The sequence below is a fragment of the Carassius gibelio genome, chromosome A4 (assembly GCF_023724105.1).
Source record: "Carassius gibelio isolate Cgi1373 ecotype wild population from Czech Republic chromosome A4, carGib1.2-hapl.c, whole genome shotgun sequence".
NCBI lineage: Eukaryota > Metazoa > Chordata > Actinopteri > Cypriniformes > Cyprinidae > Carassius > Carassius gibelio.
Window position 1 is genome coordinate 32,729,270 of NC_068374.1, and position 67,878 is coordinate 32,797,147.

General features: G+C 37.0%; 10 protein-coding genes across 19 annotated transcripts; 4 read left to right on the forward strand and 6 right to left on the reverse strand.

The window, feature by feature from the left end:
• Positions 1–498: 498 nt before the first annotated feature.
• LOC127977679 (LYR motif-containing protein 5A) lies at positions 499–1,712 on the reverse strand. 4 transcript variants are annotated; one of them, XM_052582680.1, is made up of 3 exons: positions 1,626–1,712; positions 1,294–1,372; positions 499–1,112 (listed from the first exon to the last, which is right to left on the reverse strand). In XM_052582680.1, the coding sequence occupies exons 2-3, from the start codon at positions 1,336–1,338 to the stop codon at positions 900–902; spliced, it is 258 nt and encodes an 85-aa protein (XP_052438640.1). In that variant the 5' UTR covers positions 1,339–1,372; positions 1,626–1,712; the 3' UTR covers positions 499–899. The 4 variants fall into 4 exon arrangements, with proteins under 4 accessions (XP_052438640.1, XP_052438646.1, XP_052438653.1 ...); XM_052582686.1 differs by having other exon boundaries at positions 1,294–1,360; positions 1,626–1,707; XM_052582693.1 differs by having other exon boundaries at positions 1,630–1,701.
• Positions 1,713–1,870: 158 nt separating this feature from the next.
• LOC127977637 (ubl carboxyl-terminal hydrolase 18) lies at positions 1,871–4,660 on the reverse strand. 2 transcript variants are annotated; one of them, XM_052582632.1, is made up of 10 exons: positions 4,404–4,660; positions 4,191–4,287; positions 3,704–3,794; positions 3,541–3,620; positions 3,299–3,433; positions 3,029–3,124; positions 2,697–2,843; positions 2,465–2,611; positions 2,319–2,371; positions 1,871–2,178 (listed from the first exon to the last, which is right to left on the reverse strand). In XM_052582632.1, exons 3-10 carry the CDS (start codon positions 3,771–3,773, stop codon positions 2,139–2,141), a joined length of 768 nt encoding a protein of 255 aa, XP_052438592.1. In that variant the 5' UTR covers positions 3,774–3,794; positions 4,191–4,287; positions 4,404–4,660; the 3' UTR covers positions 1,871–2,138. The 2 variants fall into 2 exon arrangements, with proteins under 2 accessions (XP_052438592.1, XP_052438583.1); XM_052582623.1 differs by having other exon boundaries at positions 3,704–3,840; positions 4,404–4,659.
• Positions 4,661–6,136: 1,476 nt separating this feature from the next.
• LOC127977699 (RAD9, HUS1, RAD1-interacting nuclear orphan protein 1) lies at positions 6,137–7,786 on the reverse strand. Of its 2 annotated transcripts, XM_052582711.1 has the most exons (3): positions 7,625–7,786; positions 7,143–7,338; positions 6,137–7,063 (listed from the first exon to the last, which is right to left on the reverse strand). In XM_052582711.1, exons 2-3 carry the CDS (start codon positions 7,320–7,322, stop codon positions 6,365–6,367), a joined length of 879 nt encoding a protein of 292 aa, XP_052438671.1. In that variant the 5' UTR covers positions 7,323–7,338; positions 7,625–7,786; the 3' UTR covers positions 6,137–6,364. The 2 variants fall into 2 exon arrangements, with proteins under 2 accessions (XP_052438671.1, XP_052438680.1); XM_052582720.1 differs by lacking the exon at positions 7,625–7,786 and having other exon boundaries at positions 7,154–7,286.
• Positions 7,787–8,250: 464 nt separating this feature from the next.
• LOC127977711 (forkhead box protein M1) lies at positions 8,251–14,584 on the forward strand. Of its 2 annotated transcripts, none has more exons than XM_052582733.1 (9): positions 8,251–8,393; positions 9,089–9,495; positions 9,582–9,721; positions 10,241–10,423; positions 10,505–10,633; positions 10,737–10,796; positions 11,067–11,124; positions 11,206–11,390; positions 12,295–14,584. In XM_052582733.1, exons 2-9 carry the CDS (start codon positions 9,126–9,128, stop codon positions 13,063–13,065), a joined length of 1,896 nt encoding a protein of 631 aa, XP_052438693.1. In that variant the 5' UTR covers positions 8,251–8,393; positions 9,089–9,125; the 3' UTR covers positions 13,066–14,584. The 2 variants fall into 2 exon arrangements, with proteins under 2 accessions (XP_052438693.1, XP_052438703.1); XM_052582743.1 differs by having other exon boundaries at positions 10,244–10,423.
• Positions 14,023–21,154, reverse strand: LOC127977720 (cystine/glutamate transporter). The gene is made up of 13 exons (XM_052582758.1): positions 20,656–21,154; positions 19,438–19,690; positions 18,507–18,633; positions 18,295–18,410; positions 18,098–18,223; positions 17,704–17,803; positions 17,571–17,615; positions 17,331–17,454; positions 17,141–17,244; positions 16,197–16,293; positions 15,975–16,124; positions 15,714–15,891; positions 14,023–15,028 (listed from the first exon to the last, which is right to left on the reverse strand). The coding sequence occupies exons 2-13, from the start codon at positions 19,667–19,669 to the stop codon at positions 14,964–14,966; spliced, it is 1,464 nt and encodes a 487-aa protein (XP_052438718.1). The 5' UTR covers positions 19,670–19,690; positions 20,656–21,154; the 3' UTR covers positions 14,023–14,963.
• Positions 21,155–21,937: 783 nt separating this feature from the next.
• Positions 21,938–28,904, forward strand: LOC127977724 (phosphoacetylglucosamine mutase-like). The gene is made up of 13 exons (XM_052582771.1): positions 21,938–22,033; positions 23,380–23,595; positions 23,683–23,867; positions 24,851–24,918; positions 25,113–25,246; positions 25,326–25,521; positions 26,509–26,666; positions 26,748–26,831; positions 26,915–27,013; positions 27,393–27,512; positions 27,591–27,713; positions 27,785–27,958; positions 28,045–28,904. The coding sequence occupies exons 2-13, from the start codon at positions 23,389–23,391 to the stop codon at positions 28,132–28,134; spliced, it is 1,638 nt and encodes a 545-aa protein (XP_052438731.1). The 5' UTR covers positions 21,938–22,033; positions 23,380–23,388; the 3' UTR covers positions 28,135–28,904.
• Positions 28,905–29,021: 117 nt separating this feature from the next.
• LOC127970417 (glial fibrillary acidic protein) lies at positions 29,022–34,078 on the reverse strand. Of its 2 annotated transcripts, none has more exons than XM_052573004.1 (11): positions 33,555–34,078; positions 32,511–32,679; positions 32,277–32,426; positions 32,065–32,184; positions 31,884–31,979; positions 31,261–31,395; positions 31,065–31,175; positions 30,870–30,980; positions 30,368–30,492; positions 29,428–29,670; positions 29,022–29,315 (listed from the first exon to the last, which is right to left on the reverse strand). In XM_052573004.1, exons 1-11 carry the CDS (start codon positions 34,040–34,042, stop codon positions 29,228–29,230), a joined length of 1,836 nt encoding a protein of 611 aa, XP_052428964.1. In that variant the 5' UTR covers positions 34,043–34,078; the 3' UTR covers positions 29,022–29,227. The 2 variants fall into 2 exon arrangements, with proteins under 2 accessions (XP_052428964.1, XP_052428973.1); XM_052573013.1 differs by having other exon boundaries at positions 29,022–29,310; positions 33,555–34,075.
• Positions 34,079–34,849: 771 nt separating this feature from the next.
• Positions 34,850–41,391, forward strand: LOC127977732 (cyclin-C-like). 3 transcript variants are annotated; one of them, XM_052582799.1, is made up of 13 exons: positions 34,850–35,040; positions 35,549–35,655; positions 35,845–35,929; positions 36,102–36,171; positions 36,256–36,307; positions 36,704–36,759; positions 37,245–37,280; positions 37,366–37,457; positions 38,622–38,689; positions 38,794–38,873; positions 38,955–39,073; positions 39,999–40,078; positions 40,985–41,391. In XM_052582799.1, the coding sequence occupies exons 1-12, from the start codon at positions 35,009–35,011 to the stop codon at positions 40,051–40,053; spliced, it is 852 nt and encodes a 283-aa protein (XP_052438759.1). In that variant the 5' UTR covers positions 34,850–35,008; the 3' UTR covers positions 40,054–40,078; positions 40,985–41,391. The 3 variants fall into 3 exon arrangements, with proteins under 3 accessions (XP_052438759.1, XP_052438747.1, XP_052438739.1); XM_052582787.1 differs by lacking the exon at positions 40,985–41,391 and adding an exon at positions 40,212–40,910; XM_052582779.1 differs by lacking the exon at positions 40,985–41,391 and having other exon boundaries at positions 34,852–35,040; positions 39,999–40,910.
• A 664-nt stretch (positions 41,392–42,055) lies between these two features.
• On the forward strand, positions 42,056–47,608 carry faxca (failed axon connections homolog, metaxin like GST domain containing a). The gene is made up of 6 exons (XM_052582815.1): positions 42,056–42,559; positions 44,322–44,457; positions 44,535–44,731; positions 44,923–45,140; positions 46,308–46,424; positions 46,518–47,608. The coding sequence occupies exons 1-6, from the start codon at positions 42,300–42,302 to the stop codon at positions 46,802–46,804; spliced, it is 1,215 nt and encodes a 404-aa protein (XP_052438775.1). The 5' UTR covers positions 42,056–42,299; the 3' UTR covers positions 46,805–47,608.
• A 3,158-nt stretch (positions 47,609–50,766) lies between these two features.
• Positions 50,767–54,211, reverse strand: LOC127977743 (POU domain, class 3, transcription factor 2-like). The gene has a single exon (XM_052582830.1). It carries the CDS (start codon positions 54,050–54,052, stop codon positions 53,036–53,038), a length of 1,017 nt encoding a protein of 338 aa, XP_052438790.1. The 5' UTR covers positions 54,053–54,211; the 3' UTR covers positions 50,767–53,035.
• Positions 54,212–67,878: the final 13,667 nt, after the last annotated feature.

Consider the following 67,878-nt stretch of genomic DNA (forward strand, 5'->3'; position numbering starts at 1 on the left):
CAGAATGCGAATAAAATTTTCAGTGATTTTGGTCAAACTATTCCTTTAAAAGTATGGATGTTTTAGGGAGGTTTGGCAGGACTGGTGTCTGATTTGGCTCCGTCTCTGTGACTGTGCATGGAGGCACAGATATACCCTCCACGACCAGATAACAGCAGACCGCTGGTTCTAATGACACAAGGCTATAACTTCTCAGGTGGCACATAATTGTATCCACTTCCTTACAGGCCTTTCCTGGCTGATAAGTGGTACTCACTCTCAAACATATACTTCAGCCCACTGGGGACTGTGGCAATCATCACTGTGGGTTTTACTGTCAGCATACTTTCAGGTATTCAGGAGACTTTCTGATAGGTGAAGCACCCTGCTGTCATTGTTCAAAGTAACTGATGTTTTCTAAATTTGTCTCTAAGGCGGCAGACAGATGAAAGTTCAGTCTGGGCTTATGCTCTCAAAAGAAGACCTCACCTTCTACAAAGCCTACAATGTACTCAAAGCAAAAGTGAGCACATTCTTTAATGCATATATATAAATACACATGTAGAACTAGACAGACATACTCACACTATTCCGATCTATTCTATCATTGTCAATTATTTGCACAAAAAGGTTTCTAGTAACACAGGAAATTTTGACCTGGTGCAGGAGCTAGAGAAATCCTTTGGAAAAAACAACTTTGCTTTCTGTGATGTAGAGCTGTCTACACAAAGACCTGCTAAGAACATCATGAACTTACATAGAAATACTTCATTGTCATTACAAATAACTGCCTATTGTATCGAACAAGGTAAGTAAAAATAGATGTTTAAGTATGAATCTGTTCAACATTCAGACATTCAAAACGTGCAGAAAGTAATGATTTAACTTTTGACACATATACAGTCTGGCAGAAACACCGATTAATGCTCTGGTTCATAGTAGCGTTTCTTCATCGCTCTGTATTTCCTGAGGAAGTAGAGCGCCTCGAGTTCTTTGATCACATAGTCTCCACGGTCAACCAGCTTTTTGATTTTCTCAGGATCGGTGATATCTTTGTTCTTCATGAATGCTGTTTTCAGACGCTCCCTGAAGTATGTAGTGCCTTTGGGGTATTCCCGTCCAAGATAAAGAAGCTGTAGAAAAGAGATGCATTACCCAAGCAATGGATAGTCATCAGTATAATTTTACATTTCTTTCGGGACTCTGCTGCCATGCAATGTTATGTCCAATAAAGGATGACATAAAATACCACTGGATAACATTTCATAGGAAAGAACAGAAGTAAAAAGGAAACTGACAGACAATGATGCTTACATTTTTGTACAATCTTATAACTTCTCCTCTCAGTGGATTACTCATTTTAATTTATCTCTCTTTCCTCCTGCGAATAAACCTCAAACAGACAGAGAACAAACAATAATGCACCACAATTTAATGCCTATTGTATTCAGTTAGCATGCAACACCAAATTTACACAAGAAATGTGTACTAAGATTATCTTAGAATATAATTCTCCTATTATTGTATTATCATACTTTATAGTTTATTTAGGTTATAAACGACGATTTATTGACTGGATAAAGTCACCCTCAACTGGGCAGTAAAGTTTCATGTAAGAAATATGGTTTATGGCAGTGTTTGCTCACCTACAAGATCATAACAGAGGTGATTACCAGGACGTGCGGGGAAAACGCCATGATATGGATGCTTTCCAAAATATAAGTCCTGTAGCGTGATGGCGTGTCAAAATAAAAGCCATGTTCCGTCTTTGTATTTCTTTCAAAATAAAAGTCCCATTGTAGCTTGTATTTTAACTGGAGAAAACATTGTATTTTCACAGAATTGTATTATATTAGAGCTTTACAGCAATAACTTGAGATCACAGACAAGATTATTTCAAAACATATTGTTATCATTTTATTGAACAGTATCCATAATATCCACAAAATATGCTCTGGCAGCATATTCCTATACAAAATATTGTCCTATATAACCCCAATCAACATTAAAATATATACTGATTTTCATTTTTAAACACCCCTCTTCATACTTAAAATATAAATAGACTTTAATCCTTTTCTTGGAATATTCTCTGCATTCATTCATGTAGTTTTCATCAAGTGCTTCAGTGCATGTTGCCAACAGTTTTCCAGATGAATTCAGCTCTTCTTCCTATACAGAAGCAGGTAGGCTGTCTCTCTAAAAACAGCAAATTTAGAATTAAAACCTGGAAGATGTCTTGGAAGAAATTATTTAAAAGGTCTGCATTTATGTTTTGGTTTCATGTGAAGTGCATGTGAGAAGCTATGTAAGTTTAGGGTTATTGATGTTTAACATACCCATAGTGCTGACGGTACCCTCCATATGTGCCCTGCACATCTGCCCATGTGGACTGAGATAAACAAAATAATTGCATGTAAGTATCTTTTACATAACACTCATAACTATTTCAGATACTATGAATCGGTCTGTCACTATTTCTTACTGGTCGCACGCAGCTGTCATCAGCATAATACCACATCTTTTCCTGATTTGGTCTGATGAAAGCAGTGTAGTGACCAGACACAGTAGTTCCCTTATGCACAACTACTGCATAGAGACTGTAATGCTCATCAGAACGGAGACAATCAGCCTAAAACAAGTATACAACAAATCAAGCATATATGGCAATATTATTTTGACTGCATGATACTTTACTAAATATATACTAAACATACTTCTGATTTTCCTGCAGAAAAAATGCCAGTGCTAAACGTTTCAGGGAAGGCGACTTTGTTGTAGAGTTTCCTTGGGTAGCCATTATCATTTCTGAATCTTTTCAAGTGGACACACAGAATCGGAGGCAATGAGACGAGTTTCAACTCCTAAATGAAAATGTCAGAAAATCAGAACAATCCACTCACAATGCATTGCACAATGTCCTGAAATCAGTTAAATTCTTACTTGAATTTGCTATATCACCACATGAAATCAATTAAAATATCAGAAATGTAATTGTTAACGATTAAACTGTTAGATAATGCTTTACAATAACAAATGAAGCACACACATAAGTGGATGGCTGCCTTTTTTCACACTTGTCACAGTAAACCTTCTCACTGTCCACCAGCTTTTGTAGCTGGAAAAAAGAGTTGATGCAGTTTTCCTGAAGAACATAAGAAGGAAGAATTATGTATGATTGGCTCAAGATCATATATATTATCTACTATGTATATTACTTATGCACATTGATTAAAATTATATATTGATTCAAGAATGCTGGTAAACAAACAGTTGCTGGTAGCCATTGACCTCTTTGATGATGGTTTAGTGTGCTTACCAAGGAGTTTTCCCTTTCACAGATCGCCAAAGGAAGGCTAAAAAGAGAGTTGGGCATTCGTTGGATGAATTTGCAATTTAAACACCCCACCTGGGTCTCCACCTTTATTTCAAAGAGACTGCTGATTTCCTGAGCCTGAGAGAGTAAAACACAGAGTTTAACAGAATTTATCATTCCCATTAAAACTGAGGAATTACAACACATTCTTAACATAGGTGCATTGATTTTTAATGAAAACCCACCAGAACAGCATCAGCTATCTGCTTCTGACTGAGACTGAGGATGATGTGGAATATTTCATCTGCATCCTGCTCAGTCCATCCTACACCACAATGACACAACCGAGCAACATAATACGTACAAGATTTCCATAAGTATAAGATGTTACTGTGAAATGTCACATACGTTGGATGGCTTGGCGGTAGAGGCAGTTGAGGAAGTCTTTGTATGGAGCAGGATATGATTTTCCCCTCATGGCTTCCAGGATATTCTTCAACTGCAGTGGGACATTACTCTTATCAGTCCTATCTGATGGATGCCATCTTTGAAGGAAAAATTGAACCAAAAATTTGCTGAAAATGTACTACATCCGAGAAACAATACATACAGCTTTTCACTTCGCAAGATGTTAACTGATGGACTGGAGTCATGAGGATTACTTATGAATTATTGTGAGGTTTTTATCAGCTGTTTGGTCTCTCATTCTGACGGTACCCATTCACCGCAGAGGACTGGTGAGCTATTGATGGAATGCTACATTTGTTCAAATCCATTCTGATGATGGAACAAACTCTTCATCTTTGATGTCCAGAGAATGAGAACATTTTTTAACAAATGAAACATGGCTAGTTTGCAAAGAGTGCATCTTATTTAAACAATAATAGAGGTTTACTTGTTCAGTATGTCCAGTAGTTCAGTGGTGGCAGAAAAGGACTGAAGCAAAGCATTTACACAGCAGGACAGCTTGTAGTTTAAAAGTCCCCTCACGTCTGAAACATTAAGATCATTATTAGTTCCAGCATTTCTTGATAAACTTGAACTTAAAAAATGGTTCAAAAGAAATGAAAATGACTGTAGTTACAGTAGCCACCATAGTAGTACCTACCATAATCCAATGGTACAGGGCGTGTGTATAGTAGATAATAAGCCATTTTACTCCAATACTTTCCCATCTACAGACATACACGACTGCAAACGTTTCTCAGTGTTGTCTGGAAACTGTTGTTCTGACGCCGTCGAAATTAAACTGCGCATGGGTTATAAAAATCAAATGAAATATTCACCCTCTTCAAGATACTTCCGCTCCCGTTGTACTCGTAGCATAACACGCAGTTTCATACAGACATAAACAGAAACAGCTGATGTTACTTCCACTTTCAATTCATGCGTCAGTTTCAGTCACAGATGCGAAACTCACACCCGGTTCAGAATAAATGCATAGGCTAGGTATTATTTTTATTTTTTATAAGTATTACTATTAACAAACAGAATTTAATCACTCTTTTTTTGTAATCAATTGAAATATCAGGAAAATCGAATACTAATTATACATAGACTATTTATATTTAATGTATTTAAACCAGTGTTATGTTACTAACATTAGCATACTATAATGGATTTTTTAGAATTACATATTTTTTATATTTTGTTTTGACAGTCTTTTTTAAAGAAATGTCTATATTTATTAGTTTTAGTATTCATCTTAAAAATGAGAAATAAATCTGAAATAAATAATAATAATAATTAATAATAATGTTTATATATATATATATATATATATATATATATATATATATATATATATATATATAATTTTGGTATTATTTAATAATAACCGTTTTTCTTTTAATCTGTACATTCTTAATAAAAGTGCATTTTAAAAGTACATATTAATAAACTTAGTGCAAGTCCTAACCATGACTATTCAATGTAAAGTACAATAAACTACTACTAATACTGTGTCTGCAGCACAGGTCCAGATCCACAGGAGCTCATACACTCAAAATCATAAAATCATATTTACACATGTTATAATAAAATTACATTTTATGTGCATGAAATATTTCTCTTCAAGATATACCATCCATTTTAAATAGGTTATCAGTAGCTTGATATACAGTAATTCATTGATTTATTTATCTATAATGTAATTGCACCAATAAGTGATGGCCAATCACAGGATGTATTAAGTACAACAAATCTGGGACAGAATTTGTTTTACAGTTTGTTCAAGGATAACTCCATTAAAACTCTACTGTTTCTGTAATAAGGTCCAAACATGGTGCTCGATGTTCCTGAAGGAGTTCATGCAGAGAGCAGAGAAATAGCAAGTCAATCATTATAAAAGTAATTACTGAGGACACAATGCATAAAAATGGCCAGCGGATCTCTTACCTGGGTCTATACGGACAAGAAGAACATACAGTAATATTAAAGCCAGAAAAGCTTTGCGCAGAGAGATGGATCTGATTCTAATCTGGCTACTGGGAGACCTCGGTATAACAAGCTCATTGTGGATCTCTGTCAATCACAAAAACACATCACTGCATTCACCATCTATTCTACAATAAATTGACTTCCTCATCAATGATATAGTTATATATTCTGTAAAAAATATGGGAATATAGGCCAAAATATTTTAAATCAAATTTCTTATATTTCTAAGTTCATATTTTAGTTGACACATATATATATATATATATATGTTTTATATTTTCCATATTTTATACATTTTAGACTTCCTCAAAATACTATAGTATAAAATCTAAAAGATATTAACCTTTTCCAGCATAGATGAATGTACACAAACTCCCTTAGGTTAAAAATAAATGGATAAAATACATTTAAGCACATAATTTATTGATCCTACAGAATGCAAAGGTGCTTCCGTTAAATAAGGCTGGGGACATCAAAATTACATCTTTAATTCCTCTCTCCTGAAGTGTTCATTTATTACATTTTCTTGGTTGTAAGGGATCACAATTTCCCAAATCTTATCAAATCCGTTAATGAACAGAAAAGACTAAAAAACGAATCAAACTATTGCCGTATCTGTTAATTTCCGATTTAAGTCCAATCACTGGCAACTCCAGCATCTGCTGGAAGAAGCTGACCTCTATCAATCAACAATTTCATCAGTCCTTTCCTCCGTCTCCATGTCACCCTCAGTCCATAGTCTTCCTCAGGTGTGTCCTGCACCAGGACACTTGTGTCCTCAGTACATGGAGGAGATTTTCCTTGGTTTGGAGGGAAGAGGAGATGTTGAACACTGGATGGAGACGTGCTGGAACAATGTGGCATTTCTGGCGTCTCTATATTCGGGGGGTCGGGAACTAAGCTTGTGTTCGGTGTGTGAACAGAATCCATAGACGTTATATTTCCATTTTTACGGATCTGAAGGTTCTTTAAAACTTCTGAACGCCTGGAGGTGGATAGAACACGGGTAGCCATCCTCATCTTCACCCCTTTTCGAGGAAAGTGAGTTCTTCTTGGAGTTTCTCTACACTCCTTGCTATGACCATCTGAGGAAACCTGCCTGTCATTCTTCATCCGTGTACTACTAAAATTTTCACGTTGGTGCTGCGAACCTGCTGTGGTTGCCTCAAAGGACAACGGAATATATTTGCATCCCTTTGCTCTTCTAGGCTGAGGAAACCCCAAATCTGGCGCCTTATTTGAGATTCTCGTATGTCTCTGGTTATTTCTCCTCCCTCGGCCACATCCACTAACTGTTGTGGTTTCAAGTGAATTAAACTCCGGAGACACCTACAAACAGACAATATACCAGTTAATAAAATGTCTGCACTCAAAACATTCAAGTAAGGATTGCAAAGCATGCAAATACCCAAGATGTACATGGTGCACCACTTTGCTGTGGTTTTTCTGATATAAATGTCTTGGGTTGAATGGCACTCCGTAGCTGTGGTCCATACTCATGCTTTGGTCCATTAATGGGAGCCTCCACAAACAACAGCTGAGATTTGTGCGGGTTCAGCAGCCTCTTCTTATGTGAATTGCGGGGCATTAGAAGACATGATAAGCTTCAAGGAAGGAAAACAAGATGACATGAGACAGAGAATTACTACTACTGTCAGTTGCCTGCACATTGTATAAGACACACACTACTAACTGCTAACACATTTATGAGTCTCAAACCCCGTAATACTCATTCAAAAATGTCATTCGAATTTTATCATATGTTTTATGCAATGTCCCTCGACATACACTTAGTAAGAGATGGCAGCAGTACTATGAGCTATCAAGAAAGTTCGCACGAGGAAAATGTAAGTTACATGTCATGCAATGAAAACCTTAGCTGATACTCACGCATCGCTTTGTATTTCTTCTTAATCGCATTGTATTTCCTCTTTGGACCGTGTAAATTCAACAAAGAGGCTGATAAACCGTCTAACTGAGGTTCATCCTCGGTTCACAAACTCCGGTTCCTCCCAGAAAAAAATTGATTGAATATTAGTTAGCCTAACAGTAGGTTACCACAAGAGGCGTGGCTTAGTGGCCCAGACGTTGTTTTGATTGGTCGAGTAGGATGGAGCCACACTTTAAAGTTGCAATATTATTATTTTTTTTTATCCGTGTTACTATTCAGGTGTAAAATTGAAACTAGACCACTGCTGACGCAGCACATAAACTGTGTTACTTTTCTCAGCACATTTTGAAAAGCACTAGATATACTCGTGTGTAATTTACTGAAACAGAATAGGCCTATTCAAATTTTATATAAGAATATTTTCTGTTGAAGAATGTAGAAGATTTCCGCTTCGCAGAATGCAGAATTTATATTTCTGAGCCGCCGATCGCCCCCTAAAGGAACACAACTGACTGTACCACAGAAAACGGCAACACTTTCGACACTTTCCGCTCGATGGCTCCGCCCATGTGTAGCGTCCATTGGGCTACACGCGATCACGTGATAGCGCTGTCCCGCTCTGCGCCAAAATTCAAAATCTCACCAAATGTGCAACAAAAGTCCCTGGACCAGAGTTTTTATTTTAGCCACATCAAAATACCTTTTATCACTCATCACTGCCAGATTAACTCCGATAAACCAAGTCTGCACGGCTGCCATGAGATGAAGGTTTGACCCGCTTCGTATTATATGACATGTGTTTTATTTTGAATGAATTTAGTTAACGTTAGTAGGGTAAGTTAACGTTAGACGAATCACTAGGCCTCACGTCGGATAATAAAGAAAGATCGTTTATACTTCCTTAATTTAGTGCTTTAATTAGATTACCCTACATTTTAAGACGACAACAAGCTCTAATGTGTTTTAAAACGACGATCAACGCGATGAGAGGTCATTGTAACGTTAATAAAATAAAATTACTTTTTCACAATTTTAACCTGCATTGTACGAAGTATTTTGTTTATAATTGATCTAACAAACAATAACAACAGTAAGTTACGCCAGATTGAAAGTAATCGTTTTGTAACGGTATTTTATATTTTAGAACCAAAATCGTCATTCAAAGACGTTAGACAAAAAAGTCGTTTATCAGCTGACGATCTTCTCGGTATGTTACATTTAGCCAAGATCTTTATATATATATATATATATATATATTTATTTATTTATTTATATTTTAGATATTGAATGTGTATTTTATATAAGTTCCGCATTTATTTTGACACTTATCAGCTTTTGATTCAAGACTGTTTGTCATTTTATTGTTCGTATGAAGCACTATTTAGCTGAATAGTTCCTGTATGTGCTGTACTTAAGAAGGAAAAGATGTAAACATGGCATATTATGTGCTTCATATGTTGCAGACAGTCGTCAGACAGGCCTTTTTGCTGTGAGCAAACAATGAGAGAGAGCCCGAGGAGACCCATCATCCTGAAGAGGAGGAAGCTGCCCTTTCAGAAGAGTGAATCTGATGTAGGGTGTGATGAGGCTGATGGGCCACGCTCCAAGACCACCCCGACCCCGTCCACCGCCCGCTGCTTCCCTGATGGCATCCGGATGATGGACCACCCCACCATGCCAGACACTCAGGTGGTGGTGATCCCGAAAGCAGCCGATCTGCAGAGCGTCATCAGTGCCCTGACGGCCAAAGGAAAGGAGTGTGGTCCTCAGGGCCGAAACAAGTTCATCCTGCTCAGTGGCAGCACCAGTTTGAAGGAGGAGAAAGCCCTCGGGTGTTTATCTACAGAACCTAGGGATGAGCTTGAGAAAGGTGAGGGACGTGGCTAAGACTTCCTTAAAAACATGTGGATGTTCTCAAAAATGTGTTTTCTGAAATGTCCTTTGTCATGATGTCAGTGAAAAGGGAGACGGAGTGCTTCCCGCTGGATGATAGTCTGACAAACATCCAGTGGCTGGGAAAAATGAGCTCTGATGGGCTTGGATCAGAATCAAACCAAAAATGCACCAACGAAGACAATCCAAATGACTGTCCTCAGGTACACAACATTCAAGTCTCCCTATCCTTTCTTTGAAATGCACGTTATAGGTTAGAGATAACTGGCATGCCATATTGCAAAAGGAAGGTAGAATATAGGGGCAAAAATATTTGAGAATTCTGTTATAGATAGTTTTATGGATAATACATCCGTGCATGTTTAAAAAATGTTTTAGAATAAGGTAACGCTTTACAACAAGGTTCATTAGTCAGTTAATTTAGTTAACGTGAAATAAGAATGAACAACACTTCTTCAGCATTTTTTAAATCTTAATGTTAATTTCAAGATTTACTAATGCATTATTAAAATCTAAAGATGTGCTTGTTAGGATTTGTTAATGCACTGTGCATTAAGATGAACTAAACTATTTTCATTAACACTAACAAAGAGTAATAAATGTATTGTAAAGTGTTACCTTTAATATTTAATCAAAATTACTTAAGTGGATCTTCTGGTGAAAACGACAGACTGGTGGCATTCTTTAATTGCATTCTTTAAATTTGTTTTTTGCCTTTTAAGCAGTCCAAAGCTCCAGAAAAGGAGAAGGACCCTCTGTCTGAGAGACCACCATATTCCTACATGGCTATGATCCAGTTTGCAATCAACAGCAAGAAGAACCGACGCATGACCCTGAAAGAAATTTACAATTGGATCGAAGACCACTTTCCGTACTTCAGAAATGTTGCCAAACCTGGATGGAAGGTAGTGTATAAAGCCTGCATAGTTTCAGTTTACCTCTCTTGTAAGATTTCCGAGTGTGATTAATTAATTTATTTTTGTTAGAATTCTATACGTCATAATCTCTCGCTGCATGACATGTTCGTCCGGGAGACGTCTCCTGATGGCAAGATCTCCTACTGGACGATCAGACCGGAAGCAAACCGCTGTCTCACTTTGGACCAGGTCTACAAGGTGTGTATACCTCATTTTAGTCTTAATACAGATCACACACTCACTTCATTATGTGCCAGTCACTTATTGTGCTACTGTGTCCACTTCCTGGCTCATCCCACAGCCTTTGGTTGACCCAGTGACCCCCACTTGCCCTCAGATCACACAAGTTGGTTTCAAACAAGTAAGACCCCTTTTCCTACTAATTCATCTTCTCATGGCAGATCTACAGGTCGTAAGACAGGGACCAGCCTCTCTACTTCTCCAGGAATCAGTTATTTTATTTCAGGGACAGTCAGACAGAAGGAAGCACGTTCAGTTTGAGATCATCGCTTGTTTTGTTCTTTTAGTCATCTGAGAGTCATCGAAAAGGCAGACAGTATTGAGACTGCAGTTATTTTGAAAGTCTCATTTTGTGCAAAAGTAATAAAAAAATCTCTTTTTTTTTTCGTAGCAACAGAAGAGAGGTCCTCCGGAGCTGAAGAAAGCCATACCCGCCACAGGTGGCACAGGTGAGTGTTGAAAGGCATGAGTGTCTCAGAGTGCATGATGAATTTGTTTCCTGACAGTCGTTTGTCTTTGCTCGCCCTCAGAGAGGAAGATGAAGCCGCTTCTGCCTCGGACGGACTCATACCTGGTTCCCATCCAGCTTCCTCTGGGTCAGTCACTCTTCCTGCCCTCCTCCAGTCCCGCGTCTCTCGCCGTTCCTCCACACGCTCACAGTTCCTCCACTCCCAGCTCCAGCGGTGCGAGCAAGCGGGTCCGGATTGCCCCTAAGGTAATACCTACCCGTTTATATGAGTGGATCTCACAAAAAGGGCTCTAGGTCATATTTCATCAAAAGAAAAGTTCTATTCTAGAAAAATAAAAACCTAATTTATTCTTTGTGGTGATTCTCAATACTGTAATGTTTTCTTTTTTATGGTATAATTTCAAACACAGTACAACATGCAAGCATTATTTGTAAATACTTTGGTATGCAAGATATGTTTATTTATAGTCATTTATATAAATAATTTTTCCAATAATTATTTGATTGCATGTGATTTACTCATTAATTTCACATAGGGGAAAAAAACTGAATTCTAGCCCTGATGGAAAATCTAGCTAAAACCAGAATTTATTGGTCATTTTTTATCTTTACCTGATTCAAGGTAGTCTAGATCCCTGAGCAGGTGGACTTCCAGATGATTTTGGTAAACCATTGTAGAGCAGTCAACAGGGGTTTGCATTGCCCTTAATGTAGATCATACTTGCCTGATGAAATGTTACAAATTCTAGCAAACATGTAGGCATCAGAGCAAACACTATCATTTAATTTGTATTAATTACACTAATACTAGTTGTATTCGATCATGAAAACAATGAATTTCAGCCCCGCAGGAAAATTTAGCTAAAACCAAATTCTAATCCTTTTTTTTTGGGTCATTATAGTCTGATCCAAGTTATTCTACATTGTTGGTTAGCTGGACTTTCACCTGGTTTTGGGCTGGTAGACCACATTTGGTTTATCCAACAAGCCAATTATGTTATTCCAAATCCACCTTATGCTAGCATGATCTTTTTTTCCCAGCACGGAAGTCATAACTTGAGAAATGCGTATAGAAATAGAGTGAATAGAGCATGTACTGGTTGTTTAATGCTTGTGTGTGTGTGTGTGTGTTTTGTGAAATGTCTCTCAGATTGACGTGAGCTCGGTCATGCTGTGTGCATCCAGCTCTCAGGATATAAAGGAGGAGCCTGTGAATGTGTCTATGACTCCAGAGGTGTCTGCGGCTCCGCCCCCCAAAACCAGACACAGAGAAAACCGCAGCTCCCGCCGAAAACAGCGTCTAGTCCTGCCAGCCACCGAGGAACCCGTCCTGCTCTACCCCGACAGCACTCTCTTTGACTCGGGCGTGGTCTCCGACGTCTCCACCTTCCAAGACACTCACGATCCGGAGCCCCAATCCACCTGTAAACCTGACCCCGACAGCCCAAACAGAGAATATGCTTTTAAAACGCCCATCAAGAGCAGCCACCCTTCCTCATCCACTCCCAGTAAGCTTCCCACAGTTCTGGAGCCCTGGAGGATCACTCCTGTCGGAAAGGGAGGCGTGCTGGACTTCAGCCCCATCCGTACGCCCAGCGGGCCACAGCTTACCCCACAACGGAACGAGCACACACCTTTCAGCTTCAACAGCACGCCTTTCAAAGAGCTGGCGCTCTTCAGCTCCCCTCGAGAGCTGCTCACCTGCTCCAGACCTTCTCCGAGACGCTCCACTCCGACCTGCTCCAGAGAGCTGTTGCAAATGGGTGCCGCCAACCGCTCTCTCACTGAAGGCCTCGTCCTGGATACCATGAACGACAGCCTGAGTAAAATCCTAGTGGATATCAGCTTCCCCAACCTGGAGGATGATGATCTCTGCATGGCAAACATCAGCTGGTCCCAATTTATCCCGGAGCTCAAGTGACTCCTGTAGCTTATCTCAACTTCTTTTATCCGAGCTGCTCACACTTCCCTCACTGCCTTTGATTCTTATTTACTTGCTATTGATCTCTTAAGTATTTTCTTAACTTCTATTGCTATTTCACTGCCTTTTACTGTACGTGTCTGTGTTTCGGATATGTAGGCCTTTGTTTGTGCGCAAAACTGTTAGTGACGAATGTACTTAGATGAGATTAATTTGCACAAGTTGTAATATATAAATATGAGTGTGTGAGAGAGAGTGTATATTATAAGTGGACATACAGATTTGCCAGATGAATTAATTTACACTACTCAATTCTACAGTGTTTCTTTATTTTGGAATGATTTTGAAAACCTTGGATTAGCCAGATAGACTGACGGTAAAAATAGCACACAACAACAGATTTTTAAGACAATTTGGGGTGTGAAAAAAAGCCTCACATTCAAATTAAAGGGATAGTTCACACAGTTATAAAACAATCTGCCCCCCACTTGTTCTAAACCTTTCTTCTGTTGAACACAAAAGAGGATTTTTTATTTTTATTTTATTTTTTGGAAAACATTGGTCACTAAACATCTGACTGTAGCCATTGACTTGTAACTTTCTTCAGAATATTTTCTTTCGTTCAACAGAAGGAAGAAACTCCAACTCATGGGTGAGTAAATGATGATAGTATTTTCATTTTTGGGTGGACTGTCCCTTTAATGGTTGTTTGTTAATTGCATATGGTCATGTAAGTGGTGCACTGTACTAGAATTTACTAGTCATTCATCTGAAGTGTATCAAGCTTTTTATAACATCCCATAATGCGTGTTTTAATGGTTACAAACGTATCAGAATAGTGACTCATCTCTGCTGCTGCTGCTTTTCTGCATTCATGTGTTTTTGCTATTAAGAATGATTTAAGTAAGACTTTGCATTCTGGATGTTGGGTATGACCAAGATGAGCGTTCAGAGAGATTTGTGGTGTGTTACAAATCTTTTAATGTTCATTTACATATGTAAAGTGATTTGTGAGCATGAATCGAGTTCATATGTGCTTAAATGCATATATGCTTACGTTCTTCCAATGTAAAACAAAACCAAGGAAAAAACAGCTAAATGTCATAAAAATATACAAAAACTACATGGTTGACATTTACGGTGTTAAGATGTTACATCAGCATTAGAAATGAATTACTATATAATAATAGTATGTTAATGCACACACATTTGAAAAGATGGTTTCCATAAGACTTCAAAGCCATGTAATATTCAAATTTGACATTCCCCAAAAGCATACATTTTGGTGATACATAAAAACTTCCCATTAAGACCCTCTGCCTTTCAGAGAACCATATGAGGATGTGTTTTGTGCTATTTTTGAAGACTATTTAAATATGAAAGTTCTCTACTAGGCATTTTACTGAGGTAACAGGCTTCGACCAGAAACACCCATTGTCATTTCCAACAAAGCATACAATTTGGTTTCTCTTCCTATTGTACTTACTTTTTGACAATAAAGGGATACTTCATACAATCATATTTGTGATTTATTACTAAAAAGCTGTAATTCCTCAAAGCAATCCTATCTCTTAACAACACTTGCATTAAACTAGTTTTGGTTGCGTTGACTTTCAATAAAGAGACTGAAAGCTCTCAGATTTCATTAAAGGTATATTCACTTATGTTTAGAAGATTGACCAAAGTATAATGGAACTGTCTTTCATTTGAATATAAACTAGATGAGATTATAAGTGATGCTTGCACTATTTGATAGGGTGCGAGGATCTTGCTATGCGGTTGCTAGGGTAGTTAGGGGCAATAGTAATAGCAAGCACCACTAAAATGTAACGTTGACGCCCTTTGACACTCAGATCTGTTAGTTGGCATGAATTCAGCTGGTGTTTGGTGAAGTTCCATCAGTAGGTCTGAACTTCCTGCTGAGCCACTTCCAGGAATATCTGCAGCTGTAGGCTTATATAATCTGCACAAGAAGAAGTAGAGGTCAATCATTGCATCCTTTCTTCCTCGACTTAAAGTAGTGCTGGATTTAAATACAGTACGTTCTTAAACAACATACCGATAGTTCAGCTGATAAAATGTCTTTCCGAAAAACAATTTCAGTATAACAAAACTGAAAGTAGTTTTAAAACTCGTGAGTTGGACCTTTATACAGTGCATGGCATTGTAAAGGCTGTAAATCTATGCCTCACATCCCTTTTAACCCATGTTAAATTGGTAACACTTTAGAATAAGGTTCCATTAGTTAATGTTAGTTAACTACTTTCGTTAACTTGAACTAAGCAAGAACAATCCTTCTACAGCATTTATAAGTCTTAGTTCATGTTAATTTCAACATATACTAATGCATTATTTAAATCAAAAGTTGTGCTTGTTAACATTAGTTAATGCACTGTGAATTACCATGAACTAACAATGAATAACTGTATTTTCATTAACTAACATTAACGAATATGAATAAATACAGTAATAAATGTATTATTCATTGTTTGTTTATGTTGATTAATACATTAACTAACATTAACTAATGGAACCTTATTCTAAAGTGTTACCGTTAAATTCAATATGGTGTCTAATCTGGCTAAGATCTATAGCAATATATGTTTAGTTTATGGACTTAATACAATAAGGTGCTTTGCATGACTCACTGAAGGCTTTTTTCCAGCGTTCAGGTATGTATGACTTCTTGACTGTCAGGTAATACACAGGTACACCTGATAATGTGAGGGCACAGCTGCCGCCTGTATTCCAGGGGTCCGAATACAATGACAGGCCCACGATGAAGAAACACACTATGGTAAAGACCACCGCAATTGCTAGAGGGACCTGAACACATTCAAAACAGTGTTTAATGAGTACAGTGACAAATTCCTTTTAATAAATCAGTTATCAGCCATTTGCCAACGGACCTTGAATGGTCTGGGATGATCTGGAAATCTGTAGCGGTGGATGATCATTCCCAAGGTGGCCAAGGCGATGAAGAGCCAACGAGAGAAGGATGCAAAGTTGATCAGTTGAAAGATCTCTCCTCTTGCCATCATGATGATCACCAGAGGATACTGCAAACATCAGGAGAAAAGTAAGCGGACATGAAGAAAATGGGAGAAAAGGATGACTGGATGGGATTGTACCAGAAATAGCACAGCTGGCAGTGGAGTTTGTCTGCGGATATGGATCATGGAGAAGATAGCCGGGAAGTGACCCTCTCTTGCTCCTACGAACAACATCCTGCAGAAACCGAGTTAGGATTTTAAAGGAAATATTTATATTTGCTGAAAACCTACCCTCAGGCCATCCAACATGAAGATAAGTTTGTTTCTTCATCCGAACAGATTTGGAGAAATGTGGCATTCCATCACTTGCTCACCAATGGATCCTCTGCAGTGAATGGGTGCCGTCAGAATTAGTGTCCAAACAACTGATAAAAACATCACAATAATCCACAAGTAATCCAAACCACTCGAGTACAACTATGAATGTCTTGTGAAGTGAAAAGCTGCATGTAAGAAATAAAATAAGACATTTTAAAGTTAAACTGTCCTGTCACTTCTGGCCAAAAACTAGTCCATAATAACTCCTCCTCCTGTGAAAAAGTTAAAAACTGTAGTCCTCTCACATTAAAATCCACCAACATATTTGTTTTTTACTGGTTTTGCTTATAACTGGTGCTTGGTCCGTGCATATTTTTCTCCCGATTCAGACAAGATTTTTTTTTTTTTACATGCGAAAGTAATAGAATGGATAGATGACTCATATTTAGCAAGAAAACTGTTTAAATCGTGTGGATTACTTGTGCACTATTGTGAAGTTTTTATCAGTTGTTTGGACTCTCATTCTAACGGCACCCATTCACTGCAGAGGATCCACTAGTGAGCAAGTGATGTAATGCCACATTTCTCCACATCTGTTCAGATGAGGAAACAAACTCTACATCTTGGATGGCCTGAGTGTGAGTGCATTTTAAGCAAATGTTCCTTTTTGGGTGAACTTCTTTTAAATTTTAACCTGTCAAAGTTAAAGACTACTAAAAAGATAAAACATAAATTTAGATTCAAAACTTCTTTTGAAACCTTACCTGGGTGAACCAAAAAATCCTCCATTAAGAGCTCCAAGGCAAGAAAGAGCAACTAATACTGGTATTGCTGGAGCTATACCCTGCAGAGCCCGACTTGCAAATGTCTGCAATGCATTAAAGAAAACAGTCATGACCTTTACTCTCCAAACTAAAGCCTGTAATAACATCTCCAAAGTCCAGAACTACTAACCACTGCCACGGCATCTGACATCAGTAACTCATTTGCAGTCATCATGGTGTAGTAAGCCACATTGACCAGCACGTAACACACGGTAACAGTCACCATGGAGAAAATGATAGCCAATGGGATGGTTCTAACAAGAATATACGAGAAATTAATCTAAGTGCCTTTATATAATAATTTGAATTTTTTTTAATTAAAAACATGCAGTCAAGTAAACAATTTGGCAAAAAAGGAAGTTCAATATACCTGTTTGGGTCAATTACCTCTTCCGTTATGAAATTTAAATAAAACCTGTAAGCAGAAACAAACACTTTTACATTGTTTTTGAAATCCCTTATACTTTGGATTTCTATATTTGATACTGCTAATAAATACCCACCATCCGCCATATGCGTAAAGACCTGAGTAAAAGGCCAAAGGAAGTTTGGTCAGAGTTAAAGAATCTGAGTCAAAGGCATTCTGGAAATTTTCAGTTTTCCCTGAAACAGGAAGAAAATGAAATATCAAGCACATTTCCTGCCTTTCTTGTTGAAATTTGAGTCCATTTTGACCCGGAAAAGATACACATATATATATAAACATCTAGCCCCATTCCAATTTCTCACACACACTTTTGGGACTGAGCTTTGTTGATAAATATGAATAAGCATGTCTATTGTTGAACCATTACCACGACTCCCTGACCTTCAATGTAAAGGTTTAGCGAAGTAAAATTAATATTTAATTTGAAAAAACTATTCCAGCATACAGGTAAGACATCATGTGACTCTTACCATTGACCAGAGCCATGATGCCTGGGATGATGATCAGAATCAGAGCAAACATCTTGATGAAGGTCAGCAAGACCTGTGTACGTGCTGCCATTGACACACTCCAGCAGTTCATTGCCACCACAAACGCTGGGCAGAACAGTATATAGTTTTACAAATGTATTTTTAACTAAATCAATCCATAAAGTAGCAGCACTCACTGACTCCCAGCATGCTGACGATTTTGACCAGAGCTGTTGGAGCAGCACACGGCATGAATAACGGCTCCACTACATACTGACCAAAAGCCAGAGACACGTACGTGGCCACTGCAGGTCTGAAATCACATTATGATTGGACTCACTCACAATTCTGTGTACACTGTGAAATACAAACACTGCATGCACACACACACACACACACACACACACACCTGATGAATATGAACTCAGTCCACAGTCGCAGGAAGGCAGGCAGGGGTCCCAGGGTCTCCAACAGGTAGGTGTAATGACCGCCTGATTTTCTAAAGCTTGTTCCCAACTCAGCATAGCATAAAGCACCTGATGAGAACATGCTATGTTTCAAAAATGGATTCAACTTGCATTAAACATAAACACAAAAATATAGTTTGCAGACTGTTGGTAAGTAACCAAACAGTGATACTACACAAGTCAATGGATAGGCCATCAATTGTTTGACTAACTACATTTTTCAAAACATCTTCTCTTGTGTCCAGCAAAAGAAAGATACTCACACAGATTTGGAGCAACTTAAGGGTATGTAAATGATGTCAGAATTTTAATTTCTGGATGAGCTATCCCTTTAATGGTGGACAGGAGAACGTTAGGAGATTAACTACGGCATGTTAAAGACTAAACTAAAAGGGTAAACATGAAACCAAGACGTATGAACAAAAACACAACCAATCAAGACATAACTCTGACAGATAGATTTTTCAGGGGTCTTTGATTGTTGAAAATAAAGCATTTATTTTTAAATATCTTATTGTCACTTTTGATCAATTGAAGGTGTCCTTTCTAGATTAAAGTGTTATGATTTTTCTTGTGAATCTTATCTTAAGCAACAAAATATGTTTCCAGCATTGAAGATCAGAATGATTTCTAATGGATCATGTGACATTGAAACTTGCATGATGGTGATAAAAATTCAGCTTTGCATCACAGGAATACATTTCGTTCTAAAAGTAAATTAAAACAGAACACTGTTATTTTAAATGTAAACAATAATTCACAGTATTACTGTTTCTGCAGCATTAACTAAATGCAGCCTTGGTTGTGCATAAGAGACTTCCTTCAAAAACATTAAACATTATTCCAAACTTTTGACTGAAAGATGTTCCTCACCAAAAGTGGAGAGGATGCCACACAGAGTCCAGACCAGCAGGGACAATCCCACACTGCCCGAATTCATCAACACGCCTTTGGGAGCAATAAAGATGCCGCTGCCCACCACCGTGCCAATGATGAAAGAAATTGATGGCAACAGGCCTATCCTCCTCCTGAGATGAACTGCATCGTCTTTCACTGTTTTGTCAGTACCTTCATCAGTGGCCGACTCTCTTTTAGAAACCCTCATCGCTCAGTGGCCAATTTAGATCTTCACAAAGGAAATACACACATCATTTGCACAAAAACATCATACACTACACTGCATCGTCATGCACTGTAAAAAAAAAAAAAAGGTTCTGAACTGGGTTTTTTGAAGAACCATTATGGTTTCACAAAGAACCTTTCAGGGAACAGTTCTTAAAGGAACCAATTTTTCTTAGAATAAATACATTTTTTTGAAATTCAACTACCTTTTCTTGCTATAAAGAACCTTCGAACCTTCTCAGAACCTTTTGACAAATGATCTTCCAGTCACATTACATCCATTCAGATTGCACTCTTAATTATAGAGGTTCTAAAGGTTTCGCAGTGTTTTCCTAGCAAAAGAACCATTTTGGGATCTACAAAGAACCTTTACGTAAACAGTTCTTAAATGAATCATATTTTTGTCAGTGTGAAGGCCATTTCATTATCAAATGAACCGTTTTCACAAAAAATTGCTTTGTGTCCAATGAAATTGTTCCGTGGATGTTAAAGATTCTTCATTGAACCATTGATGCCAGTAAGGAACCTTTTTGTTTAAAGTGTGCTGTTTGGCATTTTTCTCAAAACATTAGCGCAAACATGTAATATATACGTGGTATATGGAACTTTACTTCTGAAAAGTTTTAGTATTATGTTTTTCTAATGCTTTTTAAATTTTACTGCTGTTCAGAACATTGAAATGTAACACTCCCATTATGTTTGCAAAATGACAATTACGTTCACAAAACCAAAAAAGCATTTTAAAAACATTTAAAATAATACATTTAAAAAAAAAAAACATTTGTTTTCACAACTAACAGGAATGTTAGTAAAACATTCTTAGACTTTTGCGAGCTGGGCTGTGAAATGAATTTTTCATTTTTTTTTTTTTAAGTGATTTTAAATTACCTAAACAGTAATTATTTCAAACACAAATGCAAATCTTTATTTAAGAAGAACATGAGATCCATCAATCATTTTTCTACTCACCAGTCAGCAGTAGTAAGTAGTGAGACCAGTAAACGTTTCTCTTTTGCTCTTTATGCTGCTTGTTTTGCACCTCCTTTCATACAGAGTAACCCTGGAAACTCACCATCCAGCTCAGAGCTCAGGCCAGAAACAAAGCCAGCAGTCTTCCCAAGATTCATCAACACCAATCATTAAAGCCTTTTAGACGGGGAAAGCCATGTGCCATTGTGCTGAGTATGTGTGTAGGTACAGCGCTCACAGCGGGATGCAGGAATCTACCATGAGGACCTCCTCTGCTTGTTGTGGCAGCTGCAAAGTTCACTTTTCTTCGACATGAACATAAAAACAAATGAAAAATGACTACAGAGAGTGCATGAGAACCCAAGAGCAGTTTTGTTAAGTCTAGCACACAGATTACTGAAAGCTCTTTCAGCACATGCTACAGAGTGTTAGTTTGTGTGTGTGAGGGGTCAGTCCTCACTGAGAGGGAGCTTAACAGTAAACTGTTATTGGTCAAGGGCCACCGACTTTCTCTCTCTCCTCGTTCTGTGTCTGGCTGTCTACTTCATTTAGTCAGATATCAGACATGTGTGTTAAAGTCTCTTTTGACTCATGAAGGTCCTCTATTGTGTTTTTCATTTTCTGTTGTGCACTATGCACCATGAAAAGCATGAAGTTTGTTAACAATTGACAGGCATAAATAGTGCAGGGGCATCTGAGATGCCATTCCCCATTAGTAAAATGGAAAAAATGTTTACAACATCTGCTGTGTTCTCTGAACATGTTTACACAGCTGATAAGGAAGCCAAAAAAAAAAAAAAAAAAAAAACATCTAGGGCTGAAAAAGTATTATATATTTTTAAAAATAGCTTACTTCACTATAAAGGAGTCAAATATGGACTGAATCCAACTGTTGGGTTACATTTTTACATTTGCAAAAGTTGGGTTAGTCCATAACTGACCCAAAGTTGGGTTGAAACATAGTGCTTTAGTAATCACTGAAAGTTAGAGAAAATGTTCTTGAAGTTAAAAACATTTAATTATTTTCTTATTTATTTAAAATCTGATGTAAATGAGTTTGTTGAAATAAAGAGTCATACTTTATCTAAACTTGTTTAAATTAATAAAGTTAATTAATAAAAAATGTTTTTTTTTTTCATGAAATATTTATTAAGAAATAACATTTTATATATACAATATTTCAGGGATAACGATGAAAATTCTCAGTTAGAGCACACACTGCAAGACCCAGTGGGTCAAACGAAAACGATTTGATTAAAATATGCGTCAAGTTTACGCGTACGTCAGATTAGGGGGCGTGGCGATCTCCGTCACTGCAGCCACGTAATCAGGGAAGTAGGAAGTGCAGCGCACGCCCTTCAGTTGCAGAAAGAGCAGAGTAAGTATAAACTTCATCAGCTGTCTTCATATTAAAATGTTTTAATGGCAGATAAATAATAAATCATTTGCATATGTTTTTCTTTCGTTCGCAAGTCCGGATAATGTGTGCGGTTGTGTGATTAGCAGATTCATTCATTTCAGATTGAATGAAGTTATTTTTTTTTATTTTTTTTGTGGAACTCTTTAAATGTTATGGTTATATTCACGTCTTTTAATATATGTAGTTACTGTCTGTTAGTTTGCATGTTTCAGATTTTTCAGATGTTCGTTTATAGTTGTTTTATAAATTAAGCTTGGATAAAATAATTGGGACAGGCAAATTATTCATTGCAGTTTATTTAGGAATTGAATGATCACTGGTTTGATGTTTCATCTGGTTTCCTTGTGCACCACAAACTGTATTGAGTTTTTAATAGTGCTGTCAAATGATTAATTGCGATTATTTTTGAAAATTCAGCTTTGCATCACAGGAAAAAAATGCTAAAATATATTCAATATATACAGTAATATTTCACAATATTACTGTTTTTTTTTTACAGTATTAAGAACTATTAAGATATCTTACCAACCCCAACCCCAAACTACAAAATATTTTGTTCTATTCCCAAAATGGTAGGTAAAAAATAAAAAAATAAAAAAAGGCAAACCTTGAGTGTAAACATATGTTCACATAGATCATGGTTTAACATTCCCTCATAATCATACACTAACATTTATAAAGATTGTTGGTCATTCATACAGTACAACATTTGTCATCTCCCAAATCATTCAAAACATTTGTCTGTGCCACAAATACTTGTTTACTGTACATTTAGAGTATTTCTACATTTCACTGCATGGATTCAAGCTGTCTGCATGCGTGAATGTTTAATTAGTGCAGAGGTTTTGGCTCGTCTCCGATTCCTCCAGCAAGACGATACACAGCCAGGCGATTATTTTTTTACATAATATATGTGTGGGTACTCTGTATATTTATTATCTTTATATAAATAAACACACATGCATGTATATATTTCAGAAAATTTTTATTTTTATATGTGAAATAAATTAAATTCTATAAATTGTATTAATATAAATATATGTGTGTGTGTGTGTTTATAGGCTTATATACACAGTACACATATATTAGTCAAACAAAAACTTTTATTTTGGATATGATTAATTGTTTGACAGCACTAGTTTTTAAAACTTATAATTTTTATAGTTCAGATTTAGCAATGTTTATACATGAAACAATGCAGTGTTTTAGTGGTAATCATTGTGGGTGATCCTGTTATGAAAGTTGTAAAGAATATGATTTAATAAATAAATCGAGCTAGATGATTGGAGTTGTTTTTGTGTTAGTTTTCAGAGATGGCTCAGTTTGAGAAAGTATCTCAGAAGTCCAAGGTGCATCCGAAGCCGGAGGGCCTGACGTTGCAGTATGGCACAGCTGGATTCCGCACTCATGCCACACATCTGGATCACATCATGTTCCGCATGGGGCTGCTGGCAACTTTGAGGTCCAAAAAAACGAAATCCACCATTGGAGTCATGGTGACTGCCTCCCATAACCCAGAGGTAAGAGCCATCTGTGTCATAACAATAGAGTAGTGGTGCTTTTTTCACTTTCCAAGAATGTTCCTGGAATGTTTTCATCATTTTCAGGAGGACAATGGGGTAAAGCTAATTGACCCCATGGGGGAGATGGTGACAGTGGTGTGGGAGGGATACGCCACACAGCTCGCTAACGCTGAGCAGGACTCTCTTCTCAAAGAGCTGAAGGACATTATTAAGAAAGAGGACATCGACATGAGTGAGCCTGCAAGCGTCTACGTCGGCAAAGACACCAGGTAGCCTGGATTCTGTTTACACAGTGGAAAGGTTAACAAATGTTGAAACTGAAAGCTTAAGTACATAGAGAGAGAAGCTACCAAACCTGTAGACTTCATAGTGGCCAAGCCAGTAGATCAAGTCAGAAAACGGCCAACAGAGGTTGCACAGTCTGAAAACGTGATTGACTAGCCAGGGTAGCCAAAAATAATCATACTTCCTGTTATAAAATAAAATAAAAATAAATTTAGGCATTTAGCAGATGCTTCTATTCAAAGTGACTTACAGTGCATTCAGGCTAAAAAATGTTTTACCTAACTGTTATCATAATCAGGATTCATTTCATACACCATTTCCCATAGTATGTTTACATAGTTATACATATGAAGTGAAAAAGGTGCAAGCTGAAGCCTTAGTTTATTATGCATACACTTCTCATTATAATTCTAATAAGTGTGATTTTCATTACTAGATATATACAAAATATGGAACTAAAAGTTGTTTCATACACGAAAACAATTGTTTCAAATATTATATATGCTGTACAAATGATCTTTTTTGGGGTTTTATATCTGTTTATCATCTTAATAATAATAATAAAAAAGTTTAAAAATTGCAAAATGAACTAGATTTTTCATTATTTAATAACTGTGACAATTTTTTTTTCAATATATTGTCACAGTTATTCCACAGTTTATTTTGTATTTTTTTACAGCTGTGAATGCATGTGCAAAGCAGTTTACTATGTGCTTTATACATTATCTGGGCAGTTTTGAGATCATTTGATAGATTTGTTCCCAACTCAGCATGGCATAAAGCACCTGATGAGAACATGCTATATTTAATAGATTTGATGAATAATACATTAATTGATTCATGATTAATGGCTAGATCTACATTTCCTATTGCACTCATCTATAATATGTAAAATGGTTGATTGTGTACTGCATAAAATACATTACTGAAGTGTAGTGTTTTATTTCTCTTTGTATATTTTCTTCAGACCAAGCAGTGAGAGTCTCTCTCAGGCTGTATTGGATGGAGTTTCCAGTTTGGGAGGCAAAACTCATGGTGTGTATTATGCAATTATAAAACCTTAATTTATCGACTCGTGTATATAGCTCATTTAGAGATGTTTTGCATTTGCATTATATTTCCGAGTATAAGTACAGTTGGTTTGCCCACAGATATGACAGTACAAAGGTTGATGAATTGCTCTGTTTATTATATTGTGACATATTGATGGGTGTGTGTTTCTCTTTAAGACTATGGTCTGGTCACCACTCCCCAGCTGCATTATATGGTGTGCTGTTGCAACACCAATGGCTGCTACGGCAGTCCCACTATTGAGGGCTACTACCAAAAACTCTCACAGGCTTTCCTTCAGCTCACTCAGAATGTAAGTGAAAAAAAAAAAAAACATTAATGATGCTTATTATTTTTCTAGCATTGATTGCTTCCCTGCTTGTATTCCAAAGGCCTTAAACCGCACCGACGATCAGAAGAGGCTATTGGTGGATGGAGCCAACGGCATCGGCGCATTGAAGATGAGAGAAATGGAGCCGTTTCTTCGCTCCGAGCTGCAGGTGGTGCTTTCGAATGACGGCAGTAGTGGGAAACTCAACCACATGTGTGGAGCAGATTACGTCAAAGTGCAGCAGAAAGCGCCTCAAGGTCTGTCTGAACTCCTCGAGGGACGTCTCATGAGAAAACTGCACCTCTGATCCCAGCAGGGAAAAAAAAAGCCTTTCTTATGAGTAGAAGATGCTGTAATATCTGTGTTTGTATTAACTAAGAGTTTATTTCATGATACAATGAGATAAGCTTTGAAAAACACTACACTACTGGTCAAAAGTGTGGAATAATTATGCTTTTGAATGTTTTTGATAGACGGCTCACCAAGGCTTCATTCATTAACAGTAAACATGGTGACATTCTGAAATATTATTACAGTTTAAAAATGTCTTCATAAATAATTTAATTAAAAAATCATAAACATTGCTATTTCTTAAATATAATTTTTCAGCATCATTACTCCAGTCGTCAGTCTCACGTGATCCTTCAGATATACTGATTAGTTATTATCGTTTATTTTTGCTGCTCAATTCTTAATAATAGTTCTTACTATCAGTGTTGAAAACAGTTCTTGCTGCTTAATATTTGTCTTACATATTTTAAGATACTTTAAGAACAGGATTTGTTTGAAATATAAATTATTGTAAAATTATAAAGATCTTTACTGTCACTTTTAATCAATTAAATGCTTCATTGCTAAATTAATATATATTTTTTTATTTATTTTTTTATCTTACCTATACCAGAGTTTCCACAAAAGCTTAAGTGGGAAAATATATACGAATGATAAAAATTGTTTCTTGAGCAGCTGATCAGCATATTAGAATGATTTCTGAAGGATCATGTGAGACTGAAGACTGGAGGAATGATGCTGAAAATTTGGCTTTGTATCACAGGAATAAATAACATTTTAAAGTATATTAAAACAGAAAACAGTTCTTATAATATTGAACAATATTTCTGTTTTTCATGTGTTTTGATCCAATAAATGCAGCCTTATCATACTTCTTTAAAAATTATTCCAAACTTGGATATCACTCTTTCATACCGAATTAACTGAGAAATCTCTCGCTTTCTTGACTCCAGGTATGAATATGGGAGTAGGTGAGCGCTGCTGCTCGTTCGATGGTGATGCCGATCGCATTGTTTACTACTACACCGACTCTAAAGGCTGCTTCCATCTGCTGGACGGAGACAAGATCGCTACTCTCATCAGCACGTACCTCAAAGAGCTGCTCACACAGGTTCTAAACACATTCTAGAATGAAGTGACCACGTCCAAATATGAACTTGCACATTCATTTAATCTTTGTGTTTACGTTCAGGCAGAGTTGAATTTACAGATTGCTGTTGTTCAGACAGCATATGCTAATGGGAGCTCAACTCGCTATTTGGAGGATGTCATGAAGGTGATTTAATAAAAATCTATAGGGTGTTCCAATTTATGGTTAAACTTGCTGTTTATGGGATGTAACCCTAGACTTCTCCACAGGTCACAGTATGCTGTACGAAAACAGGAGTTAAGCACCTACATCACGCAGCGCAGGAATTTGATATTGGAGTGTATTTTGAGGCAAATGGACATGGAACTGTGAGTTCACTGCTAAATAATGCCATTTTACAAAGGCAGATCCCTGGGTCATTGACTAAAAGTCGGTTGAAGGGTATTGATTTGAAAATTAAAAAAAGGCAGCAACACTTGATTTAGAATTTTACATTTACATTTAAATCTAACTTTTTTGCATTTCAAATGTTACATTTATTTTTTGAATTTTTAAGTTTAAATTTCAACATATTTTGATAATATTAGTATTAGGACTAGGATATGATGTCATGCTCTTAAAATGTTCAACTATACTTTTAAACTTGTATTTATTTGAAACTGCACAATTTAGCATTCCCATCATGTTAAAATGTAACATCTGCGACTTTTGAGCTTTGTTAGTTTTAACCAGTGTTTTTTTAACCAGGTTTTGTTCAGCAAAGCTGCACAGAAACAGATTCAGGAGCTGATGAAAGACCCGAACACAAATGATGAGAGAAAACGAGCGGTGAAACTCCTGGAGAGCACCATCAATCTGATCAACCAGGTATAGACAAACTGGATCACCAGACGCTTTACTAAAACTGTCTTTTTCAAAACTGAACTCCCTTTCTCTTTTCTGCAGACGGTGGGAGACGCGATATCAGATATGCTAGTGATTGAAGCAGTGTTGGCCATCAGAGGGATGTCTGCACAAGACTGGGACGCTATTTACACAGACCTGCCCAACCGCCAGCTAAAAGTCACGGTGTGTGCTCGTGTGTGTGTTTGTGAGGTTTATGAGTGTAAGAGTGTATATTTAACTGTTGCACTCTGCAGGTGTCAGACCGGCGTGTCATAGATACGACAGACGCAGAGAGGAGGGCTGTGAGTCCAGAGGGGCTGCAGGACACCATCGACACGCTTGTCAAGAAATACAAAAGCGCTCGGTCTTTCGTTAGACCGTCTGGAACTGAAGATGTGGTCAGGGTCTATGCCGAGGCTGACACACAGGTACACTGGATCATTACACTCGTTTTCTCTGATATATTGCGTATGATGTGTTTGATTGTAATTGCAATTGTTCTGTTTATGTGCAGGAAAGTGCTGATAGTCTGGCTCATGAGGTCAGCCTGGCTGTGTATCGTCTTGCTGGAGGAATCGGAGACGAGCCAAAACCTCTGCACTAATTAAACATTCACGCATGCAGACAGCTTGAATCCATGCAGTGAAATGTAGAAATACTCTAAATGTACAGTAAACAAGTTTTTGTGGCAAAGACAAATGTTTTGAATGATTTGGGAGATGACAAATGTTGTACTGTATGAATGACAAACAATCTTTATAAATGTTAGTGTATGATTATGAGGGAATGTTAAACCATGATCTATGTGAACATATGTTTACACTCAAGGTTTGCCTTTTTTTATTTTTTACCTACCATTTTGGGAATAGAACAAAATATTTTGTAGTTTGGGGTTGGTAAGATATCTTAATAGTTTTTAATACTGTAAAAAAAACAGTAATATTATGAAATATTACTGTATATATTGAATATATTGTAGCATTTTTTTCCTGTGATGCAAAGCTGAATTTTCAGCATTATTACTCCAGTCTCCTGTGGTCACATGATCCTTCAGAAATCATTCTAATATGCTGATTTGCTGCTTAAGAAACATTTCTGATTATTATCAACGCTGAAGACAGTTGTGCTATTGATTCATATCTTTGTGGAAACCATGATAATTATTTTCCAGAAAAACTGAATAGTAGACATTTGAATAGTAGTGAATGTGCAATCAAAACTGGGTAGCTCTTTAATAAAAGCCTTATTGTATTAAATAAAATAGAGGTGAATTAAACTTGATTGTATGTAGCTTTATGTGATTTTATACCCTTTTTCTCCAATAAAAATGCTACCTGGGTTCTTAGAAAATCGAATAAACATTGTATCCTATCATTCTGGTGGTTTCTTCTATCTGATATTACCTGTAAAAAAATATGAAAGCATTACTTTTCTGAGTGTGCCATACATGCACTGCATTAAAAAAAACTTCAGGCACTGCTGCTCTGCAGTCAAACTTTATTTGTTTTGAAGAATCAGATGAGACATAGTTAAACGCTTATAGACGCAGTTACAGCTATTCAGTCAAAGCAGGTAGCAAAGGATGAAAAACGTTTTTTGACATTTGGTTTGGTTTTGGTTTTGATAACAGAATGTGAGATCTGAGCAACAACAACTCTAAATGAATTAACTTTGATGGAAATGGGAATGAGACTATTTCAATCGTTCTCTTCTGCGGCGCCAGAGATAGTGATGGTACGTTCTTGGGTGTCCCTTTCAAACATGCCCTCATCTGTCTTAACTGTTCTGCAACCAAAGTGAGATCGGAATTAGCATCCAGATGCATTTTATAATATAATAATAAAAAAAGAAGTATGAAGTTGTTTTGTAATATTGTGTTGGAATGGTGTACTTGTACCTAATGAGAACGGTCTTCCTCTCGGTCATCTCCACAGCCTGCTCGTGAGTGAACTCCTCCACAGACTCGTGATGGTTGTGGTCGACTATTGTGCTGCTGGAGAGCATCTTCTCTGAGGCGGCTGAGCTCACCGCTTCACTGATCGCCCCAGAAACACTGCTGACCCTTCCTGCACTCACGCTCATGAGAGACAGTCCACTCACCATACTGGACAAGCGACTGTCTTCTCCCTCTATCAGCTTCCTGCAATACCACAGGCAAATCAAAAATTGGTTAGATATCGGTAGTTACCAAGAATCTTAAACTATGTGTATGTGGTTAACCATTTTTAATCACTATATTATGGAATCCCATTTCTGCCACAGGATAAAAAAAGGGAATTGAAAGTATTTATATCACAATTGAAAACTCTTTTTTCACAATTTTGAGAAAAAAAAAAACTGAATTGTGAGATATAAACTTTCAAAAAAATTCACAAATTTGCAATTGCGAGAGAAAAGTCAGAATTGTGAGGTAAATAGTTTCAAGGCAAAAAACCACTCAGAATTACTGCAATTACCTTTTTTATTTTTTTATTCCATGTTGGAAAAAAACTGAATTGTGAGATGCAAAACTCAGAATTCAAAGAAAATGTCAGGATTGCAAGATAAAGAACTCATAATTCAGTGAAACAAGTCAGAATTGTAAGATTAAAAAGTTGCAAATTACCTTTTTTAATTCCATGGTGAAAAAACTAAACAGAATTGCGGGATGTAAACTCAGAATTGCAAGAAAAAAAGTCACAATTTAGATTAGTTTTCTTAGAACTGAGAGTTTATATCTTGGAATTCTGAGATTATTTCTCGCAATTCGGCGCTTAAATCTAAAAAAAAAACTGAATTTTAAGATGCAATGTATCACTCATTCAATGTGCTGTGGTGTGATGGCAGCACTGAAGTACCTGTATGTGGTGATTTCAATCTCCAGCGACATCTTAATGTTGAGCAGTTCCTGATATTCTCTCAGCAGCAGCCCAATCTTCCCTTTAATAGACTTCAGTTCCTCCTTTAAAGTCTCGATACGGATCTATGACACATGATTTTTTGAGATCTTCGAATCAAATTGAGTGTAACTCATTCATGAATGCTTGTATGATACAACGCAGTGAGGTAAGTTTCTGGGTGGTTGCTACAAAAAGGGCCCACCCTCGGTCTCAATGACATTCTGTTCTAGAAAATCTACTATTTATAAGTTTGCATATTTCCCTTTACTATAAAAGAGTAGTATTTTTGAATTTACAGTATTTATAAAATGGTAGTCAAAGGGTAGCAAGTTACTATGTCCATCGAGATTCTGAAGTACACATATGATGGACACTTTACTATCCCATGAGTCTGCTGAAGAGGGTTTGGTTGTAGCCATTGTGACATGTTCTCTTTACATTGAAAGGGGTGTGGCTTTACCTGTAGTCCCTCCTCCTCTTTCTTGTGTCTCTCCTGTGCTTCCTGGATCTGTAGCAGCAGTGCTTCATTCCTGTTTTTTAGAGCGTCCAGCTCTCTCTGTTTATTCTGAATCTAAAAACACACATGCATTCAATTTATAAGGCAGTAGAGTTTGGTGCTTTAATTAAATGAGGCACGGGACAGGATTTCCCACACCTCTCTCTTGTAAGCTGTGAGTTCCTCTCTGATGCTCCTCACTGTGTCCACATGCCGTGATGTAGCTTTGTTTAGATCTTGAAACTTTGCTTTATACCAAGCGTCCATCTCCTAGTAAACACCAGTCGGGAAAAACATGAGCATTTGAGTTCAGTGCAAGGGATAATGAGGTTTATATGCGGCCCGTCCTCATTACCTGCAGGTTTTGGGCAGCGATACTGTCATATTGAGCCTGGATCTGTTTGAGGGCGGATGCCAGATCGGGCAAAGAGAAGGCCACATCTACTTTAGCCACAGATCCATAAATCTGAGCCATCAACTCCTCGATTTCCTGACATAGAGAAATTTTTTTTCAATCAAGTTGTCAGAACAGTTAATTCGATTGTAAATACATATCAATACAATGAAATACCCAGTGATTAACATTAAAATCACATAGCAATTTGAGAATATTCTTTGAGAACAGTAAAACTAAACTTTACAGTAGGCAGACTGTAAAAAAAAACGTTACGTTTTTAAGAATAATAAATGAATCTTGTATAACTTAAAAAATTAAGTTTGATAAGCTTGTAAAAAAATTATTTTGATAAGCTAAAGTAATTGAAAAAGATATGTTGCCGTGACTTGTCATGTCATTTTTTACAGTGGATATTATATTATATTATATTATATTATATTCAGAATTCATAATTGCATGATGTAAACTCAGAATTGCATGAAAAAAAGTCACAATTCTTATTATATATTATTATTTATAATAATATGATGACATTTATAATATTATAATATTAGATCATATTATATTTAAATGGCCTGCACCTTTTTGTGAATCCTCTGCAGGAACTCAAGCTCCACTTCCAGGTTTTCCAGTCGTTTTTCCAAGGCAATTCGGGCGGATGTGGCTGCGTCCACATCCTAGTAGACAAAGGGAGTTTGAGCACCAATCATTAAGTAAAACTGATCGATGTTAACGTTTTTTGTGTATTAAGTTGAACCTTACCGGTCTGAAGGTTTCAATTTCAAGCTCTGCCTTTTTCCTGGCCTCCAAAGCCTCCTCGTATTTCACCTTCAGCATCTCCAGCTGACCTGCCATGGCATCCTTTGCTGCTACTGCCAGGTCCTACGAAAACAAGGGTAGATACTTGCTAGAAATTAGTAAGTTATGATCTAAATGTGTAAGTAAGTCGTGATTGGCCTGTGGTCATCCCTCACCCGCTGGACTTTCATCTGGTCAGCAATCCTCCTCAGCTCCCTCAGCTGGTCCTCATAGAGCAGTCGAAGTCCAGACGGCTTCACATGGTGGCTCTTGATGCCCTCAATTTCTGTCTCCAGCAGCTTGTTGCTCTGCTCCAGAGAGCGTACCTGGAACAAGACCACTCAAACTCACTGGCTGGTCTACAAAGTGGGAAAGCAAAAGGAGAAGATGGAGAAGCATGCCTGTCTTACCTTCTCAATATATACAGCCAGACGGTCATTGAGGGTGACCATCTCCTTTCTCTCACTGGTGCGTGTGCTGAGGAAAGCCTGGTTCTCAGCGGCTGCAGCGTCCAGATCCAGCGCACCCCCAGCTACCCCCAAACCCATGCCCAGACACAGCGTTCCCATACTCACGCTGCTGTAGAAGGTAAATAGTGTTTATTGTAAAAAATTTATATATTTTTAAAGGTAATACAAAATACAAGCTATTTAACCAATTTAATTATCAAATATATAATGCAATAAAATTATTATTATTAATGATATTATATATTATTGTTATAGCCATTACTGCCATTGTTAGTTTAGTATAATTGATATAATATAATATTTTTGTTGATATTTTGAATTCGATTTTAATTGAACATTTTCTGTTTTGTGTATTGAGTCAAGGTTTTAGTAACTTTGTTGTGTTTTTGACATTTTCTAACCTTTTTTTTGAAAGTAAGTCTGTATATTTTTATTATAAGTTTTAGTTTTAAGTTTTTTTTTTTTTTTATTTGTTGTTGTTGTTGTTGTTGTTTTAATACTTCAACTAAACAGAAATGAGAATTGTTACCCTGGAAGAATTTTTTAAATATTTTATTTCTTTTAAATGATTATATTATTTAGAGTAATTAAATTTTTTTTTATGCTTTTAGTTTTAGTTAACTGCAATATTATTATTATATTATTGCCAGAGTTATTTTAGTATCCTTGATATGCTTATATATATATATATATATATATATATATATATATATATATATATATATATATATATATATATATATATATATATATATATATATATATTTTTTTTTTTTTTTTTTTTCAATATTTTAAATTAGATTTAAAACAAGATTTTATTTTTACGTTCTATTTTCATTTTAATTTTAGTTCCGAGTTTTAGTAAAAAAAAAAATGTCTGCATAGCTTATAGTTTTAGTTATTTTAGTACTTAGATCTAAAGTACACAAAAATAAAAAATGTCATAGCTGAAATAATGATATGATATGATATGATAAGGCATACCTGGTCATGCGTGATTTGCGGGATCCGGAGCGCGCCCTGCGCCCCATAGTGCCCCTGCGGGTGTAGCTGGCGGAGCGGTGGCGCGCGGCTCCACGGGTGGGCGAAGGGCTGGAGACCCGGACCTGAAGCGTGGAAGAGGTCAGGCCACCCTCAAAGTGACGGCGGTAAGAGGACAATCTTTCTGGACTGTGACTCATGGTGAAGCTGTAGTTCCTCGCACGTCTCCAGAGATGCTCCAGAAGCGTTGTGCCTGCGCTCATGGATGATGGAGCTTTATACCTGCTGTCCGGGCGAGGAATGTCGAACCTCAGTCTGACACAGAGTCGAACCCTCCACTCAACTATCTGACGGGCCAGTGCGAAGAGCTTTACCGCGATAAAAATAGACGAGTGAGCTTTCCTAATGAAGACGGCAAGCCTGATATAATGAAATTCTCTGCATCTGAAACTGTCTAAAAACTCCGAGACTGAAAATGCTGGTGACCTCATCAAGGAAGAGCATGCTGCTACAATTAGAATTTACTTTATTATGTTCTGGAAACAAACAAGCAAACAAACGCATAAAGAAAATTCCAATATAATTATTATATAGGGCTAAATAGCATAAAAGTGGCATGAAATATTATTTGTTACATTTAAATGGATATGATATTTTATATATAATGATAAAAAAACAGTACTATTATATTAATTACAAAAATATTATATTATCCCACTGATATATAAATCTCTTCTACCAGGGAGTGGCCAAAATGGCAGCATAGGAAATTAGACAGACAAAAATAATCATCTAACATCATATTTAAAAAGACATTCACAAGTTCTTCCAGGTAGAACTCCTAAAGATTTCTACAAATATTTAGAGATGGATTTTTTTCTAACATCCTAACACTCAGCATTTCATTCCACAGCTGAGGAAAAGGCTGTTTTTGCCAAACTCAGAGCGAACAGTCAAATGTGGTTTGTAAAATTTATTATATAATTAGAAGTATAATATGATAATAGATTACAAATATGAGTTGGCGGTTTACCTAATAATATATTGGCAGTAAATAATAACATATGCATTTTTCTACTTTGGTTCAAGGATGACCAACCAACTATTTTGTACAAAGTACAAGTGATAGGAACGTGAAGATGTATTTGTTACAAATCATATTGCAGCATGCTATGTACTATCCTTTTTTTTTGCTTCAAAAGGAAAGCACATCTTAATACGAAAAAAAGTTATGTTATGTTATGTTATGTTATGTTATGTTATGTTATGTTATGTTATGAAACTGCCCGGAACTCATGCTTAGATTTGCTTTCTTCCGGACCGTTTTCATGTGCACATTTAAATTACACGGAGTGTTTTTTATGTCGCGCTCATCGTCTGATTTAATCAGAGTATCGTTTTATTTTAACTCAATTTAAGATCACGTTAAGTTTATTTTCTACCTAAAAAATCTCAGGATGGCAGGGAACTTCTGGCAGAGCTCACATTAGTAAGTAGAGACCGCTTTTGTAAATAAATCGAGGACATTAAAGGAATTTCTAGAGGTTTTGCTGCTTCGAAGCTGCAAGAGAAACAAAACCATACAAACTCATGGATTTGCCTAATTGTAACTAATGTCTTTTTTTAAATCTTCGTTAATACCAAAGAATATATACTAGAATGGATGTCTATTATTTTTGGAATAGTTTAAATATCTGGATTATTAGTTTTAGCCGGCTGGCTAGTGGCTTTGAACTGAAGAAACCATAGAGAAATTAAATTTATGAAAAAATAATAATAAATGTGTTATTCACGGCATTAGTTCATTTTTAACGTTTTACGTGATTTTTACGTTTTTCAGTAAGTATCATTTTGTTTTGATGCTTGTATGAAGTTTGTAAATGAAGTGACATAAATTAGGAGTATATTAAATATACAATGTAATGCCGCTGCGCTGATTTATAAGTTATTATTTTATGATTTCTGGATTTTAAGTGTCTGGTGTTTGTTCTTATCAGTCTGCAGTGGGTTCTGGACAAACAGGATCTGATGAAGGAGAGACAGAAAGATCTCAAGTTCCTCACCGAGGAGGAATATTGGAAGCTACAGATATTTTTTGCCAATGGTATGGAGATAAATTATTTTTAAAATATGAATATGGGCCTGTTCTGAATTTATGCAAATCTTCAGGTGTAATTTGGCTGCTTTGTATTTTATTCAAGATGCATTTTTAAGGAAATGTTCATTCAAAGTTTAAAACATTAAACCTTGTCTTTAAACACTTTAAATAGTTTAATTTGTCTTCTCGTGGCAGTGATTCAAGCTTTAGGGGAACACTTGAAACTCAGGCAGCAGGTCATCGCAACGGCAACAGTCTACTTTAAGCGTTTCTACGCCAGGTGAGCAGGTCCTTTTCTTTGTTACAGCCTTTACTTCCTCCGTAAAGATTGGTGCTCGACTTTAAGATTGATGGCCCTTGTGTTTTACAAATGAGGGTGCTACATTTATTCTCTGTGGCTTTTTCAAGTACACTTGCATGAAAGTTAAAGAAAGCTCTTGGCTTGTTTTCAGGTACTCTCTGAAGAGCATAGACCCTGTGCTGATGGCCCCCACATGTGTGTTTCTGGCCTCTAAAGTAGAGGTAAACACTCTCAATATGGGAATTTCTGCTGAAAGATGCATCATTTTGATTTTTAATGTAATAAAAAAAAAATTTCCTTAACAGGAATTTGGTGTTGTTTCGAACACACGCCTTATTTCAGCAGCAACGTCTGTGAGTAAGTAATTTATATTTCACAAACTCATCCGACAGCATCATATATTACTACAGAAATGCAATTTAACAGTATAAAGTACAGGGTTTCAACGGGTCTTAACAAGACTTAATTCACCCTTCCACAAATAAAGAACTTTAAAAGATTTTAAAATCATAAAGTCATGATAATAAATGTTGCATGCACTGGGAAAAAAAAGATTGTCTTCCTTAGTATTTTTATTTTTTAGTACAAATGTCTAAACATCCTTTAATCAAGATGCATTTATTTGAGATGCAAATCTAAAATGAAAAATAAAAAAAAATCACCAAATCTCTTCACTATCAGGAAGGTTTGGGAATCCCAGATCATGTTTTCATACTAATATGGATTAAATACATCTTTCTCTGTTTGTAACAGTGAAAACAAGGTTCTCTTATGCCTTTCCAAAGGAGTTTCCCTTCAGAATGAACCACGTGAGTCAGACTTCTTTGCTTTGCTCCAGCAGAAAACTTCTAAAACACTGATCTGAAATGTAGGCGAGTTGTTCCAGATGGCCTTGCTGTTACAGTCCCAAACAAATCTGACAGCGTCACTAAAGATCTAGATAAAACGGTCTGATTCATATGATGGAAACGCTGTCTGAGAGGCTGAGATTGTGTGTGTGATGATGCAGCCTTCTGTCACATCCTAAGGGTCACCAAGTTTCTGACACCCAATCAGGAGCGACATTCCTCGCGCTTACAACACCTTCGTAGGAAAGTCTCGTTATGGTGAAAATGACTGTTGGCCCGTGTCTCGGGCTGGTGATAAGTGTGGTATGATTACAAAGAGTTTTATTTGTTGGGGACACCACTGATCAGGGGTCTCAGAGGCCTGGTGGTACGTTTATGGATAATCATAATGGGAAAAATTATCCACATGTTTTGCAGTGAACTCATGCTTCTCTCTTTGTGTCTAGATCTTGGAGTGTGAATTCTACTTACTGGAGCTCATGGTTGGTATTGATTCTTCTTCTTTGGGATGTTCAGGTGTTAGTTTTTGGCCTCTGTTCATGGGTGTTTGGTTTGGATTTGTTTCAGGACTGCTGTCTGATCGTGTATCACCCTTACAGACCGTTACTGCAGTATGTGCAGGACATGGGGCAGGAGGACATGCTGCTGCCGCTGGCTTGGTGAGGAGCGTGGCTTCAGACGGCATGGAAAACAAGCAAGCACTGTTCATTTTGCCTTATAAGTGTGTTAGAAACATCTAAGTGGGCGGTGAAGGAAATGTTGATTAGATAAGTTGCAGATACAAGCCTCTTGCTTTTGAATCTATGCCTCTCCTGAAAGCTCTTCTTTCATTAAAAAATCTTGTTTTTAATGCAAGAGCAGGTGCAACTGTTTGTAAAATGAATGTGTGAGGCGTTCGGTGTCATTTGCTTCCAGCAGAGTAATTTAAGTTTTTTTTTGTTTTGTTTGGGTTTTTTTTTTTTTTTAGTAATTTTGTTGTGTTTTTGCAATTATGTTTTTTTTTTTTTTATATCGTTATTTTTTTTTTTACTTTTAGTTCAGTTTCGGTTTTAATTAATAATAATAAAAAAAAACATTTAGTACTTAAACTTGAGTTAGTTACCAAAATGACATCTAATTTTTATTTACATTTTTAATCTAATATTTATATTTTATTTTGGCTTTATTTTAAATAGCAAAAATGTTTTTAATAGTTTAAGTTTGTGAAAGTTTTTTTTACAAAAATTGTTATATTGCTTGAATTCTATTTCTTATAATATTTTTAAATTTATTTTCATATATATATATATATATATATATATATATATATATATATATATATATATATATTATAAATAAATTGGTTTGAAGTGCAAATAGTGTTACCATTTTCTGCAGGATTATTATAGTTATAGAAATAGTTGTAGAAATAAACACTAAAATAACTGAAATAAACAAAAATGAACTGAAATATATATATATATTCTATTTTGGCTAGATGCCATGGCATCATTTCTCCTTTTAATTTAGTTTAACTTAATATATGAAAATAACTAAAACTGAATAAAAATGTATAAAAACTTTAGACAAACAAAAACTAATGAGAAAAATAACAAAATTACTAAAACTTTAAGATGAAAACCGCAAATATTAAAATTAAACCGATTCAAAATATTAATAAAAACTATAATATATCCCAGTGATACTAAAATAATACTGGTTTACTACATTTTCCTATAGCAGCTAAAGAAGCGGAAGTCTTGCACATTCACAGAAGATAGCTTACTTCTGTCTCGCAAAATAAGCTGAATGAGTGAACTTGAATGTCCTGTGAATGTGTGCAGGAGGATAGTGAACGACACCTACAGGACAGACCTGTGTCTGCTTTATCCTCCATTTATGATAGCACTGGGTAAGAACAAACTGCCTATATTTAATCCAAATAACTGTATGAAGACATTGTCATGTCACATACCAGTGGGCGGAGTTACAGATTGTGTGTCCCTCCCCCTCCAGCCTGCCTGCATGTGGCCTGTGTGGTGCAGCAGAAAGATGCCAGGCAGTGGTTCGCTGAGCTGTCTGTTGACATGGACAAGGTAAGAGACACTCGGCTGTAAAAATGAATGAATGTTTCTGCCTTGCTCTGTATATTAACAAAGGAGCTTTCCTCCAAACAGATCCTGGAGATTATCAGGGTGATTCTGAAACTCTATGACCAGTGGAAGAACTTTGATGATAGGAAGGAAATGGCCGTTGTGCTCAACAAAGTGCCCAAACCCAAACCTCCTCCTAACAGGTACGACAGACTGCAGACCTCAGTTTTCACAATCACACAACACTATATTTATCTAAATGGAAATATTCTGGGAAGCTTTCACTAATGCAAAGAGAAACAATGAAAAGAGGCAGTGCATTTCAGTGCAAAATGTCTTTGCAACTCTTGAATTCTTGTAAATGTCATGGATAAAAGTAAAATTACTGGATTATACTACAGTTCTAGATAAAAAAATTTTTTTTTAGAGTTAATGTCACAGTTTTTGTTAGAATGCATGCTTTCACACTTGTGAATTTTTCACCGCATTTAACATGGTTGATGATACTGCCCAATGATATTTTAGTGTTGTTTATAAACTTTTATATTATTTATTCATATTTTGAATTAGTTTTCATGCTTATATTTTCAGTTTACATTTTACAAATTTTATGTGCTTTTGTGATTGATTGATTTATTTATTTTGACCGTGTCTATATAGCTTTATGGCAAGTTTTTAAAATGTACGTTTTTCATCCTGTATTTATTCATTTATATTATTTATTTTTATTTTATTGTTTTTGATAGTTAGAAAAAAATCCCTTTATTAAAGTCTGTTTTATGTTCAAATATTTTTTTAAGTTTTAGGTTTAAGTTTTTTTTCTTTATTATTTTAGTACTCAAAATTATTTGAAACATTTTCAAAAAGTGGAAAAGCCCTTTATTAAGGCTCGTTTTAATTTTTATTACGTTTTTAGTTTTAGTAACTTTAGTACTTATGCTTATTTTAGTTAGTTTTCAAGGCAACATTTCTAAATTTAGCTCAAGTTCAAGTTTTTCATCTATATTTTATTTCAGCTTTATTTCAATTACCAACATTTTTGGTAATTTTTATAGTTTTAAGAAAAGTGGAAAAGACATTTTTTATCTCCTCTCACTTCTGCACTCGTATTTTCTTTTCTTACAACAGTGAGACTGATCAGAGCTCAAACGGGAGTCAAAACAGCTCGTACAGTCAGTCCTAGAGCGGCCTCTGCTGGAGGACCTGAGGTGGAGTGATACACAAACACAGCACATCCCGGCACATCTGAATGCTCCTTTTCACAAGCTCATTGTTTTATGACTGTGGGGAAACACATTCCCGGCACAAATCCTCTCTTTCCTCTCTTCTGGGCTCTTCCAGCAATCAGAGCAGAGAGAATGATGCCACCTCTTTCCTTCCACCAATCAGAGCAGAGAGAATGATGCCACCTCTTTCCTTCCACCAATCAGAGCAGCCCATGTCAGAACTGCTCACCAATAGGAAATATGCTTTGATTTAGAGTTTATTGGCAAGCCTAAGGCTGTTGTCTTGAATGTTACGGACACACACACAACACACACACAAACGCACCTCATTTGGTATTTGTTTGATTAAGAGGGGTGCGGTTTTCCCAGATCTTGTTAGTCGATAGTCCTGACTTCCTTGAAAAGTCCCATTAAGCTTCTTTTAGCGGATGCTCTTTGGGAACTAAGAAAACTTGATTATTTTCTGTCTGAGAGCGGCAAATAGAGAGTGTGTGTGTTTAATCGCAAATATATTTGTATGCGTGCCTCTCGTTGACCATATCACAGTTTGTATTCCTCAGGGAAACGGATCAGTCCTCTTTACAAAGTGGCTGTCTGTAAACTGATTGGCCACAGGGCTATGTGACGGCGATCTTTTGAACCCTCGTACTGTGTAATCAAATCCTGATTGGATATTTGACGCACATGTGGATGTGAGTTAAAATGCACAAGTGACACAGATAGTTGAGTTGATCACAGTATGCTTCAAACGGCATTGTAAATATGCTTTCCATTTATAGCCCTTGACATTGTTTTGTCTCATAAATTTACTGTATGATTATGCTATATGTGTACTTGACATAAAGCCAAATGACTTTTTTTTTTTGCTTTCATTTTGTTTGTTTTTAGATTTGTTGTCCATGGAGGACAAGCCAATATCTTCAGGGTTTTGGCCATGTAGATCTACGTCTTAGATGTGGTTATCAAGTCCCTCACTTCCTATCATTTGCATCTCCATCATTAGTTTGGTGGACATGAAGGACTTCAAATTATTTTACAGAACATACATGTTTGGGTGTGTTTTGAATGGAATTATTTTACATTTAGTTGTGCTTTAGGAGTGTTGCCTCATCTTTATTGAGTGAACTTGCATAAATGTGGCCCTTCTCCGTGATGCATTATACCCATTATTTGCCTGTATATATATTTGTCAATGTGAGAGCTCTGTAAGATGAGAGGGCTTGGAGTGTTCTCATTAATTTGTCTATAATGGAGCTCAGAAGCCTTATTGAATAAAGCTGCTGTTGAAACAAAAATTACAAATCTTTTTTTTTTTGGCATGAAAAGTGTCCTGTGTTAAAATGATATTTAAAAATTATATATTAAATATATAATTTAATTCTTTTCTATAATTATATAAAATATTTTTATATATTTATAAAGTTTTAAATTATATTAAATTAATTTTATACTTTTGTTATATTTTAAACTTAATTTTAATGGTGCATTGGGAATTATGTGAAACTTTCGATGTAGGGTGATTCATGTAAATTGGGAAAAAAAAATTATCTTTAAAATGACTGACAAAAATCTCCCAATTGTCATGAATTAACCTACTAAATTAACTAAAATCGTTTAAACTATAACTATTTGATTTTATAATAATAATAATGTAAAAAACGTAAATGAAAAAAAAACTGAATTCCATATATTAATGTAAGCTACAGCAGATGTACGGTACATGATATGAAAATAACAATGATGTAAATAGAACATATTATTAATCCTTCGTTCTGTGAGGTTAGTTGCGAAGCTACTTCATCAAACGTTTCTGGAACAAAATAATGGAACCTTTATAAATTACTGATTTCATATAATGAGCTATTATGAATTTTTTGTTACCGAACAAGTGGATCTGACCAATGAGAGTGGCGAATCTGCGCACTCGTCCCGCCCCCTCGCAGCATCAGCAGCCCCGCCCCTGGTGACGTACAGCGCTCAGCTGTGCGGTAAACAGCGGCGGCGAGCGGCTGCGGATTGATGCCGACCCCACCGCGGGGACGGACGGCCAGCATCAGGAGGCGACATGCCCGCTGCTGCTCCTCATCCGTTTGTCCTTAGACCCTCTGACACCCACATCCTCACCACCTCCACCCTGCGGCACTGATGAAGCCTCCTCTGTCGAACCCACACCGGGCCGAAGGGCGGATAGAGGAGAGAGAGGATGTACTGGCACGTCGCCTTCGCCTGGAGCCGCTCCTGCGCGCTTGAACTGGGCCGGAACAAGAGCCTCTCGCTCGGCTTGTGCGGCTCTGAGGAGGATCTCTCGTTATATGGGTACATTATAGCCTACCCGCTGCAGGAGTGCGGAGGGATCATGTCTGCGTTAGGAGTCGACTCCTGGTGGAGAAAAACGCTCTACATCACCGGGGGCGCGCTGCTCGCCGCCGCTGCCTATTTACTACACGAGCTGCTTGTCATTAGGTATCTATCTATCTATGCAACGTTTATATATTAGCACTCAATAAATAAGCACTGCATAGACAGTGGTGATAATAATATAAATTATTATTACTGCTATCCATGCAGTGCTTGTACTTTTATATATAATTTATATAAATTTAATGTTTATATTTTAATATATTAATATTTAAATATTTTAGATATTATTTGACATATTTAATATTTTGTAAATAATATTTAACAATTATTATATATAACAATAATTGTATTATTCTGTTTTTGTTATTATTACGATTTATGTAATGCTTATATATATATATATATATATATATATATATATATATATATATATATATATATATATATATATATATATATATATATATCCCCTTTGGGTGGAGTGAGAGGGGCATGAACAGGGTTTTTATGTAAGAAAAATTACCTAAATTCATGTCAACAGAATGCAATGCAGCCATTCGTTATCCTACGCTGAAGAGTGATGAATACAGATGAATATCAGAATCAGAACCTGCCAACTGATTGAATTTTGAGCAGTATGCTATTTATTACCTCGTCTACTCATGTTGATATGTTGATGTGTGCTATATCAAGGGCATGGCAGCAGGAGCGTCTCTATATGTAGGCCTTGAGGATGTCTCCTTGTGATATTGTGATGTTATAGAATGACCTTTATCATACCCTTATTGACAATGTGTAAATAGTGACCCGTCAATGTAGAGATCAGAGCCAGCTGGGTTTAATTCTGTGCTTTTGCTTTGTCTCTGACCTTTGCAGAAATGGCAGTGCTGTTAGTACTTAGCAAAACATCTCAGGTTACACAAGGCCCTGGGAAAGGCTTGGTGTTATTTGATGACCATTCACATGAGCTATTGATTCAGACATGCATTACACAAATATAATTACATATTATTAATTGTTTTAAGATCAGAGACACACTTATAAGTACAAAACTGAAGAGAGAACGCTACTGACTGTGATGCTTTGAATGTGTTTCAGCACCACTGAAGTGGACAGCGACTAATCACTAAAGACTGAACTCTGAATCGATCTAAAGTGTTTCTGGAATATTTCTGGTCCATTTTAATTTTTTTTTTTTTATAATTTTAGGAGTTGATGAACTCTGTTTAAAAATTATAAAATGTAAAAAACAAAAAACAAAACAAAAACAAAAAAAACAGAATATTATAACAACCAACCAGGAAACACATTAAAAATAATCTAAAAATCTATTTACCCCAATTGTATCAAGTAATTTAATTTAATAATAATATACTTTGTTTCAAAGGCAATTAAAAGTATCTAATGTGCCCAAAGCTTTGCACAATAGATAATGCTGTATATGGTCATGTTGAAGAGTTTCTGGTGTGTTTTGAAACAAAATTGAAAATTGTAGAATATGATAAAGTTGGTTTAAAGAGGATGAAATTTCAAAAAATCCCAGAGACACTGAAGGAAGTAAGTAAGCTATATTATAGCAACCATCAATCTGAAAACACATAAAAACTGCATAAAAATCTATTTTTCCCCCTACATAATTCAATTTAATAATATAATTTCTCCCAAGGTAATAATAGGATTTTTCCCATTAGTATCTAATGGGCTCAAAGCTTTTCACAGTAGATGGTGCTGAATCTTGCTCATTTTGGACAGTTTCTGGTGCATTTTTAAAAGAAAATGTACCACTTTATGATGTTTTAGTGTATTTGTGAACTGTTTGATCTCCATTAATTTCTAATTCACTTCCATATTTGCTGCCCTGCAGGAAGGAACAGGAGTTGGACTCTGAAGATGCCATCATTCTGCATCAGTTTGCCCGGCCCAAAACTGGAGTGCCTAGCTTGTCCCCTTTCTGCCTGAAGATAGAAACATACCTGCGGATGGCGGACCTTCCTTACCAGGTATCAAAATATATGATAATGATACGTTGTGAAAAGAGGTGGATGTTTTTTAAACATACAAGCTGTTTTCTCCTCAGAACTATTTCGATGGGAAGCTGTCTCCTCAAGGGAAGATGCCTTGGATAGCGTATAATAAGGAGCAGGTGTGCGGGACAGAGTTCATCATCGACTTCCTGGAGGAAAAGCTCGGCGTGAATCTCAACTCCAGTCTGAGTCCTCAAGAGAAAGCCATCTCACGTGCCATAACCAAAATGGTGGAGGAACACTTCTACTGGTGAGAAAGAGCTGGGGGGTTTTCTTCACATATGGTCTAAATCAACCCTGATATTTGAATGAACATCTTCAGTGCTTCATTATATTGTAGAAAAACAGAGATCAGATTCACTTGCATAAGTTACTTGAATATTTAAGTTACTGAATGACTGAAATGTGTTAATATTCTACATATGATGCATTTTGCTTTAGGACGATAGCATACTGTCAGTGGGTGGACAATGTGGAAGAGACGCAGAAGATGTTAGCCACAAACGGGCCACTGAGTGACATGCTCAGGTGGATTTTGAGTCAGGTGACCGGCAGCATTGTGAAGAGAGAGATGTACGGCCATGGGATCGGACGCTTCTCCAAAGAGGAGGTTTACTCTCTGATGGAGAAAGACATGCGCACCCTTGCCACATTCCTTGGTGTGTTTTAAACATCTAAGGCACAGTTTTTTAGCTTTATTGACAGGATTTGTAGCATTTTAGTCATTTTCTATATTTAATCTAGATTAGGGGTCCTCAATTCTGGACCTCATGAACCACTTTCCCTGCAGAGTTTTGCTCCAACCCTAATCAAATACACCTGAGCAAACTAATCCAGGTCTTCAGGATCAGTGCGAAGTTGCAGGTGGGTGTGTTTAATCCAGGCTGGACCTGATCTCTGCTGGAAAGTGGATCTCGAGGTTCAGAGTTGAGGATCCCTGATCTAGATTATTCTAGATGAATCTCTGGAGTTAAGAACTTTTAAAAACCGGTTACAAAATTAAAGCAGCAATGGATCATTGTCCTCTAGTGCTCAGAAAGCCTAAATCATCCTTTCACACCGGAAACTTACTTGTTTTTTTTGTATTAATCTCCAGTACAAATAAATAGAGATTGTAAGTAAGATACGTAATAAGTAAAATTGTTATATCAAGATACACTTTACTTAATATTGCATGAGATTATGCTTAAAACAAGTGTGGTGATAAAAATAAACTTTAATTCTAAGGCAAACAAGATCATTTTTCTTACTCTCTATTTTTTTTTTTCTTGTTTTAAGCATAAACTCATTACAGTTCTATACATTAGTTTTGGTAAATGTGTCAGTAAACAAGACTTGAAGTCATTTTACTTTTCAAATATGAATAATCTTGAAAGAACATACTCTTACTACAGGTGAATTGCTATGAAAACACCTTTCCTTTATGAGATAACAGATATGGTAATTGTGACTTTTTCATCTCAATTCTGACTTGTCTGCTCTAAATTGTGATGATATAAACTCATAATTCCTAGAAAAAAGTCATAATTAACTTTTTTTATGATAAAAAAAATCTGAGAATCAAATATCAGAGGGAAAAAGTCATTTGACATTTTTACAATTCTGAAAAATATGTAAATTCAGTATTCAGAGAAAACAAATATATAAATCACAATGACCTTTATTATTTTTTAAATCTGTGGTAGAAACAAGCTTCCATAGGTACCTGAGCCATATCTAGAGACCAGAACATCATAGCAACAAACCAGAAAACACATGAAAAATATAGAAAAATAATTTTTCTGTTGTTTTATATAATTCAGTTTAATAACAATTTTATCCTGTAGGCAATAAAAAGTATCTAATGGGCCCGGAGCTCTCCACAGTAGATGCTGCTGTATTTGGTCATCTGGCTCAGGCCATGTGGACTCTCCCAGGAACACGTCCAGAGCAGTTAATCAAAGGTGAGCTCATGAACTCATGCTTTTTGTGTATTATGATACTGTTACATAAAGTTTTGAGTGCATTAACTGACTGAAGCTGCTTCATCGGTGCAGGCGAGTTCATCAACCTGGCCATGTACTGTGAACGAATCCGCCGCAAATTCTGGCCGGAGTGGTTTGTGGACGTCGACGACCTTTACTACGACGGACTGAGCGAGGAGCCGGATTCTCCTTCTCAGCTTCCGGATTTGGGTCTGTACTCACGCAGCGGCAGCTTCCAGGAGCAGGAAAGTGCTCTGTCGCACCATGACACACCGTCACCAGACAGCGACGCCACCGGGCACTCCCTGTTCGATTCTGACATGGACACCGAATGCTCAGAAACTGAGCATTTGAAGTGAAAACCACACCCTCTTGATGATGTATCTGCACGGGCCCCGCCCCCTTCGTTCTCCCACATGCCCTTTAGCAGGGGAAGGGCTGGTCAAATAAAGATGTGGTAACATAGCAGCGGTTTTCCCAGACTCTCAGCGATGGACAGGTATTCTGACACTTTTTAATTAATGAGAATGAGATTTTATTCAATGAGGGAAGGTCAGGCCATGGAAAATCCAGGGAGAAAAAGTATCAAACAGAATAATAAAGATGGATTAAAGAGTGAGAATGGAACGGAGTGAATGATGCTTCAGCTGAATCACTCCTCCTGTGGTTGTGACATCATCACTGCGCTCGAAATCGACAGAATGACATCATCACATGTGACCACTTCCCTTTCACTGTGTGTGTTTTTGTAGCTAAACAGCATTTCTTACATCCTGGGATTTATTGTTATACGGGTAGACAGACAGAAAGAAGGGTTTTGGGTTCTGATTGAAGTGTGTAAATACTTGTGTGAAACAACTTGACTCATTCTTATAGTCAATCTAAAATTCACATCCAGTTTTATTTGATCATATTTAGCATATTTGATAGTACTCATATTTGACCATGATTTTTCAAAAAAATTATGCGTAAGTATAAATCAAGTAAGCCTAAGTTGCTGTCCAGTATTCATCTTGAAATATAACAATATACAAGTTATTTTTATGATTATTTTATTTATTTGTCACAGCAAAAAGACACTTGAACTACAAAAATTTTCACAATTTCTAAAAGGCCTTTAACTTGCAAAAAAAAAAAAAAAAAAAAAAAAAAAAAAAAAATATATATATATATATATATATATATATATATATAATCTATCAGTTTGATGAGAGAATGCATATAGTAGATTCAATAGAACAGGTTTTCCAGGACAGTTTTGATCATGTTCATAATTTAGAGGCTTAACTTAACTTTTGTGGTTTAATATCAGTCATATCTCATCAGTACTCCCTGCATGTTTAATTAAGGACAGATTATTATTTGATATTGGGCAAATTATTAATTTAGGAGCAAACACGGTGAATGTATAAATAGATCATTTATTTGTTTGAGGTTCAGTCTATTTTCAGTTGCAAGAAAATGTAAAATCAATATAGTCTGCAATGCAGATCCAGAATCAGTTGCATGCTGTTAAAATCTATATCATGCAAGACTCGTGTATATGTTTTCCTAGCTAAAAACATCACTTGTGTTTGTCGAACAGCAAACACTTCAGATGGATCTGTGATGCAAGAGCGCCTCCTGTGGGCTGCATCATTATTTACTACGACAAAAAAAACACTGGACCAGAACAGAACAGAATACCCTGGTAATGCAGCAGTGTTACTCAAATGCAGCCATTACAGGAGACTCATAACACAATACAGATGGAGACAGACAGCTGGTGTGTGTGTGTGTGTGTGTGTGTGTCCATCTGCTGCAGGACTGAGTCTCTGAGTCATCTTCACACATGAACACACTCGCAGGAATAATCTCCTAGGGTCCGATGCACAACGAATGACACATGCAGGACGGGAGACTTATGTTTTTCTGTTCCTTACTGAGATTTAATCTGTATCTTGCTGTGCCGTACAAACTTCCTTCCTGTTGCCACCAAAGCCCTTTTAAAATCTTGAACATAATCCTGCATTAAGATGCTGTCTATATAGAGCATTTATTAGAAAGAATGCCCCTTCAAATCCAAATGTACTTATCTGATGTTTTTTTAAATGAAGCATTATTAGAAAAAACGATTTTAAATAAACATTGGGTTAATTAACTGGTGCTTTTTTCAGAAATAAAATGTTTGCATGCCAGCAATTATTTAAATGTGCCAAAGACTTAAAGGAACAGTTCACCCAAAAAGGAACATTTGCTGATGATTTATTCACCCTTTGACCATACAACATAGAGATTAGTTTTTTTTTTCTCTGTAGTGAATGGGTGCCATCAGAATGAGAGTCCAGACAGCTAATAAAAGCATCACAATAATCCACATTACTCCAGTATATCAGTTAATATCTTGTGAAGTTGGAGAAAGCAATATTATTAACAGAGGACTAATATTTTAACCTAAAGCAATGATTTAGAGTTAAAAATGTCTTAAAGATGAATTTGTTTCTTTTAAACACACAGATTTTCACTACACAATACATTATTTGATGGACTGGAGTGGTGTGGATTATTGTGATGTTTTCATCAACTGTTTGGACTCTCATTCTGACGGCACCCATTCACTGCAGAGGATCTATTGGTGAGCAACTGATGTAGTGCTACATTTCTCCAAATCTGTTCCGATGATAAAACAAAATAATTTACATCTTGGAAGGCCTGAGTACATTTTCAGCAAATTAAAATTTTTCTGGTGAACCATTCCTTCAAAGTACAAAGTCAAAAAATTGACAGTCAGTCTGAGTTAAACCATAATCTTTCTTAAGATGTTTGTTTGTTTGCTTTTGTATTTTTCTTGATTTAAGATTTAAATAAAAATAAAATAATAATAATATATTTTAATATTTAAAAAAATATATTTAATTTTTTTGTTTGTACTATGTGTTAATCCTGGACCACTTGATCTTTTTTTATTTATTGCTTGTGATTTAATTTATGTTTTGAAAGTATTGCAAAAGACTTATTCTTGACTTTTAATGAGTTGTTATATTTCTTCATGAATATCTGCAGTTGTTTTAGTTCCTGTGAGAGTTGTGTGTTTTACACACTGTTTTCTTTTTGATCATATTGAATGAATTTCAGATGATGCTCACTAGGCCAGAATTCAAGGCTTGTCTTCAAAAGCTCACTTTAGGCGTTACAGACTATTGCAAATTAATTTTTAATGGTTCCTTGTTGAGCTTTAGTTTCTAGCTAGTTTTATCATCCATACATGACAATCGTGCATTTATTTTCCTCACAAGTCATACAGTCCCACTCATATGCCAAAAGTGATAGAAATATGGCAACCCAAAGATGGAATAATGTTGGAAAGGCAATGGTAGGAGTCCAAGTCTCATGTTTATTTTCATGTGTGTGTGCTGATTTTAGAGCCATATTACAGAGTCTATGTTGTGTGTATCATGACCCCGGGGGATTTATGGATTTATTATAGGCTATACATAATATTGGGGAGGCAGGGGTTGTGGACATGAACAAATGGTCACTGTAACATAAGGAACCCAAATTGTCTGATAAATGTATTAAAGATTAAACCACGTTTCATGAAATATAGCTGTATTAAATGAACTGTTCCTTGCTCTATGTGTGGTTTCTGATTACAGTTCATTCTTTAATTCTTAATTATTCATTCCTAATAAGCCTACATATACTTTAGAAGGATTTTTAAACTCCCTCATTTCTGAAGCCTAGAGAACAATTACTTAAATCATATCAGTATAGCGTGTATATACTGTCACAAAGCCTTTTTTCTTTAATTGTGTTTTATGTTGAATAGTTTTAGTTTAATAATTCATTCATTCAGTTAATATGAATCAATTACAAACTGCAATTGCCTGTTTGCATGCCAGATTTTTTTTTAATCCTAAGATTGTTAAATATTGATCCAATGTATTTAGGTGCCACCTGCTCCAACAGAACAACTTTCCAAAGGTAAAAACTTTCTTTCAAACACAATTGAATATGATTCACAACCAACATACAATGACTTGAGACTTTTGACTTGCACTTTACCAAACCTATACAAACCTCTACAGGTACCATCTGAACTAACTCGGTGAGTGACTAGAAACTAGAAACTACAAGAAAGTGTTTTTATAAAACACACCCCCGAGCTCATATTACATTAGGATACTTTATGCCAGTATGTTTGACTAAACAGAACATGCAAACATATAGACGACTGTAATATCTAAATTTCATTAAGAATTGCTTTTCGCCAACACATTATCGTCAGTAGATGGCGCTCACTGCACACACACACACACACACACACACACACACACACACACACACACAAATGCGGCTTTACGCCGTTTTCCAAGGCCCTAAGATTCACTATTCATTATTAATACACAGCAAATAAAACTGACATCTTAAATTGTACATTGACGGAGCAGTAACTTATATTGTTTTACAGGTAATAGCCGATTAGAAACGACCGGCATGTTTAAAAATGGAAAGCAATTTTATCGTATAAAAGCTATTAATTAGAAAATTAAGATCTCACTAATGTTGTAGCAGTAGTCTGATATTTTGTTTCCATGAATGTATTTAAAATATATAATAATAAATTATAGATCCAGAATAGCATCAAAAAATATTAACATACGTTGCCGATCTGTTTCTGGACACGTTTGGACCCGTCAGATCCGTCTTCATTAGCAGTGAAATGGCAAACATTTGCCTCCATGGTCACTCAGAAATGGAAGAGAAGGAATTGCATCGGGCTGCGATGGATCTACAGCATCAGCTCATCCTGAAGCAACATTATATTCACACAGCCTTGATGCTCGAATAATGTGTGGAATTGTGAATCCGTTTATCTTGAGGATCTTCATGCGCGGGGCACAGATTGATGAGAGGCACTTCTTCATATAAAAACGTATTCATTTAATGACAAAAGGCGTTTAAAAACTGTGCAATTTTTCTGTCAAAACCAAAGACATTACTGGTCTCAACAGGGCACACTGACAGCTTGTGCTTTGGCAGTGTCAGGTTAAGTGCACAAATATACAAGTATTCACAGAGCCATAGAAAATTCAAATGAAAAATCCACGCACAATGTCCTTGTTTCTCGATGCAGGCCATCAAATCATTGTGACACAGCTGGTGTAATATTTCTCTTAAAAAAAAAGATACATATTTGGGATAAACAAGAAACACAATAGAGCAAACAGATACAAACATAACGAGGCATATACATTTAGTTGACGCACAAATTCACACAATGCTATAATAATAATGGGCAACGAAAACTGGCCTCTTATTATTATCATTATTATTATATTGTCGTTGTTGTTTTAAAATCTTGATCTGTGTTAATTATGAGCAAGAACAACTAGCCTCTATATTATTATTATTATTATTATTATTATTGTCGTCAATATTGTTTTTAAATCTTGTCATTTCCATATAAAGCGTTTCCAGACAAAATAATTAAATTAAATTAAATTAAAAGCTTGGTTTGTTTTTATCTTTCATATAAAATATCATAAATTGTACGATTCCGTTTTGGGGTTTTTTAGATTTCCAAATGAACAAAAATTGATTAAAATCTAAATAAGCCACCGTCTCAAATCATGGTGCAAATTTTGGTGCATTATAAAAATTCACTCAAAATGTTAAGAAACCCCAATTGGGTGGTTACTTATGAAGAGCTGGTATCACTGAATTTTATTTATAGAAATAGAAATTTCGATATGGTCCACAGCACTGTGCGCTTCTAGGTTTTACTGTTTTCCTCAGGCCTCTGTTTTGCACCAGCAGAGTGAATCCGTGATCTGCATGAAATCGGCCTGCTTTGCCTGTGAACGACACACAGCGGCACTTGGCAGCCTTTGTTGTGACCGAAATGAGACTTTTAAAGAACTGATCACGTTTGCATTTAACACTGATACTTTCAGATAAGTTAACATATAGCCACATAATGTTAAGTATAATAATAAATATTATTATTGTTGCTTTTGTTGTTAATTGTGCATGTTAGGTTTTTTATTTATTTAAATAATTTAGAGATATTTCGTTTATAATAATAATAATTATTATTTGGTTATTTATTGGCATAAAGGCTAATAAAATGCAGACACAATCTTAATGAGTATTAAGCATTTTGTGATCGTGACGGAAATAATAATGATAATAATAATAATGAAGCATTAGCCATTAGTATGTGTAAGAGAATGCACAGTAGACTGCAGCAGATTAATTTCAATCCGTAATAAACCTTTTCTGGTCATGAGGGGAAGATGGCGCGCCCCCGACGCCTTTTTTTCACAGCTTTCGGTTGGAAGTGATATGATGCTTTCACAGATCCCCGGACTTGAAAAGAAATCTTAAATAAAATAATATTTACGTTCCCTCTTTAGGTTCAGCCGCTGCGCGTAACGACTCAGAGCGTGTTTTCTCGCGCCCGTGCCGGTAAATTGTTCGCGCAACCACGCGCGCTCCGCGCCCTTGGAGGTGCCACACACAGAGACACTTCATCACCGTCGGTCCGCCCCGAGCGGGCTTGTGACCGGGACAAAGAGACAGTCGATTATGTTCAGGCCGCCCCTTTCTCACGGAACAGGTGTCTGCGCGCCGTGGTGAGGCGAGGCGTCCCCGTACACATCCTCGTTCCCGGCCATCGGTCCGTTTTGGGGCGTCATTCGCTTCTCCTTCTGCCGCCGGTTGCAAAACCAGACCCGCACAACCTCCTTCTCCAGCTGCAGGCTATCCGCCAGCGAAGTGATCTCCGACGCACCGGGTTTCGGGCACTTGAGGAAATGGCTCTCCAGGGCCCCTTTGACACTCACCTCGATGGAGGTCCGCTTTTTCCTCTTCCTCCCCTGCGCAGCAATCTTATCCAGGCTGGTCGGGCTTCCTGAGGTGGAGTCCGCCTCCTCCAGCCATTTGTTCAGCAGGGGCTTGAGTTTGCACATGTTTTTGAAGCTCAGCTGGAGCGCCTCGAACCTGCAGATGGTGGTCTGGGAGAAGACATTGCCGTAAAGGGTGCCCAGCGCGAGCCCCACGTCCGCCTGCGTAAACCCCAGCTTGATCCGGCGCTGCTTGAACTGCTTGGCGAACTGCTCCAGGTCGTCCGAGGTCGGCGTGTCCTCGTCCGAGTGCAGGCTCTGCGGGTGGCCGTGCTCGCTCAGATGCGGGCTGTGGTGGTCCTCGTGGTGCATCCCCGGTTCGCCGTACCCGGACTGAGAGTAGATCAAGCTCTGCCCGTTGGAGGTGCTCATGCTCGGCATAGTGGTCGCGCGCCAAGCTCCCGCCTCGTGATGCTGCTGGCTTTGCTGCACCAGATGCGCCTGTCTCGGCGAATGCTGCAGCTCCTCCACCGGCTTAATGTCCTGCTCGCCCAGCGGGCTGGCGGGCCATGGCGACCCCTCTCCCCCGTGAGACAGCGCCGCCGTCAGCCACTGGTGCGCGTGGCCGAGCGTGCTCCCGCTGCTCTGCAGTGTGGTGTACTCGCTCTGCAGAAGGCTGTGCGCGTCCCTGTAGGCCGGCGGCGGCGGCGTCTGCTGCATGCTGCCGGGCTCCGAGTTGGACGTGAGGATGCTGTAGTGGTTGGACGCCGCGGTCGCCATAGTTTCCACAGCTACTCTGTGCCACAGGCGGCTCCCCAGCGCGCCAGAGCCGCGAGGACGCAGAGGCGCGCACCTGAGATCCGCCTCGCGCTGCTGTCTATTGGTCAGAAGCGCTTAACAGATGTGACAGCGGCGCGTTCATTGGTCGCAGTAGATTCGACAGAAGCCCCATCCCATTGCGTTCGCCTAAAAGACAAGCACAGAGGAATCAGCAGTGACGGGGCGCAGTGGGCTCCAAAGCATCCAGCCTGGCTTTCGTTAAGTTTTTCTTAAAGTTGAAACGTTTCACAATTTAATATTAACATGCTGTTTTATTTGGCTGTTACTTATAGGATAGTTATTCCAATATATATTCCAATTCAATAATAATTGTAGCTTAGTTTCGACATTATTGGATATTTAATGAGTGCTTTGTCCAAAAAGGAATAAAATTTATTATATACCGTAGCTATTGGCCCAAAGCATTTCAAATAAAAGGTAAACAAACAAACAAACAAAGAAAAATAATTTTATCAACATAGTTTAAATGTGTAAGCAAATTAATTAAATATATTTATATCTTATATTAAGTTAATATTACTGGATAAAACAAAATGCTTTCCAACAAAAAAAATAAAATAATGATATTTGGTTCATAATATATTTCAAATAGAAAAAAAAGACTAATACTATTAATCAAATTCAGAAATGTGATTTGCACTTTAAAATATATTTCACAACACTCTGTGATATCTACTCTATTTTAACTTAATTTTCTTCATTAAAATTATAATTTAAAAATGTATTTTCTTTGTTAAAATTAAATTCAAGTTGAAAAGGTGCAGTGAGCTCATGACTGCTTATTGAAAATCTGGCACCACTATTTTATTTTACTTATTTATATAAAAAAATAAAATAAAATAAGGCAAAAAAATAAAATAAAATAAAATAAAAAAATCACAATAGTAGACTTCAATGAGGTGTAATGCCATCCTTACAGTGTATATGAAAAAAGTTAAATGGTTATCTGAGCTGATGATATTACGAAAATTATATTTATTTATATTATTATATGATTGAAATAACAACACTCTACGTACTGATGTGATTTCAGAGTCTCTCTGTTTCTCCCTCATGGCTCAAGGAGGGGGCATATTTCTCGGGCCCCTGTCCGTTGCCATGGCAAGAGGTGAATGAAACAACGCCGCCCACGTCACAGCTGCTCGAGCCTTTTCTCTCTCTCTCCCCCGCACACATAAAGCCCATTTCAAAGCCTGAAAAGCACATGCAGGGCATCGCAGGGCCAGAGAGAGGTGAATGACAGTCTCAACCTCCACCCCAGCCACGGACTTTTGTAAACATGCACCCACATGCACTGTTCTCCACACATTTTTTTGCACTCCCTTATAAAGCATCTCTGTGTGCTACGTAAAAAAAAAAACATGTCTAAAAAAGCATGATAATCCCATGATACTAATTAGGAATGCAGATTGCCCAATGTTCATGAGATTTGGTGAAACGCAAGGAGCGGTCGTGTTAATTGAGTTGTAATTTTAAGATTCAGAAGCTTTAACAGAGTCGTGCACGGCCAAGCAGAAAACACATTAGCTTAATAAAGTAATATGCAAACTATGGGCTGTTCAGTTACACATCCTAATAATGCATAAATGATGCTATACCCATTAAAGGGACGAAGAGGCCCAGCGTTTATAATTATTAAACAGTTATTTCTCTGGTAGTTCCTCCAATCTGTGTTTGAGAGAATAAAAATTAATGGTGAATAATCTGAGCAATAAATTAGCAGTAATTATATCGACCCTGTGCTGGAGTTGTTTAATTTCTCATGGCTTAATTAGAAAGGACTGTTGAGTAATTAAATGTTCCAATTGAAAACATGATCATCTTGGGGATTTGTCTTCTTATACTTTTTTTTTTTTCATAGCATGAGCAGAACAGTCTGGTAACACTGAATTATAACTTTAAAGTCCATAATTTTTATTAGAAAAGGAAATAAAATAAAACACATGATAGGTAAAAAACTGATAGCCTGAATACACTGTAAAGTTGCTTTGGATAAAAGCGTCTGCTAAATGCATAATTTTAAAATAAAATATAAAACATGTATATAAAAAAAATAAACAGTACATTATGAATAGCCTATATATGAAAATGTTGAAATATTGTAAAACACATTTTTTATTTAAACATTTTTTTATGACATGATATGTTTAGTATAATATATACAAACACTCATATTACATGTATACATGTGATGAGCAGTAAAATTATAGTGAAACAACAATAATAGACTATCAAGAATAGGAAGTGAAAAAAGGGCAATTAAAATATATATATATATATATATATATATATATATATATATATATATATATATATATATATATATATATATATATATATATATATATATTACATTGTGTATTGTGTCAGTTTGAATGTGTGTGTGGGGTTTGTCTGGGGTTCACCTGTGGTAGATATAAGGGGTGGATGAGCTCCTACAGACCCTCATTCACATGTAATTAGTCTGCACAAAGGGCTCGTTAAATCTGTAATCCCACATGCCTCCTCTCCCTTTGATAATGTTGGTCAACTGTGAGAGAATGGCTATTATGCTCCTTATAAAAGAGGGGCAGTTCAGCTCTCTGTATTAAGGCCCCCACTGTGCACAGCAAAACTGGGGTCAATAGCACCCCAAACACACTCGCTCAGACATACATGCAGCAGAAACTCCGGCTCATCACTTATTTCATTAGGTCAAACCAAACCTTCAGTCTAAAGGAACCGCCTGTTTGACAAGCACAATATTTCATTGAACAAATATGTACTCATAAAAATTTAAATAAATACTCACAGTCAACTATATTTTCAAATTAATTATCAAAGCTAAAATAGGTTCTGTACTGTATACTCAATGTATATATTAATATTTAGAAATCATATTAAAAATAATAACAATAATAATATTTCTCTTGCTCGTTTTCCTCTTACACCCAGATCCAACGGCTCTCTCATTTTTTATTGGGTAGTTGTTTAAATATGTCTACTTTTGAAGCCCGGTGGGTACATCAGTTATTACAATAAATGCAGAATTGAATGTATTTTTCACAAGGGTTTTGGATTTTAATGGGGTTATGATTAAAGCTCCTGCATGCTTCTATCCCATCTATGGTCTGCACATTCAGAATTTAGCTCCATGTCTAAGATGTTCCTCTAATTTAGAGCATTTGTGAGGATTATGCATTTTCCACCCGATTGTGACAAACATTTGCCGCTGGTTGGAGTGAGTGGGAAAATGACACTGCATCATCATCAGATTAAGTAATCCAGAGGTGTCTGTGTCTCTGGCTTTGTGTGGGAGGATATAATGAATACACTAATTAGGGGTATTATTCAGATAATGGGTGTAAGTCTTTGTCTGAGAAGCTTAGGCAGTTATGATAAAACTGTAATGTGCAAATCCAAAGTCATTAAGATATTTAGTTGATTATCCAAGATCTTTGGTAGGCGCCTTACTCGCAGCCTGATAGAGATGATTGATTCTCCTGTTCCCTGAACTTTTATGACTTGATGGGAATAATACTAAAGTCTCTTTTTCCTGGAGTTTGGTAGTTTAATGGCTGTTTGGATTTTACTGCCTTTGCAATAGACCATTAAAAATCCACATGGGTGTTTTGATCGTTTTGCATCCTGATCTATTCTCTGAGGATGTGGGAGTATAAATATAAATCATGTTTTCAGGGCCACTGTGGCTTTAAATTTTCTTCTAAATGCAACCACATGACCCTTTGTTATGTATGCTTAAACCTCAGTCACCACAAACTCATGATTCTGGCTAGCACATTTAATATTCAGTTTGGGGATATGCTGCTTCTGATTGGTCAGTAGCTCAAACTAATGATTAGATTTTTCATAATATTCACTGTCATCCATGTCATCAACTCTGTATATCAAAAATCAACACAACTGAAACAGGAAATACAATCACAACTAGTTCCATCTTTTATCTCAGTTAGCAATTGTACTGTCGTGCAAAGGACTCCAGAAGATTTGAGTATTACTGTAAAATTGTTGCTGTGCCCCTTATGTTTTTATAACTATTAAAATAATGTACTAGTAAAAATTTTTGAATTATTAACTATATTTAAGATGAATATTTCATGTTCATGGAACCAGTTGACTGTATGTCATCATTATATAATCACAATATATGTATTTTTTTCAGCATAAAAATATTCTAGAAAATAAAAAATGATCCTCATGCTAACAAGAACATTAGCATCAGAACATGAAACTAGAACATCTGAGCACTTCTCCTAATAACAGCATCAACAGCCCAACAATTTTAGAACTCACTATATTTAAGCTAGAACTTGGCATCAGAACGTTCCATTGACCTAGAACAAAATAATTCAGTTTAAGTAAAAATTTCAAAACATCTCCAATGTTCCATAGCATTCTAGAACATTTGAACTCTCCTTAGAACCCTCAGTATCAATCAGTTAACATTCCAGTGATCTAGAACAGTACAGTTCTCTTCGTGTGTGAATATTAGCATCAAACTCCTCCAGGGTTCTAGATATATATAATGTAGGCATAAGCTTTAGCATTCTACAACATTAATGCGTGAACGTCTGCAGCAGAGTACTTCAACAATCTAAATCTCCAAGGATCTAGAACAGCAAACTTGTGCTTAAAGCTGCAGTTGGTAACTTTTGACGCTCTAGCGGTTAATAAACAGAACTGCTTGCGTCTTGCGGAAGAACATCGTAGCCGGAGCTACTTCTCTCTGTTTATGTCTATGAAGAATCACAAAGGTACTGGGTTACTCCGCCGCGGTATCCCCCGAAGCAATCTAAAATAGTCCGAATATAAACACTTATTATAGGTGCACCCTAGTGATTCAGGAAAAGCTAAAAACACGGTTTGGAAAATGGATTCATGGTGTACTCGCTTATTATATACATTTTTCTACATTTTGAACACAAACAAAGTTACGGACCGCAGCTCTGATTGGTTGTTTTCTTACCTGGAGCAGTCCGTAACTGCAAATGGCAATAGGAGCACTGGGAGGAGCCAGAGGAGCTTGATTTTTTTCACAGATTATCTGTCTCATATTCTACTGTCAGGACATAATGTCAGGTTTAACAAATATGTAAAAAATATATTTTTACAAAAGTTACCTAAGCGTTCTAGAGCATTAGATATCTATAGCATTCTATAGCATTCTAGAACATTAGAACTCTCATAATTTGTCATTAGCATCTGGAAATACCAGTCATATAGAACAACTGTAAAATATGAATGCGTCAATTAGAACACATTAGAACTATCTGTTTGTGTGAACTCCAGCATCAGAACATTCCCATGATTCAAAACCAGTTATACTCCCCTCATGAACCTCAGGACACTCTTCTAGAACAGTCGAATCTTGAAAGCCCTCATGGATCGATAGAGATGGGCTAACCTCAGATTAAACCCAGATTTCAACCCTTGGTTTGTCTCACTGGGGATTTATACAGAAGTATATCAGTCCAGATCAATACAGCTGTCTGAACTAGGGGTTAAAAAGGCGGTTAATCTCTGCTGCTGAACATCGATGGGCACACTAACAGCTGGAGAAGAGCTGAATCTGTGCATCCAACACAGGTTAACAATGAAACCCTGGTCAGGACAGACAGCGGAGATGGAATGGAGGATGTGTGTGTGTGTGTTTAGCTGTTAGTATGCACTAAATGGTTCAACTACACATTAGAAAATAAATAATTCCCCTTTGTTTGGGTCTTTGTTGTAAGTGGGGGTTAAAAATATGTTTTTGTATGATTGTATGATTATATGCATGCTCAAATAAGCTTAAAAAGTGTCAGACAAACATCAAATTCAGTTTTTTTAATGCACATTTTCTCTCTTTCTCCACTCAAGCCTCACTAAAGCGTTCACCACGTTTAGGTCATTTTCCCAAGAGCCTGGCTCCCCCTTCCCGAACAGATACAAAATAGAGAAAATAGGGAAAAAAGAATTGAGTGGTTTAAGGCAGGACACCATCTGTCCTGCGCCATAGAGGACCAAGGACATCTTGCAGTGTTTGTGTGTGTGCGAGTGGGAGGGTGGGATTGTGAAGTGGTTTGCTGGCCCAACAGAGGGGCTAGAGGTGAGAGATTTGCCGAATGCAGGGGTGAAACAGAGAAAGGCTGAGTGGATGCTCACAGAATTCCTGCTAAGAGTGAAGCGGTCTGCACTGGCGCTGGTGCTTCATTTAAAGCTACCTCTGTATGTGTGTGTGTGATTAGCGGACCCCCAATTGTTAGCGATCTCCTAAAGCTGCCTCTTGCAGCTGTGACCCCCATGACCCTATGGCACCATGGCAACCACTTAGACCTCCATCCTCTCCCAAAGCTCTCTTTACTGCCCAGTGTCATGCAAAAAAAAGCCTAATTTTAGGAAGCTATGGTCTGTTTTTAGTAGATTTAAACATATCCACCTTCACAAGGAAAACACATAGTTATGCCTTTTAAAGAAATATTCCATAATAAAGCGTAGTAGTAATTTTCTGATTTTGATTCATATTCTGATCCTGACCTCTTAATATCATGATAGACTATGATAACTCCATTGTTTTTTTGACATAAATGTATTGTTTGTTAATGACTTGTGTTTTGATTCAGATTCTGATCCTTTGTTTATGACTCAAATTCCGATTCAAATTTTGGCCCTGATTTTGATTCAGATTCTTATCCTCTTAAAAAGTCTTAAAACCAAAATAGACTATTGGAACTTCTTAAAAGAGTTTTCCTGTTTTGATGGTTGATTTTCAGTTGGAATATCCCGAGCAACTGCAGTATTTTGGCAGTAGCTCTAGTCTAGTGTTTATGGTAATTTTTTTTAAGGGGAGGACAGCGGAAGTGAAAAATGCCTCTGCGACGATACAGTTTGTCTTCATCAAACAGAAAGAAATAAAGATAAATTGACAAAATAACCGTAATGGAAGGGGAACAGAGTGCCATGACACATGCAAGTGCCATGTACGTACACACAAACACACACTGACACACAGACTAACATTTAGCACTTCCCAGCAGTGGCTAATGAGATGTTTCTTCTGCTCAAAACAGTGAGAGTGTGTTTAATGAAAAGTGGTGTGTGTGTGTGTTAAATGAAAGTGTAATTACTTTGTGTATATTAACAGATGTGCTCTGTTTGCCATGGTCCAGTGCAAACGGACCGAGGGCTGTTTCATGAGATTGTGTGTGTGCTAATGTGTGTGTCTGAGAATGCTTCATAAATTCATTTGCGTGTCTGTGGAGGTCAGCATGTCTCATAACAACCCTCAGCATTAGCAATAAATGCTAACTCCTTTTATTGCTAAAACCGGCCCATAAAACACCAAAGCAGTGCAGCACCAGTGCCTTAATGTAAACATTATTAAATGAACCATCACTCCCTTTGGGATAAATTAGAAACCATGGATGTCGGTGTCCTTCTGAAATACAAACGAACTCAAAAAGAAATGTAGCACTTGAGGCTGCATTGAAGATGCATGTGTATGCTTGTATGTGCGAAATCTCCTGTCACCATCAACCCGCAAACATCACACACTGTTTTTCTGGAATGTTCTGCTCTTGTTTCTGACTGTTTGTTTGTGTGCTTGAATGTTAATGAAGTGGGAGCCCAGACACTGTTTACAGGCTGGAACAGTCGTTCCAGGAGTCTGACCTCCTTAGAGGGACATGCAACACTTTGTATGTGTGAATGAGGAATGTGAGTGCGTGTGTGTGTATTTCTGTATGTAATTATGTGTGTTTCAGAATGTGTATGTGTGCTTGTTGGTCTCAGGAAGGGGAAAAAGAGGCACTCACTGCCCCTATTGAACTTGACCTGCAGGCCTGATCAATGTAGCACAGCGTGTGACGGAATGAGAGAGCCGATTTATTACCCTGGAGAAAGAGTGAGGAGAGAGAGAGAAGGGATGGAAGGCAAGACACTTTAGTTAAAGTCAGGATCTTGAGGGGGTAAAGAAAGCGAATGGAAAAATGTGTATTTCTCCTTTGCTGAGTCTGTGTATTTTCATTCCTCAGAAGAGAACGCTCTGTACTGAGGTTCATTTACACACAAGAAAAGCTCTTTGATCTTCTGAAAATTGTGTTTAAAACTGCTGAGTTTGCCCCAGATTAGCTCTCTTGTTTTATTATCTCAGTAGAGATGAATTTAGGGTTGGCGAGGTCGCTGCAGAGTTTTTCCACCACCTTTATGTTTAGTTGTCTAAATTCATCCTGATTAATAATTTTTTTTTTTTTTTAAATATTTTGCTGAGCGTGTTTAAGATTATTTTTGGTCCTGAAGTCTGCTACAGATTCTTACAAAATTTAGTCCTGATTCCGACTCCCAAATCTTAATCTGCACCTGATTCTAATCCTGATCCTTGGATTATGACTCGCATTCACATTATGATTTTGAGTCTTAATTTGATTCAGATTCTCATCCTGACTCTTATCCTGTTCTTGATTCGAATCCTGATACTGACTTTATGACTCTGGTTTTGATTAAGATTCTTAAACAGATCCTGACTCTCTGTCTGATTTTAAGCCTGATTCTGATTTGAATTTAGACTTAGATTTTGAGAACTATTTCGAATTTGATTCAGATTCTTATCCAGATTCTGGTTCCGATTCTTTCTCTCATTCTACACCTAATTCGAATCCTGATCCTTTGATTATAACTCATATTCTGATTCAGATTTTTAGATTTATTCAGATTCTTATACAGATCCTGACTCTTTTTCTAATCCTGTTCCCGATTCCTAACACACACACACATATATATTACACATAGAACTATTCACCCATAACTCTGCACATTAGGTGTGTGCGTGTGTGTGTGTACTTAGGGCACTGATGCACAATCCAGTGTCTTTCTCATTATCCTCCCACAGCAACAGTGTCATTATTGTCATGGTTACGGTCATGGTTAAGGTCACCAATATGCCTGTCTGGGGTGTGTTGTAAATAAGAGGTTGTGCTTTTCATCAGAGGTCACCATCCTGGTTCCCGAACCTTCGCTGCCCTTTGGCCTGCTCTAACCTGTTTGCAGTTGATATATCTGGAAAAATATATAGATTTCCACTCAAAAATGTACACGCTTAGTATTTGACTTCTTATGAGGTCACAGACACAAGTGAATGTGACTGTATACATTTTCATATAATATACGTCGCCCGTCTGGATGTGGTGTGATTTTTGGAATCGATTGCACGCCCGCCAAAAGTAATTAATGTGGCTTTGAGTGGTAGGAGGCCGTCCCACTCACAAGATCCCTCAAATTCAATTTGGAATCAGAGGGCAGAGGAGAGGTGAGCGACTCAATATCTCATTCATTTCAGTGACACACAAACACACACATCACAAATACCCCAGGAATAGACCCCCTGCCACCGCTACCCCACATAAAACCTCAGATCTCAAGAGTAGGACTTATTGAAGACCACTTGCCCAAAGTAAATCCCCCCATGCCCTACTCTCCACACATGCCAGGTAATGACTTGGCTTGGGTTTTAATGTCTGTCATTGCCCCTGGGAAGACAGCGAGCAACTCTTTTTTTTATCGTCAATCTCACAAAACAGACCTGGCATTCATCAGGAATGCTAAACGTTAAATACTCACTGAAAATTTCCATCAGCCTCCCGCTCCCTTCACTCCTCCTGCCTGTTAGGGAGTGGGGAGGAGAAAAGGAGAGGGAGAGAGCGTGATGAAGGAAACGCTCCAATGCTCGGAGTCGCAGTGCCCCCGAACTCTAACCCGTGATAGATTGGTTGCTCCTGCAGCGTGACAGACGAGCGATTGATGGAAGGAATGGCAGATAGATGAAGGGAGAAGCAGAGAGAGAGAGAGCGAGTGTGAGGGGAAAATAGAGGGGAAAGAGGCTTTGCTCACGATAATGTAAATGTGAGGTGCTATTTAAACTTTATTGACATATAAACATCTTTCATTTACAGCATTATGCTCAGAAAAAAGGTACAAAAGCTGTCACTGGGGCGGTACTCTTTCAAATTGTACACATTTTATACCATATTTTCATATTTTAGTACCTTAAAGGTACATATTTTTACCCAAAGTTTTCATATCCGTACCGTTTGAAAGTAATTTATATAAATTTAAAGGTAAATTTATCTGTAAATGCAGATTAATTGCCATATATATTTTTTAACCCTTTAGTTTATAATTCATGCTCAGTTATTTCAGGGTGTTTAATGGCAAAATTGGGGAAGTTGCACTGGAGAGGAAAAAATTAAAATTAAACCATGAAACTTTTCCCTCAGATATTGCTAGTACATAATTCACAAATCACAAATTATTACAAAGAAATGGCAAGTAACAATTTGGAATAAACATTAAATATTTTTTCAACACTGAAATAGTATGTTCTACTCGTAATATATATACATTTTAATGCAATGTACTCTGCTTTGCTTTGAAAATGTGTGCCAAATATATAAATGTAAAAAGATATTCAAGCTGTAAAGCTTACAGACCTTTCTAGGCAGAGAAACATCTAGTTATGTGTTACATAAATTTTGCATGAGTTATAATGTTGACTTGTTGTTCAGGATTATGAGAGCTGAAACATCTGCATGGACAAGATAAATGATTATATCACACTTTTAAAACCGTTTTTTGTTCATTTTACAAACTAACAGACAAGTTGAAATCATATTCTGTAATAATCGATAGCATACAGCTTGTTTTAGATGCAGAATACAAAAAAAAAAACCCAATCATAATCTATTTATATACTGATATAATATTGAGTATTTATGATCAAATCCTTACAATTCCGTGAAATGTTCATGACATCATGTGTTTTCAGAGCACAGGAATGATTCTTCACTAATTTCATCTGAGATCTAATCTTATCAAAATTCTGGCAGTGCGTCAGGCATGGCTTGAGGTTTGTGTGTCTCTGTAATGGAATTTGTCTCACTGCACAGAGTTTAAGCACAGCTAGTGATTCAGTGCAGCAGGGCATCTGGGTCTCTCTCTCTCTCTCTCTCTCTCTCTTCCGCCCTCCGCGGCACAAGCGTCATTTGTTGACTGGCAGGCTGAGTGCCAGGAGCAGCATCAGTAAAATGCTGCTGAATTATACAGCCTTTACGACTCGTGCTATAAAGCAGCAGTTTAAAGGAAAGACATTGCCATTTAAAGCAAAGACATAGTGTTGTTGTTTAAAGCTTTTATTGTCCGTAAAACAGACTCACAGTGACCCTACACTAAGACGAGCTTAAAATTAATGTGAATCTGGTGTGTGTGTTCTCAAAGGGATGTATTTAGGTGTGTGTGCATGTTTGTGCATGTCTACAATGCTGCAAACATGCTAAACACACTATAAATCACAAATGCAAGTATGTGCATCTATATAGTGATTATATATACACATTAAAAGTCATTTAAATCCAAAATTAAAAGAAAATAAATCACATTCTCATGATTTTTATGACATATTTCTCCCTTGGATTTGCATATATATGTGCGCGCACACACACACACACACACACACACACATATATAGGGAGTACTTTTATTTATACACATAGTATTTATTGTACTGCATTCATAATCACAATTATATTGTGAAAAACAATTATTTATGCCACATACTGGATGTAATGTCTTTATATTCATTTGAAAATAATAGGAATTACAAAAAAAGAAAAAAAAAGAAAATGAGAATGAAGGGATAATAGGTGTAAATGTCAGTATTATAAACTCACAGTGTGAAAAAATAAATACAATAAAATAAAATAAAAACTGATCATCCTAATTAGTTAACCCAAGTTGATTAAATTAACATGAATATAACTTCTTATTTTTTGCCTTATGATTTTGTTTTTGTTACATTCATCCGTGTGTGTGCAGGTATGATTTTTGATGAATTGCTGGTTGCTGTTTCTTACTTGCTGTGAAGCTGTTTAAGAATCCGGTCACATTCTAGACCGGCAGTAAAAGAGCCCTCTCCCCTCCCTCCTCCTCCTCCTCTCTCTCTCTCTCCTCCCTTCATCGTTTTCTCCTTCCCTGTAGCTCTTTAACACTCCTTTCTCTGTGTGCCCCCCCCCCCCTCCCATGTGCAGCTGATAAACCCTCTCACTGCGTTTCCAGGTCTGCCACCCTCACATCAGCTAGACACTGATCTCTGCCAAGCTGTCAATCAAACACAGCATAGACGGCTGATGCGCAGGTGAGAAACAGACAGCGCGAGAGAGAGAGAGAGAGAAAGAGAGAAAGAGGAAGGGGCTGCGAAGGTCTTTCTTGATTCGTCAGCGTCTCTATGATACACTTTCTCCCCGTTTTATGCCTCTCGCCCCTTCATCTCCTCTCCGTTTCTTGTTTGCGTCTTTTGGTTTTTGTTTAGTTTCGTCTGCCAGTGTAAACATCCCCGTCTCGTCCTCACAGGTTTGACACGCGGGTGATTGACAGCCGCGCTCATGGGGCGTTCAGTCAGCGCGAGGGTCTGAGAAAGCGAATGAGAGCGCGCATTGACAAACATTGCAGCGTTTTAAATGTCATTCTTCATATCTGTCCACTTCAGAGTGTGTGTCCAACCCGTACCACACCGCTGCAGCCCCCCACCCCACCACACACACACACACACACACACACACACACACACACACACACACACACACACACACACACACAGGGACCAGAGACCAAAGCAAATCTACTTATTGTGAGCTCCTTTGTATTATTTCATTCCGTGCTTGACACACAAGAAAGTGAATAATCCGGTGCAAGCGATGCGATAGCGAGCCAAACAAAAGAGAGATTCAGCATAATGCCATTCATCATTTTTAGCAGAATACATCATGGTGTGATATAATATGATGGGCATGGTGCATATAAAACTATTTATTTTAAATCAAATGTGCACCATAATATATTTCTTACCGCCATACCCATTAAAATGACTTTCATTAAATATTCCCAACCTTTTTAGTCAGCTAAATCTAAATTAGCTAAATGATTTACTCAGTTTATTTAGTAATGAGAACCATTTCAGTAGCCTTCTCCCCTTTGGAACGTTGCAGGAATTACGTATTTTTGTAGTTAGAATTTTAGGACTTCCGGTTCCATCGTCCTGAAATCAATGGTTTTATAAAAAAAAAAAATTAATGGTTTAAAAACAAATTATGACGTGTTGGCTTAAAGGTGCTGTAGGGAACTTTTGTAAAAAAATATTTTTTACATATTTATTAAACCTGTCATTATGTCCTGACAGTAGAATATGAGACAGATAATCTGTGAAAAAATCAAGCTCCTCTGGCTCCTCCCAGTGGTCCTATTGCCATTTGCAGAAAGTCATGCGCTCCCGGTAAAAAACAACCAATCAGAGCTGCGGTCCGTAACTTTGTTTGTGTTCAAAATGTAGAAAAATGAACATAATAAGCGAGTACACCATGAATCCATTTTCCAAACCGTGTTATTAGCTTGTCCTGAATCACTAGGGTGCACCTATAATAAGTGTTTATATTCGGACTATTTTAGATTGCTTCGGGGGTACCGCGGCGGAGTAACCCAGTACCTTTGTGATTCTTCATAGACATAAACAGAGAGAAGTAGCTCCGGCTACGATGTTCTTCCGCAAGACGCAAGCAGTTCTGTTTATTAACCGCTAGAGCGTCAAAAGGTCCCTACTGCAGCTTTAAATACCTGAAGGTCTTTGGTTAAGACAAGCTCAAAATATTTGGATGTTTTTTTTTTTTGTCTACGACATAAAATACATCAGTATCTCCCCTAGAGTTTTTTTTTAAGTTTTTTTAAAAAAAAAAAGCTTTTAGTCT

Bases quoted from the DNA above. Each gene is read 5' to 3' on its own strand.
- LOC127977743 (XM_052582830.1), bottom strand. From the start codon at position 54,052: ATGGCGACCGCGGCGTCCAACCACTACAGCATCCTCACGTCCAACTCG.
- LOC127970417 (XM_052573004.1), bottom strand. From the start codon at position 34,042: ATGAGGTCACCAGCATTTTCAGTCTCGGAGTTTTTAGACAGTTTCAGA. The intron at 31,396-31,883 runs GTGCAGGCCATT...TCTCTATGTCAG, and splicing joins TGCAGAGGATTCACAAAAAG to GAAATCGAGGAGTTGATGGC. The intron at 30,493-30,869 runs GTAAAGCCACAC...CATGTGTCATAG, and splicing joins AAGAGGAGGAGGGACTACAG to ATCCGTATCGAGACTTTAAA.
- LOC127977720 (XM_052582758.1), bottom strand. From the start codon at position 19,669: ATGAGGGTTTCTAAAAGAGAGTCGGCCACTGATGAAGGTACTGACAAA. The intron at 17,455-17,570 runs GTATATTGAACT...TATTCTTGTTAG, and splicing joins GAGGTAATTGACCCAAACAG to AACCATCCCATTGGCTATCA. The intron at 15,029-15,713 runs GTGAGTCATGCA...CTTCTTGTGCAG, and splicing joins ACGCTGGAAAAAAGCCTTCA to ATTATATAAGCCTACAGCTG.
- LOC127977699 (XM_052582711.1), bottom strand. From the start codon at position 7,322: ATGCCCCGCAATTCACATAAGAAGAGGCTGCTGAACCCGCACAAATCT. The intron at 7,064-7,142 runs GTATTTGCATGC...GTCTGTTTGTAG, and splicing joins GTGCACCATGTACATCTTGG to GTGTCTCCGGAGTTTAATTC.
- faxca (XM_052582815.1), top strand. From the start codon at position 42,300: ATGTACTGGCACGTCGCCTTCGCCTGGAGCCGCTCCTGCGCGCTTGAA. The intron at 44,732-44,922 runs GTGAGAAAGAGC...ATTTTGCTTTAG, and splicing joins GTGGAGGAACACTTCTACTG to GACGATAGCATACTGTCAGT. The intron at 46,425-46,517 runs GTGAGCTCATGA...TCATCGGTGCAG, and splicing joins TCCAGAGCAGTTAATCAAAG to GCGAGTTCATCAACCTGGCC.
- LOC127977724 (XM_052582771.1), top strand. From the start codon at position 23,389: ATGGCTCAGTTTGAGAAAGTATCTCAGAAGTCCAAGGTGCATCCGAAG. The intron at 26,667-26,747 runs GTTCTAAACACA...GTTTACGTTCAG, and splicing joins TCAAAGAGCTGCTCACACAG to GCAGAGTTGAATTTACAGAT. The intron at 27,513-27,590 runs GTATAGACAAAC...TCTTTTCTGCAG, and splicing joins CCATCAATCTGATCAACCAG to ACGGTGGGAGACGCGATATC.
- LOC127977732 (XM_052582799.1), top strand. From the start codon at position 35,009: ATGGCAGGGAACTTCTGGCAGAGCTCACATTA. The intron at 35,041-35,548 runs GTAAGTAGAGAC...TGTTCTTATCAG, and splicing joins TTCTGGCAGAGCTCACATTA to TCTGCAGTGGGTTCTGGACA. The intron at 36,172-36,255 runs GTAAACACTCTC...TTTCCTTAACAG, and splicing joins TTCTGGCCTCTAAAGTAGAG to GAATTTGGTGTTGTTTCGAA.
- LOC127977679 (XM_052582680.1), bottom strand. From the start codon at position 1,338: ATGAGTAATCCACTGAGAGGAGAAGTTATAAGATTGTACAAAAAT. The intron at 1,113-1,293 runs GTAAGCATCATT...TCTTTTCTACAG, and splicing joins TTATAAGATTGTACAAAAAT to CTTCTTTATCTTGGACGGGA.
- LOC127977711 (XM_052582733.1), top strand. From the start codon at position 9,126: ATGAGAGAGAGCCCGAGGAGACCCATCATCCTGAAGAGGAGGAAGCTG. The intron at 9,722-10,240 runs GTACACAACATT...TTGCCTTTTAAG, and splicing joins ATCCAAATGACTGTCCTCAG to CAGTCCAAAGCTCCAGAAAA. The intron at 10,797-11,066 runs GTAAGACCCCTT...TTTTTTTCGTAG, and splicing joins CACAAGTTGGTTTCAAACAA to CAACAGAAGAGAGGTCCTCC.
- LOC127977637 (XM_052582623.1), bottom strand. From the start codon at position 4,470: ATGGGAAAGTATTGGAGTAAAATGGCTTATTATCTACTATACACACGC. The intron at 4,288-4,403 runs GTAGGTACTACT...TTAATGTTTCAG, and splicing joins CCCTGTACCATTGGATTATG to ACGTGAGGGGACTTTTAAAC. The intron at 3,125-3,298 runs GTAAGCACACTA...TATGTTCTTCAG, and splicing joins GTGAAAGGGAAAACTCCTTG to GAAAACTGCATCAACTCTTT.